Raw genomic sequence first — 72,089 nt, forward strand, 5'->3', positions numbered from 1 at the left:
TCATTTCCGACTCTAGGGGCCGGTGCTCATCTCCATTTCAAAGCCGAAGAGCCAGCGCTTGTCCAAGGACGTCTCCGTGGTCATGTGGCCGGCATGACTAGATGCCAAAGGCGCACGGAACGCTGTTACCTTCCCACCGCAGTGGTCCCTATTTTTCTACTTGCATTTTTACGTGCTTTCGAACTGCTAGGTTGGCAGAAGCTGGGACGAGTAACAGGCGCTCACTCTGTTATGCGGCACTTGGGATTCGACTCGCCAAACTGCCGACCTTCTGATCGACAATGTCAGCGTCCTAACCTACTGAGCCACCTAGAGAAAGACTAGCTTATGGCAAATTATGTCCTCATTTCAAACTGGGCCCAAACTGAAAACAAGATTAGACTGACTCAAAATACAATATTTCATTTGCTGATTCCCTCCCTCACATATTCAAATTTTACTCTGAATGTTATCTCTAAGTATGGTTTCCCTAACTCCAGCCTGCACTTTCGTATTTTATACAACTGTAAATTCTTAAAAGTACAAAGCAAAACAACTAATAATTATTTAGCAGCACGACATGAAAAATGTTTCACATTGCAGTCAGGTACTGTATTTTGTTTTAAATAATTCAGCTAAACACTGTGCACTGTTGGACAGAAATCAGATGCTAAAAAATGAAGCAATGTATAATGGATTATTTCAAGAGTACATTTTAAAATAAACATCAGTCAGCTGCTTGGTTTCAGGCTCCATATGCTATTACTTGTGGGAATACTCTGCTAGTTTTCAGCATCTTACCTCCAGCGCAACATCTTTTAAATAAGAAGTCAAAAGAGGAATAAAATGCTTGCTCAAAGCAAATTGTGATTTCTTTTCTTTTCTTTTTTCTTTAAAATAAAACCTACTTTCCTTTATTTATTTTTTTTAAGGACACACAATTAGATTTGTTCCTATTACTTTTAATGTGGTACATGATGCTGCTCCCAGAAAACCTGTTTCAGTCAAAAGACTAAAACTTAACAAATGAGAGGAACTATTCATTATTTTAGTTGCATCATTTGACTGTCTAACAATTATATGTAAGCAACCTGTAAAGTAGCATTTGTGCTTCTCTGTAAAAATTACATCAGTAACAATAGTAAAAAAAAGTTTCACTGATAGCAACAATAAAAAGCAAGTAAGAAAAAAAAATCAGTCTACTACAGCACTGTTATGAAATAAAACATGTAATACATTTTGCAGCTTGAACATGACTGTGGACTTGCATTTTGTAATACAGAAATACTAGCACTTGTAATTTGTTTGACAGTATCTTCATATGGCTGTTAAGTATTTTCTAAGGTTTCTTGAAGGGACGCGGTGGCTCAGTGGGTTAGGACGCTGAGCTTGTCGATCAGAAGGTCGGCAGTTTGGCGGGTTGAATCCCGAGTGCCGCGTAACAGAGTGAGCGCCTGTTACTCGTCCCAGCTTCTGCCCACCTAGCAGTTCGAAAGCACGTAAAAATGCAAGTAGAAAAATTGGGACCACTATGGTGGGAAGGTAACAGCGTTCCGTGCGCCTTTGGCGTCTAGTCATGCCGGCCACATGACCACGGAGACGTCCTCGGACAAACGCTGGCTCTTCGGCTATGAAACGGAGATGAGCACCGGCCCCTAGAGTCGGAAACGACTAGCACGCATGTGCGGGGGAACCTTTACCTTTTACCTTTAAGGTTTCTTGGGTATGAGGAAGAGCTAAGTGCAATTAACAGTAAAGGAAAATCAACATAATAACAAACTTCAGAGTTTGATGTATCTAGATATTTTAAATAGATAAATGGTTTAGATGTATATATATATATAGAGAGAGATAGAGACAGAGAGAGCAATAGACAGAGAAAGAGACAGCGATAGACAGAGATAGAGATAGAGACAGAGACAGAGACAGTGATAGAGATAGAGATAGAGATAGAGATAGAGATAGAGATAGAGATAGAGATAGAGATAGAGATAGAGATAGAGATAGAGATAGAGATAGAGATAGAGATAGAGATAGATAGAGACAGAGACAGAGACAGAGACAGAGATAGTGATAGAGATAAAGATAGGAGTAGAGATAAAGATAGAGATACAGAGACAGTGATAGACAGAGATAGAGATAGATAGAGATAGAGATAGAGGTAGAGGTAGAGGTAGAGGTAGATACAGAAGTAGAGATAGAGGTAGAGATAGAGACAGAGACAGCGATAGACAGAGGTAGAGGTAGAGGTAGAGGTAGAAGTAGAGATAGAGATAGAGATAGAGATAGAGATAGAGACAGTGATAGACAGAGATAGAGACAGCAATAGACAGAGAGAGATAGAGACAGAGATAGAGGTAGGAGTAGAGATAGAGATAGAGACAGAGACAGCGATAGAGAGTGATCGATATATATACACACAGTCTACCGAAAGAAAACACACACCAACCGTTACCTCAATGCGCAATCACATCATCACCCAGCACAAATAAATTCAGTAGCCAAAACACTAATAACAAGAACCAGACGCCTTGCAGATGAAACACATATACAAACAGAACTACACACCCTGACAGACATATTGACAGCAAACAAGTTCAAAAAAAACAAAATCACCAATATAATTCAGCAGCGGACTCCGAAACAGAAAAACATCCAAGAAGAAGAACAGAACAACGGACGAGCCATCTTGCCCTACATAAAAGGAACAACCGACAAAATCAGTAAAGTACTACGCAAACATAACATCAAAACCGCATTTAACACTGACAGAAAGATATCAACCATCCTGAGAAATCCCAAAGACAAAATAGAACTGGAAAACCAGGGCATATACCAAATCCCATGCGCCTCCTGTCCAGCAACATACATCGGACAGACTAACAGAAGAATAGAGGTACGTGTAGAAGAACATAAGAACTCAGTACAGAAGAAAGATCACACATCTTCACTAGTACAACACATAAACACTACGGGACACAACATCAATTTCGAAGGTACAAAAACAATCGCCAAAATAGAACATCTCAATAGCAGAATAATCAGAGAAGCCATTGAAATAGAAAAACACCCAGACAGTATGAACAAGCGAGACGACACCTCCCGCCTACATGCCATTTGGAAACCAGCATTGATAGACAAACGAATTTCAGCAAACAAGGATTTAAAAAACCAACAAACAACCCCAAATGCCACCAGCCCCAACAAGACTCATCCACACCCAGAACAAAAACTCTCCCACACAGAAGACAGAACAAGTCAAACAAAAGTGCTATCACCCAAGCAGAAGAACGCACACACGAACCTGACTGACCCATACCAGAGATGCATGGCAGGTCCTCGAACTCAGAGCCAAGCCAAAGCTCTGGAGGCCACTACACAGCCCACTCCTCAGGACACCAAATCACAACACTCAGGATATTACGACACAACAAAAAACCCCACCCATTCAGAACACACCCCACCCAATCAGAAGACAGCCACGCCTCCAACCAATCGGAAGACAACCACACATCCACCCAATCAGAAGACAGCCACGCCTCCACTCAATCAGAAGACAACCACGCCTCCACCTAGTCGGAGGACACCCCCACCCAATCAGAAAGCAGCCACGCCTCCACCCAGTCGGAACACAGCCCCACCGGCAGTTGGAAGGAAAGGAACAGACAGACCACGCATTGCTCCTGAAAGCAGCAGGAGGAATACTCCGGCCTGATGATGACGGATGGGATTTCGTCAAAACGTCGCCACAACTTTCTGAAGATGAAAGGAACGCGGGAAGAAACCCGAGACTCTAGACCTACATATATATATATATATATATACACATACATACATACATACATACATACATACATACATACATACATACATACATACATATATATATATATATATATATATATATATATATATATATATATATATATATATATATATATATATATATATATATATATATATCGATAGATCCTGTGGCTCAAGAGGTAAAAACAACTGCCTAATGTGCAATCAGCCCAGGTTCAAATCTCAGAAGGGTTTGGCTGACTGATGAAAACTAATAAGTTTGAAATGCATTTCAGTCTCCCTTAATTCTTTGTTAGTAATTTACATATATATATATATATATATATATATATATATATATATATATATATATATATATATATATATATATATATATATATATATATATATATATATATATATATAGAGAGAGAGAGAGAGAGAGAGAGAGAGAGAGAGAGAGAGAGAGAGGTTATATTCCGCTAGTCGCTGACTTTAGGAGCTGATGCTCATCTTCCTTTCTGTAAGCCATTGAGCCAGCTTTGTCTGAAAACAGATTAGCCATTAATATCTTGTGTCATAAGCTCTACCCGTTCTAAATATATATACAGTGTCACAATGGAGTAACAAAAAGTTGTGTTGCAACCTCAAACATTAATTTCAACTTTTCCTTTCTTTCCTTATGGACACCCATGCTGGGAAATGTGCCTTTTGTGGATTTTATCACTTTAACGTCTAGAGGCTAGGGGAAAACATGCCTAAATGGTTCTTAACCTTTCAAAAGAATGGTTTCTTCTATTAATTCTAAGGAAAAAAGAGAGAGATTTTGCAGGATTCCTTCATCCTTGTATCCACTGAAGTGTGAGAAAGTACTACTAATGATAACTGGACATTTAGGGCATGAGCTTGTAAAGCAAAACCAAATCCTTGGAATGGTACTTAGCATGTCCATTTGGTCATGGTAGGTGGGGATTCTGAGTGCTCCAAGACATCTGTAAAGTGCTAAGTTGAAGAAAATTGTCTTAAATCCAAATCAAAAGCAAGAGAATGTTGGCATGTGTAAGAGAGGACACATATTTCTCCTTTACATTTTTCTATTTCTAAAGAGATTCCTTCATCATTTACATGATGATGATGAAAATAATATAACCAAGGAGCATTCAAAGACTATTTTGCATCTCATGAAAGATAATTGGCTTCATATTATGATGTTTTCAGATATTTTACCCTGCCTCTAAACACTTCTGCTTATGCACTCTCTTTTCTCAATGCATGTATAGTCTTACTTACAAATATTAACAACAAACATATGGAAAGTAGGCAGATGTTTAAAGCAGCTATCCTGGCAAAGCTTTCCCAAGGCTGTTTTTAGTTTAACTATGCTTCAAATTATGGCTTCCCCTCTCTATTTCCACATCCCTCCCATCTTCAACTATTTCTCTAGCAATAGCTAGATAACAGTTTTTCTCTAGCAGCTATAAAGATGTACCTGGAGAGATTTGGGAAGAGAGGAACAAGTAGTCATTGCATTCTACTAACAGGCTTTTAATATAAACTGCTTTGAGCTTTTTTTAGGAAGAGTAATATAGAAATGGAAACAATGACAACAGCTGCCTAGAGTCTTTGAAGTGGATGTTACACAAATTGATGTAAAAACAAACCAGTAATGCAAAATGCTACAAGTAGTATTTTTATTATTATCCTTATATTGATGAAAGTCAATTTGGAACAACAAATTAGGAACATTGAAAAAAACTATTAACTGATGAAAAGTACCTTACTATATAGATATTTCTTTCTTCAGACATTCCCACTTGTTCTAAAAATACATATCATGGAAAATTATTTGTGTATTCCACAAAACACTTGACAACCATTAAACAACCATAAGATTTGTGGGCTCTTTTTGTCTTACACACACACAAACATACATAATGTCAGAATCCATGTGAGGATTGAAATGCTGGAACTGCATATATTGCTCTGAGCTCAATTTAGGGTTAGTGGGATGAAACAATATTATTAATTTGGAACAGTTTTCATCCTTGATGATACCTTTATACCATCAAACATCCACATTTGCATATCCCAGGTCCTTGGGAAGGATTAATGATAATAATAATTGACAAAGTCACCATCAGTCAATTGCAAAAGGCAACTTTCTTGAAATAGTTTACATCTGCAACAACATCTTTAGATCAACTTATCTACTTATCTCAGATCCTTGGGAAGGAAGGACTTGATGGGTGGATGAAAATGTCAAATCTAGTCTAAACATCTGGCTGAATGTGTGACCTCATAGTATAAATTCTAAATAAAATTATATTAGCCTGTGTGCTTTCTTTTGGTGTGCTTTTGGCAAGATTTGCCAAATCTTGCTCTATAAAAATCTAATTAATGTTTTAACAATTTTATTTCAAAGTTAAGCCAGAACTATCATTTAAATCAATTTCAACTCTCCTTGGTTATTTTTAAGAGGGTGAAGTTCTGTTAAGAACTCATGAAAGTGTTTGAAAGTATTTTATTTAGAAGCTTTGGAAGTATGTAATCACTAATTTTTATTGGCCTGGCTAAAAAAAAAGAGTCTTAAAAAGTGATATATTGTGGCAAAAATTCAAATGAAATTAGGAAAGAGAAAGAGAGAGAGAGAGAGAGAGAGAGAGAGAGAGAGAGAGAGAGAGAGAGAGAGAGAGAGAGAGAGAGAGAGAGAGAGAGAAAGAAAGAAAGAAAGAAAGAAAGAAAGAAAGAAAGAAAGAAAGAAAGAAAGAAAGAAAGAAAGAAAGAAAGAAAGAAAGAAAGAAAGAAAGAAAGATGGATGGATGGGTAGGTAGGTACGTAGGTAGGTAGGTAGGTAGGTAGATGATAGATAGATAGATAGATAGATAGATAGATAGATAGATAGATAGATAGATAGATAGATAGATAGATAGATAGATAGATACCGGTAGATAGATAGATAGATAGATAGATAGATAGATAGATAGATAGATAGATAGATAGATAGATAGATAGATAGATAGATAGATAGATAGATAGATAGATAGATAATGGCCACTAATGATAAACAAAGCAAGACATAGGTAATACAAATGCACCCACAGAAGATAAAATTAGAGCATAAAAGAGAGACTTCTGAAATGTCACACTTTTGAAAAGCTGTTTGATCTGCTGTATTTTCATAGACGTGGATCCCATTGTCATCTCTGTAATTAGTATACGCTTGAATTTTAGGTTAAGTCTCACTATTTACACCAGGCTTTCCTTCAAACATAAAAATGCCAAATAAGCCTAATTAATAAATATCTGTGGCACAATCCAATCAAAGTTAAATATTTTGGAACCCATTGTTTTCTGCAGGGAAGAGTTAGACCAAAGTTAAGAAATACATTAAAAACTTTTTTTTTATTCTTCAAAGTAATTATTATTATTTTTCATTCTTCAAAGTAATTAATTAAGAGCATCTAGTTTTGGAGTATTAGTAATAATAGGTACTCTTTATACAACAGTGGAAGATCAGATACAAGATTTCAGTTTTGTATTGATAAAAGATAAAGTATTTTATCAAAAGATAAAAGATACAATAAATTTCAAAAGAACTACACTAGCTGAATATCTCAAACAGGTAGCCAAGGAGCTAAGCTTAGGACTTCCCTCCTTAGGATTTCCCTCCCTTCTCTAAAACCCTGAGCTTATTGTAGCATTGCACAAAAGTCTACTTTTTTCAGACTTCAAAAAGTATTAAACTCCACATGTGAAAAGCCTCTCTACTTGTCAAAGTTTAATACCTTCAACTGCATTAACTCTATTTTGTTTGTCTTACCTTTCTATTAAGCTGCCTAAACAGCTTGCCACCTCTACAAAGCAATAAGTTCTCCAAGGTAATTGTTTCCTGGGTGAAGAAGAAATAAATAATTCCCTGGATTTGATATGACTCTGTGAGTACATTTGAGACTTTTCATTAATAGACTCATCTGATCCCAACATATTAAAAGTTGCACTGAAAGATAACTTTTCTGCATGTTTTTTTTAAAATATATTCTCCTCCGGACTTTTCACTTTTAGGAATCAAATTTTCTCCCCTGGTGATGATTACTCACTGGAACACTTCCATAACAATCTCTCCACATCTTTTATCCTTTTATATACATCAATCCAGCTTTATCTCTTCTTCTCCCACCCATGATGAATATAAACCTAATTTTCTCCAGGTCTCATAGTTCTAGTTTCAGAAGCCCATTATCTATTTATTTTGCCCTATCTTTACCTTTCAACGTTTCTTGTAAAGCAGGATGTGCAGAATTATATATAATTCACCTGTTGAGGCCTTGCAAATCCTTGATATATATCTATGGCAATGTCTCCCAATTTTCATCATTTTTTTTCTACACTGCCCTGTACAACAGCCTATCTGATACCACTGATTAAAGTACACTTCAAATGACAGAGATGTATCTGTGATTCATTTTAATAAGCATTTGCATCACCTGAAGTGTTCCATTCCTGTTCATTGTCAGAGTGTACTAGATGCTCTCCACCTTTAAAGAAACAGCTTTTTTTAAAAAAAAAATCGTGATTATGAAAAGGGTAGTTTTGAAAGAATGTACATGATAGAATAATAGTTAGAATTCCCAAAGAAACCTATGGGGATGTTGAAGTAAATGTCAAATGTGTCAGCATTAAAAGTTTAACAGCACTTATATTTAATTTGTTTTTAATAACTCTTCCCGTCAGATTTTGGGGGGGAAATGTGAAGGGGCATGTTTGAGAAAAGAATCCTTGTCAAACATGTCCTGTCCTCCCACATGCTTAATCATTCTTGCTGAAATGTTTAGAAGCATCTTTATTTGCATTGCAGGCCGTGCTGACCTGAGAAACGAAAGTTCACATAGTGAGTAGGTAGACCAACGTGCCATATCTATGTCTTTCTGTGATATTTGCATGGGGGATAATAAATGAAATGGAATTGAAATATCATAGCTCAGTAAAGAAGCAGAGACTTAACATTTAAAAGTTCCAGTGTTTCTTTTTGCAAAGAATTTTGTGTTCTTTTCTCTATTACATTTGTCTCTTATCTCTGCAGAAAGCAGTTCAGAATAGTTCACACATTTTTCCCCTATATTTGGACTGCCGGCCTGCAGGACAGACACGTCACGTGGAAGCTGTGCCACCCCATTGCCAGCAATGGCAAAAACCGTCCCGATACATTGTGCAACATCACGTGACATCGTGAGTTAGACATGTCTGGACTAACATGCAGATGTAGGTTTAGTGAAAGCCAGTGCTTTTTTTGTAAAAGAAAAAGGTGCTGGAACTCACACATGTCATACAACCCGCCTTGCCCTACCCTACAAGGTTCCATCCAAAAAGGGTGCCGGAACTCCGTTCTGAGCATTCTATGACAAAAAAAGCCCTGGTGAAAGCAAGGTGCATTCTTCAACAACACCTATCCATTCATAAGATGAGATGGATTATATCTCAGAGTTCTAAAGGAACTTGCAGACATGATCTTGGAAACGCTGAACCACATCCTTTGAAGATCCTGGTACACTGGGGAACCAGAGCATTGAAAAAGAGCTGATGTGCTTCTAACCTTCAAAAAAAAGGTGGGGGAAGTGGATCCAGAAATTATGGACATTTAGCCTGAAATTGATACCTGGAAAAAATTCTAGAAAAGATAATCAAGCAACAAATCAGCAAACACTTAGAAAGAAGCAAAGCTGCTGTCCCAAAGTTGCTTTTCCAAAAGGCAACTGGGCTTTGCCTTTTTTGTTTTTTGTTTTCCCTTGAAAACATTTCATTTCTCATCCAAGAAGCTGCTTCAGTTCTGACTGAATGGTGGGGAAGTGAGTGCAAGGTGGGAATCACACAATAAATCACAGCATTCAATAGATGATTTGCTGGTACTGAGATATAAGAATTAACCTTGTGTCGTGGATAAATTGTACTTAGTGAGTGGAAAATTAACCAGCACCAGTTATCTCTACAGACACATAGAAACTACTTAAATGTTCTGACTCAGGTTATTATCTGAATGCTGTTCACCTGGAAGTCTTGTAGAACTCATATACATAGTGGTGATGAGAAGTCTTGACAGATTTTTCTTCCAGCAGTGTCATTCTGATCAATATCAGTGTCAGAATGTAATGAATCTAACTGGATATGAATACATGGCAAAGCTTGGACTTATACGGAAGTAATACATATAGTAAATAAAAACTACTCCCATACCTTTATTTCATCCTTTATTGGCCCAAACCTTCCTAGAGAAGGACGGCTAAGAAGATACGTAGCAAATAAAATTCCTCTGATTCAAGCAAACACCAAGACTTGAGTGGAGTGACATCTTATGATATCATCATTGTGCTGTTCCCAAGAAAGACCCAAATGAGCAAAAGCCAAATGAGATTGTGTTTTGGGATACAAGCAGTCTTTTCTGGGTTTATGGCATGATGTTCATCCCACTGAATCCCAAAGTGCACTGGAGTTATATTAAAGATATTAAATTTGGACTTCCGCTGGCGGCGCGGCGCTGAAGACAGCCTCCCCTGGCTGCCCGCGGCTCAGCTGTTTGTTTTTTTGCCTGAAACAGCGCCGATCAGCTGTTCGGGCGAAATTGAAGCCCCCTCCTCGGGAGAAGAGGAGGGGGTGAGGCCCCAGGTAGGGGTAGAGTTCTCCGAGGCCGCCTGAGCTTTGAGCTTGGGCGGCTGAAGGATCGAACTCCCCCGAAGCCTGGGTTGCTCCCAGCTGGCCGTCGTCTCTGCTCCGAACTTCCTGGAGCAGAGCCAGGCGTCTGCGAACCAGCCCTGCCTGATGAAAGGACTATGATTTAAAGGAGCAGGCAGAGCGGTACAAGAGGAAAAGGTGAAGAGGACTATTTTACTGTACTCTCTAACTTGTTGGACTTTTTAAACTTTAATTGAAAGTGCGTCATAATTGAGGATTAAAAGATGGCGGCTAAACCTCCCTCTAAAACTCTTCGGAGTGGAGGATCCTCGCCGGTGCAACAATCATCACTACAGGCATTGCACCCTCCTGAAGTGCTGACATCGAAGGATTTGCGAGATGCCTTGGATAAACATGCCCAGGTACTTTTGGAATCAATTAATCAATCAATTGCTGATAAATTTGCACAGATGGAGGAGAAATTGGAGAAATTTGAGGAAAGAATGGAAGAGAGGATGGAACAGAAGTACAGCGTGATGAAGGTAGACATTTTGACTTCAGTGCATAAAGTGGCGGAATGTGTGGAAGATTTAGATGAAAAAGTGGATGATTTGGCTCAAAGGAATGCTATACTAGAAGTAAAAGCACGGGAGAATGAAATTGAAAGAGGCAAGTTGGAAAGGGAGTTAAGCCATGCCCAATATTACCAGATGCAGTTTGCTGTCAGAATTAGAGGCTTAAAAGAGAATGTTAAAGAAGATTTAAAGCAGCTGATCTCTGAGGCTCTCGAAGGGGTATTGAACCAGCCAGCATCTGAAATAAGAGCAGCTATGGATAAAGTGTTTCGGGTGAATTCATGGATTGCCAGACAGAGAAAGTTGCCTAGAGATGTGGTGGTTTATTTTGCAAAAAGAGAAATTAGAGATCAAGTTATACAAGCTGCCTATGATGTTAAGGTTGTGATTGCTGAACAAGAAGTCTTGGTTTTAAAAGAAATTCCTCCAAGGATTTTAAGGGGAAGAAAGGACTATACATTTCTTGTGCAAGAGCTCAAGCAAAGAGATATAAGGTTCAGATGGGAGATTCCAGAGGGGCTGATGGTGATGTATGAAGGTAAAAGGTATAGGCTGACTACTGTGAAACAAGCACGTGATTTCTACAATAATGTCTTAAAAGCAACCTCATTAACGCTCTTGGAAGCTGGAAAGGGATCTGGAGAAGAAGAACAACAAGAGGAGGAAACAGAGGAAAATGGTGCTGGAGGAGATCAAGCTACAATCTCTTTGGATGATCCTAGAGAGCAAAGAGTGACGCGTGCTGCTTTAAAACGAGCAAAGAAAATAAAAGAACAAGATCAGCAAAAGTCTTCAGATTCTTCACATCGCATTCATAGCCAAGCTGTGGGAGGAGCACGGCCTAAAGTAACCAGTCCTATCAAAGCTGTGGTCCAAGAGCTTCTCGAGGATATACATGGCAACTAAATTTTTAACCTGGAATGTTAATGGACTAAACTCACCGCAGAAGAGGAAGAAAGTTTTTCAATATTTAAAACAATTTAAGATAGATGTTATATGCCTGCAAGAAACGCATATTAGAGTTTTGGATCAAAAGTATTTATTGAACTCGAGGCTGGGTACGCAATTTGTTGCTTCTGCAGAGAATAAGAAAAATGGAGTGGTTGTTTATGTTAAAAGTGCCTTAACAGCGGACCTAATTGAAGCAGATAAGCATGGAAGATATGTTATGATCGAGCTGTTGTTTGAAGGTAAAAAGACGCTTTTAGTTGGATTATATGCTCCAAATCAACAACAAGCTGACTTTTTTAGTTTACTTCATACAAAGCTTACCCAGTTGGATTATAAATCCTTTATTTTTATGGGGGACTGGAATGGAGTTATGGATGTACAGTTGGATAAGGCTGGAGCCTTTAAACGCATTCCAAGTCACGCTAGACTGCCTAAATCTTTTTTTGAAATGAAGGATGACCTGGAATTGCGAGATATTTGGCGTGAGAGACATTTGCGGGAGAAGGATTATACATTTTATTCTGATAGACACCAATCTTTTTCGAGGATTGATTTTATTTTGTTGACTAATGATCTTCTTTTGAGAACTAAAAAGGTGAAAATCTGCGCAAGAATTATCTCTGATCACAGTCCAGTGTGGTTGGAGATTGATAAGGAAAGAGGAGATAGACGCTCATGGCGCGTAAATGAGAATTTGTTTAGAAATCAGAGAAATGTGGAAGAATGCAAACAGCGGATGAAGGATTTTTTTGAGATGAATATGAATAAGGGTACCTCTATGGATATGGTTTGGGATGCTAGCAAGGCCTATATGAGAGGGGTGTTGATATATATGAATAATAGACATAGACGTGCAGTGGAAACTAGAAGGAAAGAACTGGAGAATGAAATAAAGGAAAAAGAAAAGGCTTTGATTTTGAACCCAGAGGAGGTGAAGATCAAGGAGGCTATTAGACTGTTACGAGGACAATTTGATAAATTAATGGCTGATCAAGTGGCGACCAATCTGCGGTTTGCTAGGCATAATACTTTTTGCAATGCTAATAAGCCAGGCAGATGGTTGGCTTATAGACTGAGGAAAAAACAAAGGGCATCTAATATAGATAAGATTGAGCATAAAGGAAGGGTTGTGTATCAACAGAATCTTATTAAGGATGCCTTTGTGGATTTTTATTCGAAATTATATACTAAAGAGGACATTAATGCAAAAGATATTGATACGTATTTGGAGAAGGCTAGCATCCCGGTTCTTACGCAAGTACAAAAAGAGGGGATTAACCAACTGATTACAGAAGAAGAAATTTTTACAGCTATTAAGGAACTGAAGGTGGATAAAGCACCAGGCACTGATGGCTTGACTGCGGCCTATTATAAAAACTTACAATTAGAGATGATAAAACCGTTAAAGGAACTGTTCCAGACAATCCAGAGGGGGGGAAAGGTGCCCCCGTCTTGGAGAACAGCTTTTATCTCTTTGATTCCGAAGGAAGACCAGGATGCTACTTTAGTTAAAAATTACAGACCGATATCGCTTTTAAATACAGATTATAAGATATTTGCTAAGGTTTTGGCTAATAGACTGATGAGGGTTCTGCAACAGGTGATTCATGGGGACCAAACGGGGTTTATTAGTGGAAGACAAATGAAAACCAATGTGAGACATATAGTTGATGTGTTAGAGTTTTTGGAAAGGCACAACCAGATCTCTGCTGCGCTAATCTTTTTAGATGCTGAAAAGGCTTTTGATCAATTGAACTGGCAATTTTTGTTGAAAGTTTTAGACAAAATGGATTTTGGGGAAAATTTTTTACAACCGATTAGGGCATTATACCAAAAACAAACTGCCCGAATTATAGTTAACAATAGTTTGACAACAGTATGTAATATTGAGAAGGGCACAAGGCAAGGCTGTCCGCTATCGCCCTTGTTATTTATATTAACATTAGAGATACTATTGGTTAAGATTCGGAATTCGGAAAAAATTAAGGGGATACAAGTTGGAGATCAGGATTACAGATTGAGAGCATTTGCAGATGATCTGGTTGTTACAGTGACCCAGCCAGAGAACTCTGTTGTGGACCTGATGGAGATAATAACACAATATGGGAAGGTTTCTGGATTTAAAGTAAATATACAGAAAACTAAAATTTTGGCTAGAAATATGACAGTTTCGCAGAAGGCTCTCTTAGAAGGATTAACTGGATTTGAGATTGTTAAAAGGGTTAAATATTTGGGGGTGATTTTGTCGCCCTCTAATACAAAGCTATATAAAAATAATTATGAAAAGTTATGGGGGAAAATTCAAAAAGAACTGGAGAGTTGGGAAAAATTGCAATTGTCTTTGTTGGGACGGATTGCAGCAGTGAAAATGAATGTCCTGCCCAAATTTTTATTCTTATTTCAAATGATACCGATTCTTAAGAAAGACTCTAACTTGGAGGAATGGCAGCGTGGTATCAATAAATTTGTGTGGGCAGGGAAAAAGCCACGAGTTAAACTTAAGATTATGCAGGATACTCGTGAGAGAGGTGGCCTTAAAATGCCTAATTTTAAATTATATTATGAAGCTGCTGCACTAGTAGGAATAAGTGATTGGATTAATTTGACACAATCGAGGTTATTAAATCTTGAGGGCCATGATCTGTTGTTTGGCTGGCATGCATATTTGCTGTATGATAAGAAGGTAGATACTGTGTTTAGGATGCATATTTTAAGACAGGCATTGCTGAGAGTTTGGAAGAAGTATAGACATAAGTTAAGCAGCAAGATACCATTGTGGGCAATCCCAAAACACGCAATAGAAAATATACATGCTGGTTTCAAACATGATGAGACTACTTACAAGGAAATTCTAAGTTTGGAAAGGAATATTTGGTGCTTGAAATCATATAGTTTCTTGCGAGAAGAGAAGGTTGTTCAGACTTGGTTTCAATATATTCAGTTACAGGCCAGGTGGAAAGAAGATCAAAAAAATGGATTTGCAACGACTGATGAAAATTTGATAAAGCAAATTAGAAATCAAGGACCAGCACATATTAAACGGATATATCTTGCATTGATAGAGATCGATTCAGAAACAGAGCTTGTTAAGGATTGTATGATAAAATGGGCCCAAAACATTCAGGAAGTTATTACAATGGACACGTGGGAAAAGATCTGGGTGAGGAATGTAAAATTCACTCAAGCTCAAAGTTTAAGAGAGAACTTTTACAAAATGTTTTATAGATGGCATCTAGATCCTAAAAAGCTTGCAAGTATGTATCCGAATTATCAGCCTAAATGTTGGAGGTGTGGTGATGAAGAGGCAACATATTTTCACATATGGTGGACATGTAAAAAGGTCAAGGCTTTTTGGATAAAAGTCTGGTGGAATATGCAGAAGATTTTTAAACGGAGGATAAAGTTTTGTCCGCAATTTTTTTTGTTGGGAATAATTGTTGACGCTACAGTTGTGGACTCTAAGTTGATGTTGAATTTAGTTACGGCAGCAAGACTTTTGATAGGTCAATATTGGAAGAAAGAGGAACTGCCGACTATACAAGAGTGGATTTTAAAGGTTTCCGACTTGGCAGAGATGGCGAAGATTTCGGCCTATTTGAAAGATTACTCGCAAGAACATTATATTATGGAATGGAGAAAATGGATTGAGTTTATCCAGAATAAGTATAGGGTCAAGAAGTTTTATCTAGCATTTGAATAAGTCTTCTTTCGTTTTCTTTTTTCTTTTTTTATTTTGTCTTCTATATATATTTAATAATGCTAAGTTTTGTTTGATCCTATATAAGTTAGAGAGTGATGGATTTTAGAATTTATAGTTGTTAGTATATGGTTGTTTATGATTGCCTTTTTATATATATATACCTTGTATTTAGCTCTGGGAAGTCCGGGGGGGGGAGGGGGGTTAGGGGGAGGTGGGGGGGGAGGAGGGAGGGGGGGAGGGGGGGGAAGGGGGGAGGTAGGGAGGGGAGGTAGGGAGGGGGAAGGGGGTTTTTTAAAGGAAAACTGTATTTTTAAAACTTTTCAATAAAAAAAAAAAAAAAAAAAGATATTAAATCAGAAGCAGAACCAAGATGTATCCTCTCGCCTCAGCCTAGGTAAAATGAATTCCAAGCTGCCACATTCTGTCTAAGATTTATATGTTCTAAAGCACATGATAATCCTATAATTTATATACTAATGAAATTGTGAAAAACCAAAAACATAAACCTTTTTTTTTTTAGAAAAAAAAACCCTTAATCAAGATGTAAAATAGGTAATCACTATGTTTGGAAGCATTTAAAGTGAGTGAAAGCCCTGTTTGCAAGATACTGCATTGCATCATCTCAAATTATGTTGTGTAATAAAATGTCAATGTGCCTATCATTTGATACAGAGTTGGTTGTATCAAAATGCTAGCTATCACTGGAATACTCTTGCTATACAGGGGCCCTTCTTACACAGCTACTTCATTTTCCTCAGCAGAAGCATTTTATCAGTTTATGGAGAGATGCAGTAGCATCACCCTTGTAAATAATGTCAGAGTAGTTTTATTATGGAGGACCTACCCAGCAGCATTTTAACACTAAATGTTCTGCCAGGAAATAAAAGTTTCTATTCCCTAGTGTTTTAAACTTTGTTTTCAAATAAATCATCATTTATTATTTCAGCCATGGAGAGAGTTCCTTAGTTGTCACATGCTTCAATTTCCAATTCGCAAAAAAGAAATACTGCAGTGTCATTTCTCAGCATTTTTGAAGAAGAATATAAAGGCTTTTATATGTATAAAATGTGATAAAGCTAAGCTTAGAATAAGTGTTATGAAAAAAAGACAAGAAATTTGTATTTTCATGTTAGTTTTCACTCTTGGTGACTGCTTCAAGAAATCTCTGCAGTTTTCTTGGCAATATTTTCAGAAGTGGCTTGCTTGTTCCTCCTTCCTAGGGCTGAGAAGGACTGTGACTGACCCTAAACCAATCTGACAGGAATAGCCAAGATAGGCACTAGATCCCTACAAGATAGGCACTAGATCCAGATGGATCTAGACAGCAGTCAAAAACCCAATGCATTCCTAGGTTGCATTAACAGAGGTATAGAATCAAGATCATATGAAGTGTTAGTACTGCTTTATAATACCTTGGTAAGACCACTCTTGGAATACTGCATCCAATTTTGGTCATCATGATGTACAAAAGATGTTGAGCCTCTCGAAAGAGTACAGAGAAGAGCAACAAAGATGATTAGTGGACTGGAGACTAAAACATATAAAGAACGGTTTCTGGAATTGGATATGTCTAGTTTAATGAAAAGAAGAACTAGGGGTGACATGATAGCGGTCTTCCAATATCAAAGGGGTTATAAAGAAGAGGGAGTCAATCTATTCTCCAAAGCACTGGAAGGCAGGACAAGAAGCAATGGATAGTAACTAATCAAGAGAAGCAACCTAGAACTAAGGAGAAATTTCTGATAGTAAAAACAATTAACCAGTGGAACAGCTTGCCTTCAGAATTTGTGGTTTCTTCATCACTAGAGGTTTGTAAAAAGAAACAGGATAACCATGTCTGAAATGGTATAGGGTCTCCTACTTGAACAGGGGGTTGGGATAGAAGACTTCCAAGGTCCCTTTCAACTCTGTTATTCTGTTAAATTACCCAGCTGGTTTTGTGTTTAAGGTAGAACTGAATGGTGTTGTTGTGGTTTTTTTTGGTTTCTCAATAAATGCCTTAAAATGGTAAGTAGGTTAGATTAGATTAGATTATTAGATAAGATTAAGAATCACATAAGTGATACTTTGCATTAGTTCACATATAATACAATGATATTTTTTGATCAAAACTCTGTGATCTCATTCACAAACAAAACAAAATGTCATGTGTGAGTTTCCATTTGATGCTAAGACAAATACACATATTACATTATTTGAATTTGAATTATATACTGCCCTTTCCTGTAGGACTCAGGGTGGTTTACAGGGTATATAAAACATCAATACAAAAATTAAGAGCAATTAAAAAAGATTAAACTAAATCCCTGAAAAAAAAATATATAAAACCCCAGTTAAAAACCCAATTAAAACTCAGCCTGGGCTGGAAAGCTCGAAGAGCCAGGTCTTCAGGTCTCGGCGAAATGATCGAAGGTCAGGGGCAGTCCTAAGCTCCATGGGTAGCTGGTTCCAAAGGGCAGGCGCCCCCACAGAGAAGGCCCTCCCCCTGTTATCCGCCGGCATTCTTTTACCGGCGGCACCCTGAGAAGGCCCTCCCTGTGGGAGCGCACAGGACGAAGGGAACTTGATGCCGGCAGCAGGTGTTCCCTCAGATATCCTGGACCCAAGCCATTTAGGGCTTTATAGGTCATCACCAGCACCTTGAATCTCACCCGGAGGGCAACCGGAAGCCAATGCTTTAGCCTTAGTATGAGACAGGACAAGAGGAATCAATTTTTAGAATCTAATGTAACTTAATTCCTATTACCTTAATTACATTAGTTTTATAATATAAGCACACATACACCTATGAACAATCTCATCCCCCATTTAAATAAGGTGACTAGATTAATGTGGAAAGAGAACTATTCAGAATAACAATATTACTGAGTATATTAACTAGATATATTTCAGCATGCCTAAATTGTATGCAGATATACAACCTAACAACCTATAAAATGTTCATGTCAAAGCTGAATATTATCAAATAATATTCCTTGAATGCTCCTGAGATTATATCCTTCTGGGAAATGCTACACAAATCAAACAGAAACTTGAAGGAAGGAAATTATATGATGCTTAACAAAACCTCCTAACGAATCATTTCCCATCCTAAGTAAACTGGATAGAATTAAGTTATCCCTGTAAATTGTTATGAATGTACAAGACTCACTCTCTTTAAGAAATGAAAGAGATTAAATGTATTATATCCATTAAACAGATTATATCTGTTTGGAGTCGCAGTGATGCAGTGGTTAGAATGTAGTATTGCAGGCTAACTCTGCTCACTGCCAGGAGTTTGATCCTGACCGGCTCAAAGTTGACTCAGTTTTACATCCTCCCTAAATCAGTAAAATGAGGACCAGATTGTTGGGAGCCATTGTAAACTGCCTAGATAGTGCTATAAAGCACTGAGGAGCGATATATATGTCTAAGTGCTATTGCTATTATTGTTCTACAGGAAAATAATCCAAATGCATTCCAGGGATAGTGGTGAACTCAAGAAGTTTGGTATCTACAAAAAGCAATAGCTCAGGGGTGCTGGGAAGACTTAGAGGAATGTGAAAGAAATTAGAATGAGGTGAAGTTTCCAAATTAAGCTTTACATATGCACAAACTTCCTATAATAACCATATATTATACACACAGTACGATACCATTATTCTCTTTAGTTCCCTTGAGTAACAGTGATTGCTAAGACCTGTGTCACATCACTTACAGAAAACTTGGTATTCCAGGTAGTGGAAATTTTTAAAATTGGCAAAAAAGATCAAATTTTATTACTTTGAGTGTTATGATGTTAACCAAGGAATTAAAAATCCCTGATTAAAACAAGATTAGAAAAAAAGCTAATTTAAATGGTTAAGCTTCTTGAGCTATGTGATGATGTAGCACCTCCAATGTTAACGAACTACAGTTCTTAACACACTACACAACTTGTTCAATTTCTGTATGACCAATTTGTCTAGACCCAACTTGTGGCTCTACAGATGCTCCTGAATTTCAATAGTCAACAGGTACTCCTGAATGTCAACTTTACATAGTCAATTATTTAAAGTTGAAATTCAAAAGTATCTGTAGAGCCAAAAGGTACCCATTCTGAATTCTCCCAAGTAAGTGGTTTAAAGAAATTCATTTGAAATTGGCCTATAAATACAATGCAACACACAAGGAGTTTTCCAAATCACCCAAAAAGAAGCAGGAAGTGTTTAGCCTACAATTTTCAAATAATCAGACCAAGATTTACTCTTTCTGGTTTAGGAGGATATTCTCAAGAAACTTCCCAGCTAGTATGCTGAAGGCATCTGTGATTTACCACTTTCAATACTGACATCCGCCAAGGCTGGTTACCATCACTGTTTCCCTGTTCACCTCTAGTTCAAAATTACTCATCTCAGCATTTGAAAGCTGGTGAGTGAGAATGAGATTAGAGGAGGCAAATTTGCAAGGGAAACTAACATATCTGTTTTCTATTACTCAGAAGTTACGTAGCAAAATTGAAGCAATAAAAAACTTAGCAAGCCTGTATATCTTTTGAGACTGATGAACTTCATCTTGTCCTTCAGCTGTTTATTGTTGTATGCAGTAAGACAGAATTTTTATTTTACTTAAAAAAAAAGAATTACCACTTTTTCAGGCAAGCCCAAGCAAAGCATATAGGAATGTGAGCTTTTTTGATTTGAGGGTCACACAGGGATTTATGCAGGGGTGGGATTCAAATATCTGAACATCTGGCTCTCTGTGTGGATGTAGGCCTGGGCCTCCGAGGCCTAGAATGGACTCCTGGAAGTGACATCCATGCACTTCCAGCAGGCCATTCTAAGTCTGGGAGGCCTCCTCCAGGCCTCCACGGGCTAGAACAGTCTTCCAGAAGTGACCTCAGCATACTTTCAGTGGGCTGTTCTAGACCTGGGAGACCTCCTTCAAGTCTTTGAGTCCTGGAATGGACTTTTTCAGGCAAGCCCAAGCAAAGCATATAGGAATGTGAGCTTTTTGATTTGAGGGTCACACAGGGATTTATGCAGGGGTGGGATTCAAATATCTGAACATCTGGCTCTCTGTGTGGATATAGGCCTGGGCCTCCGAGGCCTAGAATGGACTCCTGGAAGTGACATCCATGCACTTCCAGCAGGCCATTCTAAGTCTGGGAGGCCTCCTCCAGGCCTCCACGGGCTAGAACAGACTTCCAGAAGTGACCTCAGCATACTTTCAGTGGGCTGTTCTAGACCTGGGAGACCTCCTTCAAGTCTTTGAGTCCTGGAATGGACTTCCAGAAACAGCATGGGTTCAGCCGGTTCTCCAAACTCAACAAAATTTAGCTACCAGTTATACCTAACCAGTGCAAACTGGCTGAATCCCACCATTGGATCTATGTGATAAGTTGTACACCAAAACTGAATATCTCTTTTGATGAGGAATGTATTTTTAAAGGGTGACATATGTATCATAGCCTTGTAGAGTGTCTTTCCCAAGAAGACAGTCTACAAGCTTTAAAAGTCCCCTTCCACCAAAGTTACAATGTTCAGTATTATCCTTTACTCAAGATTCCAGTAGGCTGCATGGAACTTTCCAACTTTATTTTTTGCACCCTGCCATAGTGCCTAATTGCAGTTGTAAAAGAGTCTCCTCAAAGAAATAGGGGCATCTGTAGATTGGGAAAGCATTAAACTAAGATGGTAGGTCCAATCATGCTCTTAAAACTCCATTCCACTGAACACATGGTCACATCTGCCATCTTGGGCTCTTGGTTCCATCATCATGAACAAAGAAGTGAAGGACTGAGGTTTGCATTCATTCTTTTTCATTAATTTGCAAAATAAGAATATTTTAGAGTCCCTATTATTAGTATATTCTTCTCTTCAATTCATCATTACATTAACTCTTTGAGTAAGGGTTAAGGAATTGTGACCGACTCAAAGAAGAACTGGAGAGTTCTAATCCTCATTTACATTTGGCCATTGCTTAGAGACTTGATGAAACTTGATTCCTCATTAATATTAATATTGTGAAATGCAAACAGACACTTATTTTTGTGAGTTGTGGCCATCTCTGAATAGCAAGGTTTCACTTGGTCATGTAAAAGGCTGTGAGAATGACCCTAGGAAGCAAGAAGAATAAGCACAGCCTAGACAACTGTCCTGAAAAAAGATATGTCAGCTCACAGAAGAAAAGCAGGAGTTGGAAGTATCAGTTTTCTGGAAAGTATACTAAGAGAGGGAACAAGTGCTTTTGAACATGCAAGTTTCTGTTTCTGTAATCTTACAATAAAATGATATATGATTTAGCTACTGAGTTGCTTTTTTCCAGCATGCCTTTAATTTCCACGTTGAGTGGACAAGTCCATGAGAGCAAAGTTAAGCAAATTGAGTACAAGGAAATTTTTCAGAAGCTGAAAGCTGTTAAATAGCACATCTCCCAATTTTATAGTTTTGTTATTGCCTTTCTCCCCCTTCTATAGAACTGCTTTATGACAGACCCATAGTTTAAATATCATTGGTATAGGAGGTCAGAACTGAAGAGCATATAAAGAATGGAGCACTTTCACTCCTACTGTAGGAAAAAAGATGCCTTGGTATTTACCTTTCTTATTGCCACATTCATGAACAAAGCAATGTGGAAAAACTCTAAATTAGCTTCTAAAACACTTCACTTTTGAACTTAGGTCTTATGACTTTTTCTTTCTTTTTTCTTTTTTATACATTTTTATTTAAAGTTTTAAAAACAAGAGCAAAGATTAACTCAAACTATAACAGAATAAGAAACAAAAAAAGAATTATGATATAAAAGACAAAGTTAAAGGAAAAAAATAAAGATAGAAGTAAAATGGAAAATAAAAGATATAAAGAAGTGATTTTCTTTATTCCTGTTATAAATACAGTTGTGAAGTTATCTCTTTCTCTAAGTTACAGCATGGCTGTCCTCGTTTTATAATTTGTTCTATCTATCATCATCTAATCTTAAAGAGCAAAAGTTTTTTTCCCCTTTCTGTTTTATGAAAAAAAAATCCAGTCAGCAATAAATCTAGATATTGTCTTTTTTTTCTAATCAAAAAGGTTAATTTGACCATTTCTATCTTCTTCATTAAACACATGCACAATCGCCACATTTCACAACATACATAATCATAAAATTATATATCAATGGAAAGATAATTTAATCAAGAATGTAATGCAACAAAGCTCATTCAATTATCTGTACTATATTCTATGAAAAGTTATAGCCAAATAGTCAGAAAAAGGAAGCAAAACTTGCTTAGGTTGATATCAGGTAGCTTTCCTTCATCTGATTGTAGCCAATGAGCACGAGTGCTTAGAGAGCCAATCAGGTGTCATCTTGTTTTGGTAATAAGCCAGTCAGATCCCAGACAGGAAAATGTGCACAAATGTGGGAAGTCACCCCCCCACACACACACACCAAAGGAAATATTTTTGGGAATATTAAAAGGCAGAATATTATATTTCCCCGAAGGATCTTAAAGGTAGAAACCAACCCACCCCCCAAGTCTCTCTGCCCCAAACAGAAACCAGGTGTACAGAAATGCAGATGTAATAATCTTGTCAGAAAGATTGGAGCCATGAAGCTTGGATTAGAAAGGCAAAGATCTCTAGAATCAACAATCCCTCACACACACAAAAATCCAACAGTCATCAGCCCCAGCCCCAGGGAAGCAAGATATGACCTTTGGGACATAATAGGATTAACCCACCACCATCAGAATACCAGAAAAGCACACTCAGACTCAGGTCAAAGTTCATGCCACAGGAACAACTCCAAACAAAAGCTCAAGGAGGTATAAAAACCCACCACTCCCTACTACATGTGGTCAGTTTTTCCCATAGCCGTCTTTCTGTCTGGCTCTCCTCTTCAATAAACAGCAACCTTCTTTCTGAAGCAGTCTCCATCTTGTTTATTCTCGGCTTGGACTGGACCCTGATGAAGATTTTTCTTTCCACAAGATAAAACTTTCATGGTCTGGGCTGTTGTGCTGATCTCTGTTTCTTGGCCGAGGGAGCCAGCATTGTCCAAATACATTTTTGGGTGGTCATATGGCCAGCATGGCTATATGCCAAAAGCACACAGAATACTGTTACCTTTCCACCAAAGTGGTACCTATTAATTTACTTGCATTTGTATGCTTTTGAACTGCTGAATGGGCAGGATAAAACAGTAGATATGTTTTAATCCTCTAAAGCAGACACGTCAAACTTGCAACATCATGTGACGTCATGCAACGTATCGCCATTGCCCGCAATGGGGTGGGTGTGGTTTCCTGATGACGTGTCTGTCCTGTGGGCCAGCAGTTTGACACCCCTGCTCTAAAAAGTGCTGAGCATACTGAGGGCAACATTCAGGCACTATGTGGGCAGCTATTGCAATAGCACTAAGACTTATATACCATTTCACAGTGCTTTTACAGCCCTTTCTAAGCAGTTTAGAGAGTCAGCCTATTGCCCCCAACAATCTGGGTCCCCATTTTACTGACCTCTGAAGGATGGAAGGCTGAGTCAACCTTGAGCCAGTGACAATCAAGCTGCCAAACTGCTGGCAGTCAGCAGAATTAGCCTGCAGTACTGAATTCTAACCACTGCATCACCACAGCTATAACTGTACAGCTATAGCTATAGTAGTACAAACCAGGAATTTCTTCCCTCCCACAGCCTAATCCAAAATCGGCATGGAAATCACTGGCTAGAAGGAAGAATGCATGTCCTCAGATGACCAATAAGAGCTGGGAGGGCCTTGGTTCCTAACTTTGTCATCAACCACATTATTGAAGAAATGGTGTCCATTGAGTCCAAGTTGTGTTGAGACAAGTGGAGAAATGCTATATTTATTAAACTGGGCAATGAAACATAAAGTTACTTTCATATTGGGGCTGAGATCAAACAAACACAGCATCATGAAAATATACCATTAAAAATTGTCACTGGGGCATCTTTGTGATGTAGTTAGAATGATGCATGGATGAGACATATTACTGACACAAGATGAAAGGAAAAAGCATCTGGTATGGGGTCCATTTGACCCCAATATAATAACAACATTTTTTCCCCAGTCTTATTTATTTATTTTATTTATTTTTATTCCATTTATATCCCGCCCTTCTCCAAAGACTCAGGGCGGCTTACAAGCTTAGCAGTAGCCTTCATTCTATGTATATGCCTGCTTATTAGGGCTTTCACACACACACCCAAGCGGCATTATTACAAAGTCAGCTTATTGCCCCCAACAATCTGGGTCCTCATTTTACCTACCTCGGAAGGATGGAAGGCTGAGTCAACCTTGAGCCTGGTGGGACGCGAACCTGCACTAATTGCAGGCAGCTGGTGTTACTTAAGGAGGCATTAGCCCACTGCTCCACCAAGTCATCCTAAGAATTTGGAAAAGAATTGATGCTTATGAAATATCACATAACAATTCATATATCTGAGAACTAAAGTATGAGTTATAGATCCCTGATATATATTATTTGTAGCAAGGTAGAGTGGAGGTGCCCATTTCATTAACAAATGCACGTAAAACTGAAACTATTCCATTTCAAGGACACAAGATCTATTTACTAAAAATTTACAGAGCTTGGGAGAGAGAGATATACCTGGGATGGTCAGGAGTTTAATATTAAGATCTTAGTATTTTCAGCTGTATGTGAAGGCATCCAGGAAGTGGATCAGGCAATTATTTCTATTGTTTCTTAAAACAATAATGAAACTGGAAATTACACATTTTATGATGTTCTCTTTTTTTTTTTACTTAGGTTTGTATGGATTTGTATGCTTAAGAAAATTATACTCGTCTAAGAAGATGCCCTTTCTAGGACATATTCTGATAGAAAGAGATTGTTTTCATTTTCTTTACCTTATTCATTGCAGGCCAATTATGATGAATCAACAGAAATGATGTTATAATAGCCAGATACAGCTGCTCTTAATGGTAAATTAATAGGTTCGCTTCAGATTACAGGAGTCAGGAAATGCAGTTCAGTATTTCAATTTTTTACACAGATCTCAGAAAATACAGTATACAAAAAATACTCCAGGTGTTTACTTTTTCTTTTTCCCTGAGAAGAAGGGGAAGGGAATAACTTGGTGATTTTAAAACCAAACAATTAAAGTAAAGGATAGACATCCATTTAGAAGTAAATGACAGAAAGAACAAGATAGATGTATTGTAATAATTTTAGGCATGGTTGTTAGACCACTCTGTGGTTTATCTTTTATAGCAAATGAGAAATGTTGAAATATAAAATTCCTGAGATATAGCTTAGGCAAAACTCCAGGAACAGGAGATTTTAATGAGTTGTAAAATAGAACCCCTGCTGTAATTAATTTGTAGTTAAGAGGCCTTTTACACAGCAATCTGTTTTGTCATTTACAAATAATTTTTCAGTAACAGAAAAAGGCAAGAATTAAACTGTATAAAACATTTGGAAAAAAATAATAATCATCATATTATTCCACGGTAGCTACAAAATCTTATATCAAGTTCTAGTTGACTCCTGGTGTCTTTACATTCAAAAACACCTCAAGCCATCCTGTTTCTCACTGTATTACACAATTCTTGAAGGTGTATTCCTGCAGCTTCATATTCCATATATCCATTTCATGCACCGTTAGCTTCTTGTTTATCTTAATTTTTTTTTCTAATTTGCCAGTAGACATCTTTGTTTTCTTGATGTACAAAGAGAGCTCAGTCTTTTCATTGGCCTAATTTACATTTGTAATTAATATTCTTAGCTCTGCTTCTTCTTGAAGTCAAGATAGTGCAGTATTCAGAACAATGACATTCTTTCCACAGATTTTGATACCAGGCTTCAGTTCTTCCATATCCATGGTAGGTATAATGCATTCATAGTGAGATGGGTGGCATATAAAACAAACAAACAAACAAACAAACAAACAAATAAGGATGCATTCCTGTCTAGATTCCTTTTTCTCATATTAAACCATTTGGTATTATGAAATTCTATTCTTACTATAATTGCCTGAGCATTGTAGAGATTTCTTATTAGACAGATGCTTGGATATATTTATAGCAGAGTTCCGCAATGTTTTCGACTTTGCGCACCAGTGTGGTTCTGCATGTGTGGTGGGCAAGATTGTGTACCCACTGCTCGCATGAGTGGGAATGCATGCACTCTCACCCGCCACTTCTGTGGCCTGGTTCCCAAAGGTTCAAGGCCCGGCAATGGGCCATGGCTTGGGGGTTCAGGACCCTTGATCTATAGTGTTCAAAAACTTCCCAAAGTCCAGCTTCAAACATTGGTTTGTCAGTACAGATAAAGGGAAGAAATGCAATCGATTACAGTGTCTGATTTAGGGCACACTTAAATGGAAGGATAAATATTTATTGTAGACTCACTTGTAGTTAAAATATCATAGTTGGTGATCTGTTATAGATTGAAGCTGTGTTCAGGTATGCTAAGTAATATGAATTTTAAACATTGGAAATTTGCAACTCTGCAACACTCTTTGTGTTTTAAATTGGAAGCTGGGATGGCATTTCTTTGAGATACTGAAACATGCTGAGAGTAAAGTTTGAAATGAGATTCCCTACTGGTAAGGAGGATAATTGGGCAGTTTTTCTTTGGATTAACTTGCCTAAATAATGTGGAAGCACAATAAACTCAGTACTATTTGGATTAATTTCTGCAATAAAACTGCACACTTTGCTTAGGCAATCTCTACATAGCCCATCTGTTTCTGATATGAGTAAGATAACTTGCTGAATCTCTTTTGGGGGCATAAATAAATGCTAAGCTTCAGGAGGATTACTTTAAGAGATGCAAAACAACAAACAGCAGTTTTCATGGATGATGACTTGTGAATGCTCTTGAGATGGAAAGAGATGAAGCCAGAGGTGTCTGTAAGATGGTAGACATAGCATTGCAAAGCCTCACCATCATGGATTGCAGACCATCTGGGAGATTTAAAGCACTCTCTGTTCCTCTCACCTCCAAAATACCTTTCACTGCAGAACCTGTGACAACTGTTAGAGATTAAACTTGATTTGGGTGACAATATTATATAATGGAGTAAAAGCACCTTTAAGGAGTTAAACGGCCTAAGGGTGTGGCTGTAATTATTCCACATAAAAGAGAGTTAGATGTTACACATAGTTGTTCTTGTATATGTGTTTGATGTTAGTGTTTGGATACCTCTTGTTCTCTTGTTTGCTAACTTGATATTTATTCTCTCAAGAATCAACTGCTTGCTACAGTGTATATTGTTTTTGATATTGGTAAGCAGTTTTTGTATTTTGATACTATGTTTTTATGGACTGACTTTTGTGTGCATGATACTGGATTGATATTTGGACTATTTCTTACTGTGTTTCTTTTTGTTGTCTGAGTAAAAATAAGTTATAAAACTCGTGTTAGTGCATTACTGTTTGCCTAAAAGTCCCAGTACAACTTCCACTGTGTATTAATAATACTCTGTTAAACAAACCATTTTTTCAACAACATATTCTAACAATGGTTATGGGCCCAGATCCAGTGTGGTGCTGAGGACAGGCACAGTATTGTATTTATATTTCCTAACTGAGTTTTCAAATTCAGACAATGGCACAAGGACTATTCAATCCATTCTGCATTACCCGGCTTAATGGGTCAAACTACGTATCCTGGTCTACACAATGTAGTTTGCTATTACAAAATCAAGGTCTTTGGAAAATAGTCCATAATCCTCCTGATGTAACTGCCTGGGATCCAACTAATGAAGAAGATAACAAGAAGATTGTAGACTTCAATAAAGACAATGATAAGGCTTTATCTATCATTGGGCTAACATTAGGAGACCAACAGCTAGTCCATGTGCGTGGAGAAGAATCTGCTGCTAAATGTTGGGCTAAGTTGAAAAAGATTTTTGTTCGGGACAGTGTTGGTGCTCATATAAATCTTACCAGAAAGCTATTTAGAGCTAGACTGGAAAAGAATGGCGATATGTTAGCTCACCTTAACTTTATAAAAGCAACTTTGTTGGAACTGCAAGAAAAAGAACTTATTTTCTCAGAGCTTCACCAGGTTTACATCATTTTATCATCATTGGATGAGAGCTACGATGCCTTTGTATCGTCCTTGGAGGTTTTGTCCAAAGAAGACCTAACTGTTTCTTCAATAACTGGAAGGTTGTTGGAAGAATCAAGATGTCGTATGGAGAGAAAACAGTTGAGAGAGCCATTGCAACAAGAAATAAAGAAGACTGAATCTGCTTATATTTTAAGGAAATGCTTTAATTGTGGGTTAAAGGGACATATTGCTAAGTTTTGTCAGAATAGTAATTGTCAGAGAAAGGAAAGCCATAGAAAGAATAAAAAGCTGATTAATGTAGCTGTAGCTAATAGAACTACTAATAACCACAATTGGTGGGTGGTAGATAGTGGAGCTACACACTGTATTTCAAAAATAAAAAGGGATTTTGAGAATATAAGGTCTAGTAAAAAATATATTTCTATGGCTAATGGCTGGAGAGTCAAGGTCTCTGGAGAGGGTAAGGTTTACTGTTCATTTTTAAAACAAAATTTGGAAATGCTATATGTTCCCAGATGTGATTATAATCTATTATCAGTTAAGGCATTATTGGAAGCAGGTTTTAAAGTTACTTTCCAAGGGGAGGAATGTCTTATTCAAAAGAATGAAGTGAACTTAATAGCTAATATGAAAGACGGTTTGTTTGTAATTAGCAATGATCCTATAATAATGGCTACTACTTGTACAAATCAAAAACCACATGATGAATGTATTCATTTATTACATAGAAGATTGGGTCATGTGAATTTTAATACACTAAAAAGAACTGTAGCTTTGTCTAATGGGTTTAAGTTAAAGGCTTGTAAGAAATATCTACAGTGTAACGTATGTGGTAGAGAAAAGAGCAGGGCAGCACCAGCTGATAGGTTAGATGGATTTAAAACCACAACTCCATTAGAACTGGTATTTATGGATTTGATAGGTCCTATGAAACCCAGTTTAGGGGGTGCTTGCTACATATTAAATATTCTAGACCATTATAGCAGATATGGGTTCTGTTATCTCCTTACGTCAAAAACTGAAACTATACAAACAATATCTAATTGGCTCAAGTTTGTACAAAGGAAAACTCAGTTAAATGTAAAAACCATAATAACAGACAATGGAACTGAGTTTGTTAATAAACAGTTTAATGAGCTGTTAGTTTCAGAGGGAATAGAGCATAGACGTACAGCTCCTTATAGACCTCAGCATAATGCATTTGTTGAACGGAGGGGCCAAACATTGCAAGCTATGATTAGATCTATGATTGAAGATTCTGGTTTACCTGATAGCTTATGGGGAGAAGCAGCAAAATGTGCTAATCATATTTTAAACAATGTGGTTAGTTCAGCTACAGGTAAAATTCCTTATACCTTATGGTATAAGAGAAAACCAAATCTTAGTTATATTCACACATTTGGGACACCTGCTTGGGTACATATTCCAAGTTCAATAAGAAATAAAGGAGAACATAGAGCTAAACAATTATTTTTTGTTGGCTATGAGTTAAACCATAAGTCTTATCGGTTCTGGGAGAAAGGTACTAAAAACATTTATTGTAGTTCTAGCGCTGTTTTTCAAGAACAGTCAGGCTGGGAAAGGGTAGAAGATATTGTATATATTCCTCAACAAGATTTAACTAACTCCTCAAATGAAAGTGATAAGGAAGAGGAGGAACCTGCTAGAGAGATCAAACAACAACCACTGATAGTGGAGACAGGAGAGGAAGAAGATAATAATGTAAATGTACCTATAAGTCCAATAATTCTCAGAAGGTCTAACAGGGAAAGACGACAGCCTGATCATTTTGAGGCAGGTTTAATTTGTCAAATAGACATTGAACCTTCTAATGTTGAAGAAATAAAAATGTATCCTGAGAATGAAAGAAAGAATTGGAAAGTAGCTATGGATAAAGAAATAAAGTCTTTGCAAGATCTTAATGTTTATCAAGAGGTTAAAATACCTAAAACAGAAAAGTTAATTGGATGTAAATGGGTTTTTAAACTGAAAGAAAGTGTTACAGGAGAGGTAATACATAAAGCAAGATTAGTTGCTCAAGGATTTGCACAGAATAATAGTGATTATGATGTAGTATTTTCCCCAACGTTAAGAGCTTCCACTCTTAGGGCTGCTTTAGTTTGGGCAGCAAATAAGAATTATAGTATAAAACATGTAGATATTGAAACTGCTTATTTGCATGCAACATTAAACCATGATATATATATGAAAGTTCCATCAGGAATAGAAAGTAAGGTAGGGTACTGTTGGAAACTGAATAAGAGTTTGTATGGTTTAAAACAGTCAGGTTATGAGTGGAATAGATGTTTAGTAAAAGAGTTAAATAGTTTGGGATTTAAAGCTAGTATTGCAGATCCTTGTTTATTTATAAAACAGCAAAATAGTGAATTATCATTGTTATTATTATTCACTGATGATATTGCTATTATAGCAAAAGATGAAACAGAAACTGAAAGAATAATTTCAGGGTTAAAAAGAAAATTTAGAGTAAAAGATCTAGGAGCTATTAGTCATTATCTAGGGCTGGATATTGTCTGGACTAGTAAAGGATTTAAACTGTCTCAAGCTAAGAAAATTAATGGTTTGCTGAAACGTTATAATATGGAAAACTGTAAACCAGTAAAAACACCTATGGTTCAAGGTTTTGAGAGTTCAGCAGATAACAGCAATGTCTTTGATAAAAAGATATATCAATCATTAATAGGCAGCTTGATGTATTTATGTAATTGGTCAAGACCTGACATAGCATTTACAGTTAATCATTTAGCTAGATATTGTGAGAATCCTACAACCAGATGTTGGCAAGGTGCGAAAAGAGTTTTAAGATATTTGAAACACACCATACATTATTCTCTATATCTAGAGCCAACAAAGGAATTAGAACTAAAAGCATTTGCAGATGCTAGTTTTGCATCTGATACTGTAACCAGGAAATCCACTTCAGGATTGGTTGTATTATTGGGAAACGCTTTAGTAGGATGGAGGTCTAACAGACAGAAGCATATAAGCTTATCAACAACTGAATCCGAATTTTCTTGTCTATCTTTATTATGTACTGAGCTATTGGTATGGAAACAATTATTGTTTGATATGGGTTTAAATTGTAATGAACCAATAAAAGTGTATGAAGACAATCAAGCAGCTATAAAATTAGCAACTAATGCTGCAGTGAAAACTAGATCAAAACATACGGATCTACGGTATCTAAATGTCAGACAATGTGTTAAAGATAATTTGATTAAACTGGAATATTGTGCAACTGAAGATAATATTGCTGACCAGTTTACTAAAGCTCAGGGTGCTATAAAGCATAAATCTGTTTGTGATATGTGTAATTTGAGATTGTAAAAATATATGTATAATATGCCACCCAAAAGGGGAGATTGTTAGAGATTAAACTTGATTTGGGTGACAATATTATATAATGGAGTAAAAGCACCTTTAAGGAGTTAAACGGCCTAAGGGTGTGGCTGTAATTATTCCACATAAAAGAGAGTTAGATGTTACACATAGTTGTTCTTGTATATGTGTTTGATGTTAGTGTTTGGATACCTCTTGTTCTCTTGTTTGCTAACTTGATATTTATTCTCTCAAGAATCAACTGCTTGCTACAGTGTATATTGTTTTTGATATTGGTAAGCAGTTTTTGTATTTTGATACTATGTTTTTATGGACTGACTTTTGTGTGCATGATACTGGATTGATATTTGGACTATTTCTTACTGTGTTTCTTTTTGTTGTCTGAGTAAAAATAAGTTATAAAACTCGTGTTAGTGCATTACTGTTTGCCTAAAAGTCCCAGTACAACTTCCACTGTGTATTAATAATACTCTGTTAAACAAACCATTTTTTCAACAACATATTCTAACAACAACGATGGCCTTTATATTTAACAAACTTAAAAAAAAAATTAGAAAATGTTACAAAAACTTTAAAAAATGTTTTTGGATCGTCTTCTAGGATGAATCGAATCCTTGCTTGTAGAGTGACCTATTGTCTAGATCAGGGGTGGGGAACCTTGGCTCTTTTATGACTTGTGAACTTCAACTCCTAGAACTCCTGAGCCAGCATTGCTGGCTCAGGAATTCTGGGAGTTGAAGTCCACAAGTCATAAAAGAGCCAAGGTTCCTCACCCCTGATCTAGGTTGCTGTCAATGTATAGCATGCCTAGAAATCTATAGAATGTGTGGATGTCTATGGAGATTCTCAGTCCTCCAGGCATGCTGGCTGAGGAATTCTGGGAGTTGAAGTCCAGAAGTCATAAAAGGGACAAGTTTGAAGACCCCTGTTCCAGGTCATAGTTGTCTGAAAGGGTGCTTTTGCAAAAGGCAACTGGACTTTGTTTCTCCTTGAAGACATTTTGCTTCTCATCCAAGAAGCTTCTTCAGTTCTGACTGAATGGTGGAGGATAAAGACTAGGTATTTAAGATACAGTTTTATTTTCTACATAGCAGTGTATACCAGTAAACCACACTAAAATCAGAATATTTAAAGAGGAAAAGTAGAAAACTGCTCGGTGTCCTCCCTAAAATATCCCTAAAGATGATATTTCTAATTCAGCATCACAAATCATACTAGAAGTTAAATTCAAATTTTGAAAAGCTGATCCTTCCAAAAAACATCTTCTGTCTCTGTAAGGAGGCATATTCTCTCTCTCTCTCTCTCTCTCTCTCTCTCTCTCTCTCTCTCTCTCTCTCTCTCTCTCTCTCTCTCTCTCTCTCTCTCTCTCTCTCTCTCTCTCTCTCTCTCTCTTTCTTTCTCTCTCTCACTGTAAAGCTTTAAAAAGCTGGCTCATTACCAAAAGAACTTGGACTTGTTAAATAAGCTCTTCAGCATTCCTTAAATTTACTGGAAGTCAAGAATAGATTTCTGAATGTAAAAAAATAAAAAAATAAATACTTGGGCTTTAGGCAGATTGCTTCAGCAACATTGCCCGTACTTCATTTCCTCTAGCAAGAATACAAGTTTGGTGACAAACTTGAAAGAAGAAAGAAAACGCATCTAGATACTAAAAAAGAAAAAGAAAAAAAAGTATTTGCTAGGTACAGAACAGTAGTAATCCAGTCATATTTAGCAGGGCAGGATTCCAATTCATCTTAAAAATATAATAAGCCTTTATATTAAAAATGCATGCCTATTTTCATGAGACACTTTCTAACAGATAGAGCAGAGGAAGAAGAAAGTATGGCTGTAGAAAAAGAAAGTGTGCGGAGTTAGTGTGGAAATGACCACAATGCAGTAAATGGTAAGGGATGAATGGGAAGAAGATGTGTATATTACTGTCAATGTGTGGAATCAGGCATTTGATAGAATGCCTAGGAAATTTATAGAAGGCCAAAAATGTCACATCAAAATGTGAAATGCTTCATATCTACGTGTATCATCACAAATACATTATGTTTAACATATCAAGATATTATACTGTATGTGAAGAACTGGGAAATAGAGAATTGCTATTATCAAAAGCAACCCATTCATGTCTGAAATCCAAATTTGCAATTTCCCAGCACAAGTTTCTTATTATTTCACTCAGATAGAAAGAAGGAAGCCTGCCATTTCTAGCAGGAAAAAATGCAACAAGTCCAGAACATCATTTTTAAACAATGGTCTTTGAACCTTAAGTGAAAATGACCAACTTTACACCTCTCATAGTTTCACCACTGGATATTTTAAGCAATTATATTCCACAAAAAGCTATAAAAATATTTGCAGACGATTCAAGTGCAGTGCAACTGAATGGACTCATTTATAATTTAGTTACAAGTATTTTTGATATACATTTTTTATTAAAGTTTTTAAACAAGAAGGCATGAGCTAACATGTATAATAAGGTAGAAAAAAAGAAATCAAAGAAAAAGCAAAAAGTGTGAGAGAATGAAGTTAAAGAAAAGGGAAAGAAAAAAGATATAAAGAAGTAGCTTCCAATTTTACTCACAGCAGACATAGGTAAAATATATATTTAACCCCGGTCTCTAAAGTCACATCATATTACTCTTATTTTTATAATCTCTTCTGTCTAATCATCAAACCATAAATCCCAAGGGTTTTTTTTATTTTCAAATAAAAAGTCAATAAGAAGTTTCCAGTCTCTAATAAAAGTAGATAATGTCTTTTGTTTAATCAAAGAAGTCAATTTATTCATTGACTTGTGGCGATGTGTCTTCTGGTGAAGTAGCAAAATGCCCAATATTCATTAATCTGTAATGCATAATTTAGCAACAATTTCTTTTGCACAGCCTAGCATATGGAGTAATTAATGAGGAAAATGGAAAGCATGTTAGGAGGAAGTTAAAATACACAATGGTAACTCAGGCAAAAACTTATTAAAGACCCTTATTTTTAAGATAAGTTGTTGCTGAATTGCACTTTCTACCTACTTGGTGCCATTTCCCTAACATATTTATTTTTTTAAATGTTTCAGTAGATATTTGATCTTGGAGAGTGATATTTTGACACCAGGACTGTAAGTCAAGTTACAATCAGTTGTAACCTGACTTAAACTACATACATGATCACAAACACATGTATCAGGAAAAAAAAGAATAGTTGACAACATGCAAAGTGTTTCCTAGCTATAATGTCAACACTGTTGGAAGGAGACAGAGATCATCACTGCTAATAAAAAAGCAGAATTTATAGTTTTGTCACCTCCCCTATTCTTAACAGCAGTCAATATTTGGCTAGCGCCTATAAATCTTCCCGTATAAATCTGTTCCAACTGTGTAGATTAGAAGTAAAGTTTCAGCCAAGGATACTTCTTAAACATACATGCTGAATAATAATAATAATAATAATAATAATAATAATAATAATAATAATAATAATAATAATAATAATAATAATAATAATAATGATGGTGATGGTGATGATGATGTCTGAATTTGAACTTATTGAGTTGGCAGGGCTAGCATTAAATTCTAAAATCATTTGTGCACTAGTGTCTTCATGGCATCAGAAATGATATAATTCCTGTCTGCATTATTGCCATTTTGGCGTAATGATGTTGAGTCAAGTCTAGAAAATGCTATAAATAACTAGTGTAGAAATGACCTCACCGTCCATTAGAGAGGCAAAGTAAAAGTCTGTGGTTGTTCACATTAAATAAGTGAAAAGCTTTATATAATCCACTGAACCCAAAGAAATGGTACTTTTCCTCCGTGATATGCAGAAAGTCTTCCAATTCTGATGTGCATATGGGTAATAAAATTAATTAGCTGGCTATTTATGCCAATGTCAATATTGAAACTGCAACATTCTGTAACATTCCATAGCTTAACTATCCCAAGAAGAAGAAAAAAAATATTTGAATTTATGAAGTGATATACAGTATAAAGTTATGACAGTTCTACATTAAACACATCCAATTGAAGCATCTGAGTGGATTGCTTTGATGGGACTTTCAATTGCTTTAATGGAACTGTCACCAATGCTTCAACACAGACACTCAAAATTTCTGAGTAGTTTAGATAAATGATAGGATGAATTTTTTTCTGAGATCAGGTTTCTGAATTATTAGTACTTAATGTGTTCTAGATATTATGGACAATTTCTTTATTCCTTATTATGGACCAGGTTTGTTTAATATAGGAGTTATAATCCATCACATCTGGACATCATCATGTTACTTTTTCTAATGATTAAGCATGCATTTCTTCCAGTAAGATATAATGCAGATCTTTGATTCAGCATGTTATATGAACTCATCATATTTTAATGTGTCATATGAAACAATAATAATCCTCCAGTGAGGCATTGACTTGGTGTGGTTTTAGGGGTTGCGTGCTCTGAGAAGGATAAGAGATATGCCAGATGTTCAACCATACTAGATAGATCTCATCAAAGAAGTCAGATCATAAGCAATATAGTGAGAGTAATTTACAAAAATGCATACCACATTGGTTGTCATTCAGATCAGTAAGGACCATGTGGGGTGTCAGAGTTCCTGGACATCTGGGAGAAAGGGGCTAGAGGACTGTTGGCAGAGCAAACCAAGGCCAGCAACTGCAGAACCACTGGAAAAAATGTTTTAAAATATGCAAAGTCTGAAAACAAAGGAATAATGATTTGTTTTACAAATCCAAAAGGAGAATTTAGAGTTGGTCTTATGAGCAATAAGTCTACAATAAACAATGCTTATTTATGGCTAATAGCAAATTATTATGTAACATTTCACATTCAGTTTTTAAAAAAATGCCCTGCAGATAAGAAATATGAAGACAACACTAGTCAGAATTATTTAAAGCAGCTGCATCTTTTCCTAGGCTCATATAGTAAACCCGCCTGTAAGTTGCCTTGAATTTCTTGAGAAAAGGAGTGAAATAGAAGTTGCAGATAAATGAATAAGCTTTGCATACTGTTATGTACAACATTGTAACTATAATATGCAGTGCAATACCAGTACAATTCAAAATAAAATAAAAATAAAATCAATCTGGAAATATTCTGAAAAATGTTATTTAATTAAGAGTTAAATCGTTTATCTGTTACAATTCTGATCCTGAGGTCACAGTCCTGATCCCCAGGGATGATAGAAACAGCACTGCATAAAAAGGGTAAATGAATGAATGAATGAATGAATGAATAAATAAATAAATAAATAAATAAATAAATAAATAAATAAATAAATAAATAAATAAATAAATAAATAAATAAATAAAATACTGTTAGAGTCTTAAAGTCACAATCTTCAAAGAATATGAGCTGAGGATGCTGTCCAAAGTTTTCGTTTTCAATATATCCTCAGTCAAAGGACAAAAAAAATAAACAATGAGTCTAGATGCTTTCTCTTTTTATTACATACGGGCTTAGGAATTACAGATGATGACCAGCTAGTGAAGCTGCTTAAAACTGGGATGGGGAGAGAGGGTTAAGAGGTTAAGATGCAGTCAGAAATGTTAGCAATTTGCAGTAAGAATTTGAATGCTCACCTGCTGGTCAGGGACTAGTTTAAACAGCTTTAGGCTTGATTTACAGCTTGTACTTCACAATCCCATTTCAATATATTTGAGATTTATTTCAGATTCTTGGCATGCACATCTCATAAAATATAGAAGACTGTGGAGCATACAGCATACAGGCTGTATCCAAAATGAATTAATTAATTAATAGGTGCACTTCAGCAAAGCTATTTTGATTCATACATGCTACAGAAGGCCACCAAGGGTGATCTCAAGCCCACTTCTGAGTTTTACAAAATTCATGTAAACTCAATATGTTAAGACAAAGTACCTTTAAAAATGCCTACTTTGGGAATAGGCACATGAATCCATTCAGCAAATATACAAGTGTGTCATATACATACATTTCTGAAGGTGAAGTTTTTAGCAATACTATATTGATCAAGTGAGACAGCTTATGTTTTATAGGGCAGGGCTTTTCAACCTTTTCACCCACTGTACCACTTTTAGGACATGGCAACATCCGAGTACCACCAGTCGCCTAGCAAGGTGTCAAAAACTTGATGAACAAAAAAAAAAAAAGGAAAAAGCTGATGAAGTACAGGTAGTCCTCAACTTACAACAGTTCACTTAGTGACTGTTCAAAATTACAATGGCACTGAAAAAACTGCCCCCCAAGCCACAGCCGAGCAAGACACTTGCCTGCCTTCCTGTTGGCGCTCTTCCTCCTGTCCGAGGTTTTCATTGTTGTGAGCATTTCTGTTGAGCATTGGCAGTGAGGTGGGGTGGGGGGTGTTTGGTTTTTATTTCCCTCCCCCATCTGCTTGGTGGTTGCAGCAGGTTTTGGTCACTTCACATGACCCTGGGACACTGTGACCATCATAAATATGTTGCCAAGCATCTGAATGTAAATCACAAAACCCTGGAGATGCTGCAACATTCCAGCTGATCGGCACTTCTTCTGGGCTCAGAAGCGCCAAGATCAGCACTCAGCTCCAGCTGGAGCCTGGTGCTGATCCTGGCACTTCCACTGAGCTCTGACAGCCCCGAAGAAGCCCTGATCCTGGTGCTTTCACTGAGTCCTGACAGCCCTGCAGCTCCAGCCATCTCTCGCTCAGGCTTGTGTGGTGCTGCCACCGGTTCAGCTCATTCCCCTCCTCCACTACCACTTTTCTAGGATGGTTGCATACCACCTGCCAGGTGCCAATGTACCACAGGTGATACTCATACCACTGGCTGAAAAGTCCTGCTATAGGGATTCCCCTTCATCCATGTTATCTTCTCTTTTGATCTTCTTCTACACAGCTTCGATATGATTTAATTACTTAAAAAACTTGCAGAAACAGGACTTAACTAATTTACAGATGATCATATACAAATATGATGTGGATTACAGCCTGTCCTAACCAGTCTTTCTCAAATTTCCCATGTCTATATTGCATTTTGTGAGTCTTTTATTTGCATAGTTACAGTTCATGTGCCCAGCTAAAAAAATGCCCTAAACATGTACAGTATATTTACTTTTTTCATACTCATCTTTGTTCCGTGCCTTCCTGCCTGCCCAATTAATTAGTTATAGATTAACTTTATTTCCTTTTCTATTTTTTATCCCTATGATCCTGTGATATTGGATCTGTTCCTTGAAGCAGAAATATGTTTTTCTGGTAGTTTGGAGGAGATGTGGGGGATGGCAAAGACAATTCAATCTATTCTGAAAAACTCTAAGTATACTGTAAGTCTACCTATATACATAATAGGGACATGGTGGCTCAGTGGGTTAGGACGCTGAGGTTGTCGATCAGAAGATTGGCAGTTTGGCGGGTCGAATCCCGAGTGCCGCGTAGCAGAGTGAGCGCCTGTTACTCGTCCCAGCTTCTGCCAACCTAGCAGTTCGAAAGCATGTAAAAATGCAAGTAGAAAAATAGGGACCACTACGGTGGGAAGGTAACAGCGTTCCGTGCGCCTTTGGCGTCTAGTCATGCCAGCCACATGACCACGGAGACGTCCTCGGACAAGCGCTGGCTCTTCGGCTTTGAAACGGAGATGAGCACCGGCCTCTAGAGTTGGAAACGACTAGCATGCATGTGCAGAGGAACCTTTACCTTTACCTTTATATACATAATGAAGACTGTTCAGTAATTTGTACATTAATAGTGCAATCCAGTAAGCTTCATGAAAGACCATGGGGTTTACTATATTCTATAGAACGGGCATAAAACACACACATATATACATATATATATATATAATAAATAATATAATAAACCTTTATTGTCAAAGTACAACATGTGTACATTGAGATTAGCTGAGCCTCCCCCCGTGCTCTCTCCCCCCAACACACAGTGACAACAAACCCTCCATCCCACCACACTATGTTAACCAACTACACCACACACCGGCCTCCCAAGTCAATTCTGCATAGGATTATGTCCCATTTAAAAGCCTAAACATATGCATATACATACATACATACATGTACATATATATAAAATATATATAAGCATTCAGAATACACTTGCTTAGTCCCAGACACGGGACAAATCTTATTTCCTGTTTCAGCCTAGCCCAAGGCCATCTACAGGCAGTAGCCACAGCAGTGGCAGCTCATATTTGTGTAGATTTTTTGGCTTGCTAACAAAGAATAAAGGGAGACCGATATATATACTGAATTTCTAGTTCCAAAGAAATTTAAATTGATCTGAGCAATTAGCAAACTCAATAATTAAAGGTATCTAGAGATTTAACAAAGCAAGGGGAAATAAAAGGTTCTTTTTCTTTTTATGACAATAGTTTTCAGCCCAGCTCTGCAAGTATTTCTCCTCAAAGTTCTCCAATAATGTTTTACTTTCACTCAGGACAATTCCACACTAAAGCCTATGTTGCTTTTTTTTTTTTGCTGCTCCCTTCGTTTCTTGAGCCAACTTCAGAAATTCTATTCTAAACTGCATTGTGTTGCCACCCGAGCTTATTTGATTCCCCAGTTTAGACTATGGTTACTGCAAGATCAATTGTTCTCTGGTTTCTTGTCCTTCCCATCCAAGTCTTCGAATCCATGGCAATTGCATCAAGCACCTTATTCAGAGAAGATATGTACAAGTAGTCCTCAAATTACATTTTTGTTGCTAAGTAAGACACAGGTTAAGTGATTTTTTTTGCTCCATTTTAGGACCTTTCTTTCCACGGTTGTTAAGTGAATCACTGCAATTGTTAAGTTAGTGAATCTGGCTTCCCCATTGAGTTTGCTAGACAGGTTTGATAGTTTGCTAGTTTGCTAGTTTGCTAGACAGGTGACACTGCAACTGTCATAAATATGAGTCAGTTGCTAAGCATCTGAATTTTGATCACCTAACCATGGGGATACTTCAATGTTTGTAAAATGGTCATAAGTAAAATTTTCCAGTGCTGTTGTAAATTTGGATGGTCAGGAAATGAACTGTTGTAAGTTGCAGACTAGCTGTGTATGTGTACACTACAAACAAAGGACATGGCATATATCCTCTTTGACTGCCAACTATATGTTTCAGCCAGATCCTGCATTTAAGCTCATTAATTGATAGGACAGCCTTTCGTTCTGGAAATTGACAATTTTTCTTTTAGAAAATCAATCCTCTCTGACTCTTCTATTTATTATTCCTCAGTTTTCCCCTTTCCTATTCAAAAATATTTAGTTCCTTATCAATAGTGCCTCATTTTTCCTGTCCAGTCTTTCTATATCCAACTTTTACTGCTGCTTAGGTAAGCTCTTGTTCCCTACTTTTGTGAAGATATTTGATATCCAGCTTCACTATTTGAAAAGGAAATTGTATATCAGTATCTTCCATAGGGGTAACTCTATTAGTCTCTTGCAACAACAATGAAAATTTGTTCATCCTCAAATATGAACAGATGCAACATGCATACCCACAATAGCTCATAATTTGTTAGATTTTTAACAGATGTTAATATGCTACATCCAAGATCACTGCAGATGGGGACTGAAGCCAAGAAATTAAAAGACACTTGCTCCTCGGGAGGAAAGCCATGACAAATCTAGACAGCACACTAAAAAGCAGAGACATCACCCTGTCAACAAAAGTGCGTATAGTCAAGGCTATGGTCTTCCCAGTTGCAATGTATGGCAGTGAAAGTTGGACCATAAGAAAGGCTGAGTGCCAAAGAATTGAGGCCTTTGAACTAGACTCCTGCCAGTCCCTTGGACTGCAAGGTGATCAAACCGGTCAGTCCTAGAGGAGATCAACCCTGACTGCTCTTTAGAAGGCCAGATCCTGAAACTAAAACTCAAATATTTTGGCCACCTAATAAGAAGGAAGGACTCACTGGAGAAGAGCCTAATGCTGGGAAAGATGGAGGGCAAGAGAAGAAGGGAACGACAGAGAATGAGGTGGCTGGATGGAGTCACTGAAGCAATAGGTGTGAGCTTAAATGGACTCCAGAAGATGGTAGAGGACAGGAAGGCCTGGAGGAACATTGTCCATAGGGTCGCGATGGGTCGGACACGACTTCACAGCTAACAACAACAAAATATGCTACAAGATTCTGCAACCTGCAATAGCTACAAATGTTCAAGAAAGGATACAATTTGTCTTAACAAAAGAGAGAGAGAGAGAGAGGGAGAGAGAGAGAGAGAGAATAGTATCTTATTGAACAGAAATAAATTCTTCAGAATGATTGCTAAATCAAATTGATTTATGTTCATTTATCTCATAGGCGTAACATATATAATTTGTTTTACCAAAAGCAAACCAAACAAAGAGGCTAGTATATTAATTGTTAACATCTATGAAATATTTTTTTAAAATTTATGTTGATGTGTTTTAGCAATTACCTGCAAATAAGGAAAATCAGTGAATTCTGGAAAAAAATCCTATATGTTTTAATCTATGTTTTATCAGGACAATTTTTAATCATTCTTATTCCTAATGGATGGTATTTGAGGATGTGTGTCAATGCTGCAAACATTGACATGTTTTTGCACTGACAATATAAGAGGCAGCCTTTTGCTTTAACTGTTTGGCTTTGAATCACTAAAGCATGGGAGGAATTCAACCCAGATATTTTGAGAAGATAAGAGCAGCTTCAGAAGGGAAGTGAAACTTTGTGTGTTAAACTAATTGGTGAATGTGATTCATGACATGTAATTAAAGGAGGGAGATTCTGTATGATATGATGGGTTAAGGGGAGGAGAATTCAGATTCTGGCATTCATCTATGAGTGTTTATGCTCCGTTCTCATTATTATAGACTTTTATGGAATAAACAATCATGCAGTATTCTTTGATCTGTCTCATTAATCAGAACCATGACAATGTGTATATATCAGGGGTCTTCAAACCTGGCCCTTTTATGACTTGTGGACTTCAACTCCTGGCTGAGGAATTCTGGGAGTTGAAGTCCACAAGTCATAAAAGGGCCAGGTTTGAAGACCCCTGGTATATTTTGTTGGTAGGGAGGAGGTTTCTTTGATTTTAATGGGTCGGTTCTGTAACACTGGGTAATATTTCTTTTTTTTATTTCTGTCAGTGAAAGGTGATTGAACCCTGTGTTGAGATGTGATATCTTTTCAGGAAGCTTTTGGAGTTTCACTGTAAATCTTGTGAATATCAGTCAGATCAGTCTTCAGAGAAGTAGAACAAATATATTCTGTGGTTTAGGAAAAATAACATCCTGCTCTGCCACAGCAGTGAAAATGATTGATGATTTGGCATGGCAAATTTGACATTGATAGAGCAAGTTTGTCAACAAGAAACATCTTCCATTCTCTGTTTCCTACCATTGTTGTTATGAGGTTTAAGAATAGCATTACATTAGAAGGAAAAAAAAGTGTAGATGCTCTTTTTTCTCTCTCCCTCTCATGCAATATGGTCACATGAATTATTGCACAAGCGATAAAAATAAATAGCAGTGGGTAACCTTGAAAGACATTGCCCACATTCTTTGTTGAAGTTGAATATATCCAGCATTACTGAAATATAATGCAATGGATATTAGCCTGATTATACTGAATTGGTTTTCCTTTGTAGAATATCTATCTGCCTGTCCATCTATACATCCTATGACTCACCAATCTGACAGAGAGAGAGAGAGAGAGAGAGAGAGAGAGAGAGAGAGAGAGAGAGAGAGAGAGAGAGAGAGAGAGAGATACACAATTCCTTGCACCATCATTCAATAATACTGTAGTGTGGGGTCCATTTTGGTAAAGCCATTTTGATTTTGAAAGGTGTGGAGTTGGGGCTAGATAGTATGGTATTCCAGAGGGCAGGCTCCATTATGGAAAATAGGTCCCATTAGAAGACAACCCCTAACATCTGGCACTTGAAACTAGCTCCTCCTGCCCAAGCTAACAGGATGGGAAGACATTATGAGGATAATGCAGTCTCTCAAATGCTCTGGCTTCATGTCGCGTAGCATTATTATTATTATTATTTAAAAAAAACTCCTTTGATTTTTCTTCTTTTTCAACTGCTTCAATTGGTAAGTTCCTTCTTCCTGTTTTCAATATATGAGATTAATTGATCAAGGGCAAACTATATAATAATTAATTACATTTTATATATTTACCTTAACATTCAGTTTTTATATGAAATAGATGTATTATGCCTTGAGTGGGTCCATTGATTAAACATATGAAGGAGGATATTTTATTTTATTTTTATTTTATTTTTCAGGATCCTCATTTTAGGAAAAACACAACTCCCATTAATACATTTGAGAGAAGTAAAGTGAAGTCAATGTTGAATTGACTGAGAGATCGACTTCAGGAATAATGGTTCCTGAATATTTAAGATGGGTGTAGAGATTTGTATTGGTGAGAGTTAAATAAAGAAACAATGCCTCCACTTCCATAATTTAACTAGAGATAATTTGATTAATGAAACAGGATATAACCCTCAAAATGACCTATTCTGCTAGCTGCATTTATAAATTGGCATAATCACTCCAATTTGCCACACATTTCTTTTTACCAATGATAGATAATTTTCTCAAAGCTACAGTGAAAGAATTCTACGCTTTGTCTTTTCAACTAGATCCTGACAGTACTTCTCATTTCTTTATCTGAGTCAAAGAGATGCCCATGAATGTATTCCTTTAATTTTATTTATTATTATTTATTATTTTAATTCCATTTATATCCCACCCTTCTCCGAAGACTCAGGGCGGCTTACAAACTTAGCAGTAGCCTTCATTCTATGTATAAGCCTGCTTATTAGGGCTTTCACACCTCCCCCAAGCGGCATTATTACAAAGTCACCTTAATTGCCCCCAACAATCTGGGTCCTCATTTTACCTACCTCGGAAGGATGGAAGGCTGAGTCAACCTTGAGCCTGGTGGGATGCGAACCTGCACTAATTGCAGGCAGCTGGTGTTACTTAAGGAGGCATTAGCCCACTGCTCCACCAAGGCTCTATAATTTTGGGAAAAGATGGAAATTATAAAGTGCCAAGTGTATGGCATTGGATAAGACAGCAAGACCCAGCACCACAATTGTCCCTTTGATGATTTGTTTGAGTTTTGATGACTATTTTTGTCATGTTGCAGACAAACTTCATTCCAATGCCTTCAAACTCTACTTACCGTAATTGTTGTTTCAAATCTAGTGATCTGAGTTAAGAGTGGTGCCAGGCCTAAGGTAATATCTTCAGATGCAAAGATGTAAATATAATTATACACATTAAAAAGGCAACATATAACCATGTTGGTCTTTTTCAAAAGGCAAGTGGACTTGGTTTTTTCCTTAAAAGGAAAGTCATTTCACTTCTAATCCAAGAGGCTTCTTCAGAACTAAAGAAACTTTTGAACAAAGATGACTGAGCATCTCCATAAACCTGTAACCGTATGTTTTCCTGCTCATATCTTTACAAAAAAATAGATGAAGCTTTGTGATCATATGCCATGGATTTTTACTTCCTTTCTTGGTTATAATCTCCTTGATCACACTAATCAGTTCTTTCCATCTCCTCCTCACCCTCCTCCTTGCCCTCCTCCTCCTCCTCCTCCTCCTCCTCCTCCTCCTCCTTTCCAGCAATGCACAATGTTTATATCATCCCAGTTAGCACTCTAAACAAGCTAGATTTGGTGTGAATTTGAATTTATTTATTTGTTTGTTTGTTTGTTTGTTTGTTTGTTTGTTTGTTTGTTTGTTTTATATACCACCCTTCTCCCGGAGAACTCAGGGCGGTGTACAGAGCAATAAAGTAAGAATACAATAAAGCAATAAAGTGAGAAAATTTTAAAACCCAAATCCATCAGGCCAGGCCGGCTTGTTGGAATAGATAAGTTTTTAGATCACGCCGGAAGGAGCGAAGGTCGGGGGCCATCCGGATTTCAGCTGGTAAGCGGTTCCAAAGGATTGGCGCACCCACCGAGAATGCTCTCCCCCTGGGGGTCACCAGCCGACATTCTCTGACCGGTGGCACCCTGAGGAGGCCCTCTCTGTGGGAGTGCACAGGACGGAGGGAAGTTGACGCCGGCAGCAGGTGCTCCCGTAGGTAATCCGGACCCAAGCCATGTAGGGCTTTGTATGTCATCACTAGCACCTTGAATTTCACCCGGAAGGCAACTGGAAGCCAGTGCAGCTCACAGAGCAGAGGTGTAATATGGGAGTATCGGGAGACCCCCAAAAGCACTCGTGCAGCTGCACTTTGTACTAGTTGAAGCTTCTGAGTGGTTCTCAAGGGCAGCCCCATGTAAAGAGTGTTGCAGTAGTCAAGAGGAGAGGTCACAAGTGCATGGGTGACTGTACGCAAGGCATCCAGGTCCAGATAGGGTCGCAGCTGGCGCACCAGACGAACCTGGGCGAAGGCCCCTCTAGTCACAGCTCCTATATGATCTTCTAAGGAGAGCTGTGAATCTAAGAGGACACCCAGATTGCGAGCCTTATCTACGGGGGGTAATAACTCACCCTCGATATTAAGAGATGGAATAATCTGAATATCCTGACATGCCGGTATGTACAGCCATTCAGTCTTGTCCGGGTTGAGTTGAAGCCTGTTCCTCCCCATCCATTCCCGGACCGCTTCCAGGCAACGGGACATCACGTCGAGGGCATCACTGATGTGGTTTGGGGTCGAGATGAAAAGCTGGGTGTCATCAGCATACTGATGAAAACCCACTCCAAAACCACGGATGATCTCACCTAGCGGCTTCATATAGATGTTAAACAGGAGTGGTGAGAGGACCGACCCCTGAGGAACTCCATAAATGAGAGGCCTCGGGGTCGATCTCTGGCCACCCGCCAACACCCACTGTGAACGTTCCAGAAGGTAGGAGGAGAACCACTGAAGAACAGTGCCTCCCACTCCCAATCTCCTGAGACGCCGCAGTAAGATACCATGGTCGATGGTATCAAAAGCTGCAAAGAGGTCTAATAGGACCAGGACAGAGGAATGACCCTTGTCCCGAGCCCGCCAGAGATCATTCATCAGAGCGACCAATGCTGTCTCCGTGCTGTGTCCGGGCCTGAAACCCGATTGGTACGGGTCTAGATAATCAGTATCTTCAAGGAACAGAGGAAGCTGATGTGCCACTACGCTCTCAACAACCTTCGCAAGAAAGCGAAGGTTGGAGACCGGGCGAAAGTTGTTTAAAACAGCTGGGTCCAGGGAAGGCTTTTTGAGGAGGGGTCTCACCGCCGCTTCTTTCAAGGCTGCGGGGAAACTGCCCTCTTTCAATGAAGCAGTTACCACTGCATGGATCCAGCCTCGTGTCCCATCCCGAGCCGAATAAACCAGCCAGGAGGGGCACGGGTCCAATAAGGATGTAGTGGAGCTTAGCTTCCTCATGATCCTTTCTACCTCGTCCAGTGTCACAGGATCGAACTCTTCCCAGATAACATCAACAAGACTGTCCATGTTCTCATCGTCAGACTCTGCCCAGTTGGAATCCAGACTGGTCCAGATCCGAGCGATTTTGTCCAGCAGATGTTGGCTAAATTCCTCAGCACGACTCTGCAAGGGATCCTCCTTCACCTCTAGATTAAGGAGGGAGCGGGTCACCCTAAACAGGGCGGTCGGGCGATTATCTGCGGACGCGATAAGGGTAGCAAAGTAATTAGACCTTGCCCTCCTTAGCACCGTGAGATAAGACCTCGTAAAGGACCTTAGTCGTGATCGGTCAGATTCGGATCGGCTGGATCTCCAACAGCTCTCTAGGCCCCGTCTCTGCCGTTTCATCTCCCGGAGCTCCGTAGAAAACCATGGAGCCCACTGGGATCTGCAATGGGTCAGGGGCCGCATGGGTACAACTCGGTCGAGTGCTTCTGTGGCTGCCTTTTCCCAGGCTTCCACCATTGCACTGGCTGAGCTATGAGCAAAGGAGGCAGGTGGGGGGCCAAGCGCTGTTTGGCCAAGCCGCCATTTCGTTGGTTCAGTAACCCCACGACGGGGAGTGGCAAAGCGGAAGGTCAGCCGTAGGAGATGATGATCTGTCCATGACAGGGGCGTAACAATTGGAGAGCCCCCACCCATATCATCTAACCACTGTCCAGATAGGAAAATCAAATCGAGCATGTGTCCTCCTACATGAGTTGGGCCCTGGATTATCTGCATCAGGTCCATGGCCGTCATGGAAGCCATGAACTCCCGAGCCAACTCAGAAGATCTGCCCAGGGATGGTAAGTTGAAGTCACCCAAGATCATAATTTTGGGGAACTCAACCACCAGTCCCAAGAGGATGACAAGAAGCTCGGGCAGGGCTGCTGCTATGCGACTAGGTGAAAGGTACACTAGCAGCAAGCCCAACTGAGCCTTAGGGCCACATCTAAGGAGGAGAGACTCACACCCGGCTATTTGGACAACAGTGGCCTCTCGCGGATACAGGTTCTCCCTCACCGCTACCGCCACTCCCCCGCCTCTTCCCTGAGCCCGAGGCCTGTGTAGCACCCAGAAACCTGGTGGGCAAAGATCTACCAAAGGGACACCACCCTCAGGTCCTAACCAGGTTTCCATAATGCAGGCCAGATCCGCATGTTCACTCTCAACCAAATCTCGGATGAGAGGAGCTTTATTGACTATGGATCTGGCATTAAGATATACAAGCCTGAGCTCAGGTGGTTGATTATCTTCGCTCCCGGTACCACGGGCCGAAACCTGAGGGCCGGAGTGCATCACCGCTTGAAGGCCCCACCTTCATCAGTCAGAAATTAAAGCATAGTACTGTACATTGTTTAAAGCACACTTTGGTGTCACAGTCAATAGCAGCAAAAACCTTTCTCAAAGCATTTTCTTGCTAAAGAACTGCAATTCTCCATGACTGAAATGAAAAACAAACAAACCCACAAATGGCAAGAGACACATTAAAAGTTCTATTACTTTGATACTGCCATCTGTTGGCAATTTATAACATTGAAAGTATTATCCTTCATTCAACCTTCAGACCTTTTGTAGACTTACTTTGTTAATGCAGAAAATCCTGACCTTATCATAAATAGTATGCAATTTAGTAAAGAAACTTGCAGTATAATTAAGAATTTTGAATAAATTTTCTACTTATTACAGAAATAAAAGAATTGGCACTTTGCATTTATTTATGTCACAACTTTTTAAGAAAAATCATTTCAAACCCCACGTAAGAGAGATGAAGAAAACTGATTTGCCAAAATAATTTTTGGCAAGGAAAGAAATGGAGAAAAATAGGTCTGGTTTACTAAGATACTGATGTATAATGATGACAGATAAAATAACTGTTTTTATGCTTGTGTAGACAAAAAAGGATCATTGTTTCCTGTAAAAAATGCTTACTAGAATTAGAATAAGCATATCAATAATGTGATATGAGTGTAGAAACTATTGAGGAAATATAAGTTCTATAAATATACTAAGTAGGACAACATTTCTGAAAATGTGTACAATTTGGGTCACTAAATTGACATTCAGAAAATGAAGATCCAGTTAAACAAACAGCCTCCGCCCTTGGTGGAGCAGTGGGCTAATGCCTCCTTAAGTAACACCAGCTGCCTGCAATTAGTGCAGGTTCGCATCCCACCAGGTTCAAGGTTGACTCAGCCTTCCATCCTTCCGAGGTAAGTAAAATGAGGACCCAGATTGTTGGGGGCAATTAAGCTGACTTTGTAATAATGCCGCTTGGGGGTGTGTGTGAAAGCCCTCATAAGCAGGCATATACATAGAATGAAGGCTACTGCTAAGCTTGTAAGCCGCCCTGAGTCTTCGGAGAAGGGCGGGATATAAATGGAATTAAAATAAAAATAAAATAAAATTTTCTTCTTTCAAAGCACGGCAATCTACATTTTTTTTTGGTGAATGAGATAATCATTATGGATACATTAGTTTACATTATATTAACTTTCCCTATCCTCTCTATTTTTAAAGGACTTCTCAAGCTAAATTTGTAACAAAATATTCTGTTCAAAAATTTACCTACTACTTGTATCGTTTTACATGCCCCATGCCATAATGATAATTAATGTAAAATTTTATTCTTTGAAATTAATACTAGAGATAGTGGATATGTAGTCCAGGCAAATCTCACTTTTATCATCCTATTTCTTCTTCATACCTTTATTTTTGAGTTGTTTATACAAGGTCAGCATTCTCCTTAGCATATAGACTTAATATTGATAACTGTACTGGACACCAGGTGACTATTAGGATTCCTATTGCTACTTGTATTTACACATTTCCACGGTCCAGTTTTTTGTTCCTGCTTCATTCTCATTGAAATGTTGACCTGTGAAGACATAGGACTGAGACCCCCCAAGTGAACACTTGCCAGCTGACTGTTGATATGAGGATGGAAGAAGTGTGGTGTCTTTGTGTGTGTGTATATGTGTGTGAGACAGACAGACAGACAGACAAACACACACACACACAAACACACAGAGGGGAGGGTCTGTCCTGTGAATATGAACACCTGTGCTGGAGCTCCTGATGGACATCTCTGTATAACCTGTTTAAAATCACTTCAGTAGAAGATAGTTTGTTTTGACTTCTAGGATAAGAATGTTCTCTGTCTCTTTCTCTCTCTGTCTCTCTCTCTCTCTCTCTGTCTCTCTCTCTCTCTGTGTCTTCTCTCTGTCTCTCTTTCTCTCTCTCTCTCTCTCTCTCTCTCTCTCTCTCTCTCTCTCTCTCTCTCTCTCTCTCTCTCTCTCTCTCTCTCTGTGTGTGTGTGTGTGTGTGTGTGTGTGTGTGTAGGTGTGGGTGTGTTAGCATGCACATGTGTAGACACCATTCTGTGTTCTATTTTTATCCTCAAGAGTTTCAGAAGAAATATCCCAGGTATATGATGGTTGCGATGAATTTGGTTACTCTGAATAATATTTACAGTAAAGAAAAGAATGTTTGCATCCTGTTCATATGTGCTATTTATTCCAATAATGTTTCCAAATGTACAATTTTTATCTATATTGCCCAAGAGTAAATGCCTTTTTTAAACATACATTTATGGCAATCATGACAATGATATGATATCTTATTTTCTGGGATTTGTCTTGCAGTTCATAGATCTTCTTTACATGGGATGCAAAAGATAAAAGAGAACAGGCAACAAGCATGCAGGTTCAGAAGGAAATGTAAAGAGATACAGTTGATAGAAGAGACAAGTCCCACCTCAGGTTCTGAATATAATTTTTTATCATCAGGTGTTTCTCTCTTTTTTTGTTATTTTTCAGATTATGTTGTAGTCAATAGAAATAGTAAGATTTGTATTCAAAGTTCAGACTGACCCATGAGCTGTTGACACACCTCTACAGAGAAAATAATGAGGCTATCATTTGTACTTCTATAACTGTCTGGTTTGGCACCACAACCAAAAAAAGACAGGTACAGACTTCAGCAGATAGTTAGGACTAGAGAAAAAAAACAATTGCAACCAGCCAGCCTTCCATTGAGGATCTGTATACTGCACTGGTCAGAAAGAGAGCTGAAAAAATACCTACAGATTCCTCATATCCTGGACATATTCTGCTTCAGCTCCTTCCCTCAGGATGCCACTATGAGCATATGAGCACTATATGACAAAACAATTAGACAGAGAGACAGGTTTCCCCCCCCATGCCATCACTTTTCTGAACACAGTACTGTCTTATGTCTAAGGATATTTACCCATGTAGTAGGCCTGCATTACAATTAGCCTTCTCATCTTTTCTACTACCCTCTCCTATTGGTATCTTATGATTACATTGCTTTAGCTAAGAAGCAGGCGAGACAGCAAGTTAACAATTTAACTTTTATTCTGAACCAGGCAAAGAACAAGGGAACATGACAACTATTTATACTGACAGCTGCCGGCGGATCGACCAATCCCGGGTGAGTCTTCTCCCGCGCCGTGGTCTCCGCCAATCGGGTTCGTTTGGTTTTGACAGCTCGGAGCTGTCATCTGTAGCGCGTGTTGAGCTGTCACTTTTGGCGCTTGCGCGGTTTCGCCCGGCAGCTTTTGACAGCTGTCAAAAGCTGCCGCGGTTTTACCTCAGTTCTGTAACTTCTGTTTAACTAATGTAAATAACAATTAGTAATACACAACACCCCTTCCCCCTCCCTCTGATTGAGTTGATTTTACCCCAACTGTTTCTTCTTTGGTTTTCCCCATTCATAGTCTTTCAGGTATGTGGGAGGTTTCTTTAATCTCTCGGAGCGCCGGGGGGTAGCCTCGGTAGTATGTTCTGGTTCTCTTGGCGCCTCTTGGGTCGGTTCCGGGGGTGGGGGGTTTGGCTCTGCAGGATCTGCGTAAATTGGAGTGGGGTGTTGAACTGGTATGCTCCGATCAGGGGAGTCCTGTCGTGCCAGTCTTTGCGCCGGTGCTTCTGTCGGTATTTCGTCGTCACCCCTTCCCCCTATAGTTTGAGGACTGCGTTGGCGTAGTTGGTCTATGTGTCTGCGGATGTGTATATTTTGTCCGATGTCAATGATGTAAGACAAAGGGCCTGTTTGTTCGATGACCACCCCTTGTGTCCATTTGTTTCCTCCCCCGTAGTTTCTCGCCCAGACAGCTTGCCCAGTGGTGAGAGTTCTATGATGGAGGGGTAGGTCTGGGTCTGGAGGGGATCTGTCTGGGTGGAGACGGTCCAGTCTGGTGGTCAATCTTTTGCCCCAGCGAAGCTCTGCTGGGGACTTTCCGGTAGTTGTGCAAGGCGTGGTGTGTTGGGAGAGAAGAAATTGTGCCAGTCGTTGGTGCCAGTTGCCGGAGATGATCTTGCGCAGGGCCTCCTTGGTTGATTTTACCATCACCTCTGCCAAGCCGTTCGATGATGGGTGAAAGGGAGCCGAGGTGGTGTGCCTAATAGAGTTCGCCGTTGTGAAACTCTGGAATTCGTAGGAGGTAAATTGGGGCCCGTTATCGGAAACTATAACATCAGGGAGGCCGTGTGTGGTGAATAATCCCCTTAAAACTTGTATAGTGGCCGAGGAGGTTGTATTGGCTACCGGCGCCACTTCAAGCCATTTTGAAAAGCTGTCTACGACAATTAGGAATGATTGTCCCTGGAACGGACCTGCATAATCTATATGAATGCGGGACCAAGGTGACTTTGTCGTTTCCCATCTATGTACGGGCGCCTGTGGCTGAGCTGCTCTAACTAGCTGGCAGGAATAGCAGCCAGCTACGTGTGCCTCAATGTGTTTGTCTATACCCGGCCACCACACATAGCTCCTGGCCAGAGCCTTCATTTTGACGGTGCCCGGGTGCCCTTCGTGGAGGCTATCTAGCACCTTAAGCCTGTGTTTGTCAGGGATGATTACTCTGCAGCCCCATAAGAGACATCCCTGATGGGTGGATAATTCCTTTTGTTTTAAGAAGTAAGGTTGGAATTGTGGTTCCTGGGGTGCATATTGCCAGCCCGTTGTGACATAGCCTAGGACTCTGCCTAGGATTTTGTCTCCCGCGGTAGCTGCGGAGATATCTTTGACAGTTAAGGGGCATTCTGGCAGTTCTGAGATAGCCAGTATCCTTCCAGCTGGTGCTGGGTCTGGGTCAACAATTGGCTGCGGCAGTCTGCTCAGGCCGTCTGCATGGCCCATGGTTTTCCCTGGCCTGTATTCTAGTTTGTATGAATAGGCTGATAGAAATGTAGACCATCTCAGGATGCGGGGAGATAATATTTGTGGTGTTAGCCTGTTTACTGTAAAGAGTCCTAATAGGGGCTTATGGTCAGTATAAATAGTAAATGGTCGACCATACAGGTAATCATGAATTTTTTTTACGCTGGCCACTATAGCTAGAGCCTCTTTATCGATTTGAGCGTAATTCCGCTCAGGTTTTGACAGCGTTCTCGAATAGAACGCTACAGGGGTCTGTATTCCTTCTGTAGTTAAATGGCTTAGGACCGCTCCGATGCCGTACGGGGAGGCATCACAGGCGAGACATAAGGGCAGCTGTTCGTTAAAAAGGGCTACGGTTGTGCTGCTGGAGAGTAAGTTTTTTAGGAAGTTAAAACTTTTATCATGCTCAGGGGTCCACGTCCAGGGTTTGCCCTTGTCTAGTAATCTATGTAAGGGTTCTGCAATGGAGGCTTTATGCGGTAGGAAGGTGTGGTAAAAGTTGACTAACCCTAAGAAAGCCTGAAGTTCTTGTTTGTTTTTGGGGGTCGGTGCTGTTTTGATAGCTTTAATTTGAATTCCCTTAGCGTCTATTTTAAACCCTAAGAACTCTGTTGAGGGCACCCCGATGGAGCATTTGTCTTTTTTTAATTTGAGACCAGCCTTCCTGAACCTTAGGAGTACCTTAGTTAGTTTGTCAGCCAGGTCATTTTCTGATTCCCCTGCAATTAGGACGTCATCAAAATATGGGCAGACCCCGGGGATTCCCTTAAGTGTTTTCTCCATGATTTCCTGGAAGATTCCCGGGGCTGCAGAGATGCCAAATTGAAGGCGGTTAATTTTGAATGCTCCCTTGTGGGTGACTATTGTTTGAGCCAAAGCAGTGTCAGGGGTGACAGGCAACTGTAAATACGCCTGCGCCAAGTCTAATTTGGCAAATATGGCGCCTGACTTAATGGCCGCGAGGATGTCTTTGACAGCCGGGACCGGGTAGGCATGTGCGTTTAAAGCGAGGTTGAGGGTCGCTTTATAATCGGCGCATAATCTTATTTGGCCGTTTGGTTTAACTGGGGTCACTATGGGTGTCTCCCACTCGGCCCCTTCTACCGGTTCGAGGACCCCTAAGTTTGTTAATCTGTCGAGCTCCGCTTCTATTTTTTCCCTCAAAGCGAAGGGAACCCTTCTGGCCTTGATTCTGACAGGCATCACATTTGGGTTCAGTTTAAGTGATACGGGCGGTCCCGTGTATTTCCCTAGTGAGCTGTCAAAAACGTCCGCGAATTGACGGCAGACGGATTCCAATTTTGACAGCTGAATGGCGTTGACACCTGTCAACGCTATTCCTAGTGCCTCAAACCAGTCTAATCCTAGCAGGCTTATTCTGTTTTCTTGGGTCACCAAAATAGGAAGGGATCCTTTAAATTTTTTGAACTCTACGGAGACGGAAGCTTTTCCCCGGAGTTTAATGGGCGTTTTCTGGAAGTCGGCTAGGCGGAGTTTAGTGGGTCTAAGGGCGGGTCCTTCCTTACTACGGTTACAAATGTCCCTGTACGTTTGCCAAGAGATTAGTGAGACGGAGGACCCAGAGTCCACCTCCATCTCACAGGGAATTCCCTGAATCCGGACGTCCACCTTAATTTTGGGCTTAAGGATGTTGTGGACTGTATGTTTCTCTGCCCTTCCCCTTACGTTAGACACTGGGGTTCTGGGGCTGTGCCTAGCTCTTAGTGTATGTGGGGCCATACCTTCGGCTGTCACCTCCAGGTCGTGCAGGTTTTCCCGGCTCCGGCTGCGGCATACGGCTTTGAGGTGACCTGTCTTCCCGCACCCGTGGCACTTGGCGCTGCGGAACCGGCACGTTGCCCTGGGGTGGCTTCCGCCGCAGCTGGCACATTTCACCCTGTTATTCGGAAAATTGGGCCCCCTCTGATTGCTGGCAGGGCCCCCCCTGTAGTTGCGTTGCATCCTCAGTTTCTCGAACCGCCGTTGCACCGCGTCTATATCTGTGGGGCCGTCGTCGTCCTCAGAACCGCTGAACCTGCCGTCTTCCTGGTGCACGGACCCCCGTGGTCCGCTGTCCAGTACCCGTCGGTCGTCTCCGTGGCAGTCTTCGTATGCGATGACTTCTCTAGCCACATCGGTCATTGTCATTTCAGGCTTGGCGATCAGCTTCTTCCTCAGCCGTTCGTCCTTAAGCCCTATGACAATCTGGTCCCGGATTCGGTCTTCCAAATCCGGGAACCGGCACCGACGTGCGGCATGCCTGACCCTGGTTATGAAGTCATTTGCTGACTCGTCAGGAAGCTGGAGTTTCCGAGCGAAGTTCACTCTCCAGTAGAGTTCTGACTTGAGGGGCATGAAGTATTTACTCAGCCCCTCAGTAAGGTCTGCATAAGAGATGGTGGCGACCGGCTCCGGGGTGAAGATCCCCACAGCGGCATCATAAACGGCGGGGCCGCTGAGCCAGAGGAGGGCGGCCGCCTTGGCCCGGTCATCCGTTATCTTCTTGACTACCAGGTACCCTTCTACCTGGCCCAGATGCGATTCCCAGCCTTCTGGGTGGCGGGTATCGAATTCTCGAATGTGGCCGTGGTTCGTCATGCTGTCTGTATTTGAGGTGCCGCTGCTTGCGTTGAATGGAAGTTTGACTTCCAGTGACTTCAGCAAGTGACCAGCTCGGCTAAGGGAAAAAAATCTCTTCTCCCCTTAGGTAGTGACTTCAGCTAAGCAAGCAGCATCCCATCCTCGTCGCCAGTGCTTTAGCTAAGAAGCAGGCGAGACAGCAAGTTAACAATTTAACTTTTATTCTGAACCAGGCAAAGAACAAGGGAACATGACAACTATTTATACTGACAGCTGCCGGCGGATCGACCAATCCCGGGTGAGTCTTCTCCCGCGCCGTGGTCTCCGCCAATCGGGTTCGTTTGGTTTTGACAGCTCGGAGCTGTCATCTGTAGCGCGTGTTGAGCTGTCACTTTTGGCGCTTGCGCGGTTTCGCCCGGCAGCTTTTGACAGCTGTCAAAAGCTGCCGCGGTTTTACCTCAGTTCTGTAACTTCTGTTTAACTAATGTAAATAACAATTAGTAATACACAACATACATTACTTTGTTGTTTCTATGTACACTGAGAGCTTATGGGCCGGAAACAAATTCCTTGTCCGTCCAATCCCACTTGGCCATAAACTATTCAACTCTATTCTATTATTGATCTCCAGACTTCATGTCTGTAGCACGTTTTCTGACAATGTAGCATTCTTTCCTTTTCCCCCTTATAAAATTGCCTTTTCAGTCATGACTGATTAGCAATTACCTTTCTCTCTTATTCACTGTCTCCATCTCTCATAAAAGCTTAGTGATGTTAATTACATAATGGTTCATTACTTTGTTATTCCAGAGTTAACAAAACAAAACAAAACTAGCTTCCTGTCTCTTTCCCATATGGTAACCCAACTGAAAACGAATGAGAAAGTGAGGCTCAGCTGAAATTGCCAACTCCAGTATCTTGCTCTTGCAAGCTGTTCTTGAACAAGCACCTCTTCCAGCTGCCCTCTGGATTACAAACACATTTGAAGGGCATCCTTGCTGCCACAGAATAATAGCCTGCCCACAACTTACAGAGGTGCAGACTAAAACACAGACATTTAAAGTAAAAGGTTCTGCTCAGGTCAAAGTTACTGACGGAGATCTATAAATGACAGAGATGCCTGCTACCTATTTTAGAGAAAGAAGCGAAGGAGGAAAATACGAATTTGCTGGACAAAGAATCTTATAATACATCTGTGTTTGATAACCACTGCTGTCCTGATTAACAGATGAATTATTAAGGGGAGAATATAAGAAATTCTAATAAACTATTAATAAGATCTTTACCCTCATCATCATAGTTGAAGAGATATTAGAGGTCTTTTGTCCAACCCCCTGTAATAGCAAGAGACCTTATACCATTTTAGACAAATGGCTGTCCAGTCTCTTCTTAAAAGCCTCCAGTGATGGAGCACCCACAACTTCTGAAGGCAAGCCATTCCTTTGGTTAATTGTTCACACTGTTAGAAAATTTCTCCTTACTTCTAATTGCTTTTCTACTTGGTTAGTTTCCATCCATTGTTTCTTGTCTTGCCTTCTAGTGCTTTGGAAAATAGGTTGACACCCCTCTTCTTTGTGGCAGCCCCTCAAATATTGTAACACGACTATCATGTCACCCTTAGTCCTAGAAATTACTAATAATAAATTAATAATAATAATAATAATAATAATAATAATAATAATAATAATAATAATAATAATAATAATAATAACAACAACAACAACAACAGCAACAGTAATTATGGGAGAAAATCAAAGAAAGTTCTTCAACATTTATCCCTTCCCATATTTCTATACTTCTTTGTTTTGGGGAAATTGCTGCAAGCTTCTTTTTTCAGATTGACTTTTAACTATATTTGAGAAATGAACAGCTATTTCTTTGCACAGCAGTAGAATTGATAAACAATGCTGGAATGAATGAAGAGTTAAATTTAGTAGGAAAGACCATCTGCCAGCTTGAGCAGCTTTGGAAAAAAAAATTCCCGCTGGTTTACTGCTAAAATTGCTGCTTGTAGACAGAAGCCTCTACCCCGCTTATGTTTCATGCTTAAAATGAACATTCATAATTATTTTCTACATGAGTGAGACCTTACATAGCATAAGCAAAAAACTTAACCCCAGTTAAAATTTAAGATTATGGAGAATATTTTAGGATTCCCTAGTTACACCACACACACACACACACACACACACACACACACACACACACACACACACACACACATTCACAAGTATACAAATTCCATAAGGTAGCTCTGTGCATTCCTCAATCAGCACATTTTATATCTATGCTCTGTGAATTGCACTGGTTGCCAGTTTTGTTACACATTCAATTCAGGCTGATGGTTGCAATCTATAAGACTCTTTAGGGAATAGGTCTGGGTGGATTACTTAAGGTATCACCTCTCCCCAATTTTGTTTATCTCCTGTTTTAGGTCTAATAGAAAAGGATCTAAGTTCTGTTAAGGAATGCTCTTGGGCCCAGTAAGATTTTTTTTCCCCCATCAGGGCACTCACCCTTTGAAATATTATTCCTCCAGAGACCAACCAACCCTGTTTTCCTTTCCTAAAAGCTTAAAGACTTGGGTTTGTCCTGGAGCCTGCAGCTCTGGCCTTGACTGAATCTATAGATTTGGTTATGTTGATATGTGATTGATGAGCCTTTTTAAACCTCAACTGCTGTTTCTGTCTGTTTTGTTTTTCTGTTGTATATACATGCATACACATACATACATACATACATACATACATACATACATACATACATACATATCACATAATTAACTGGACAGAATCATGAATCTGAGATGGGTAGCCACACTGAATGAATGAATGAATGTTTTTTTTCCTCACCAATTTGTTCCCTAGTCCTGTATCTCTAACCAGAAGCAACACATTAGTGCTCCTGTTTCCCACAAGTACAGTTGTATTCTGAATTAACAGGAAAAAAATACCAGTCTTAGCACTACAGTGAGGTTACATCAATCCTGTAATCGTTTTTGATGGTTAGTCTAAATAATTACATAGGGATGAGAAAGGTTTCTTGAACAATTATAAGTTATGAAATGCCAGACATACAGTATATCCCAGTTCACAACACTTTGATATTTTCAGCTTTACAGAAGTTATGTTTATGTACCCCTTCCTTCCCCAATTTCTTATGAAGATTTTATTTTTGTTGACTTTTGTCAAAAGGTAGAAGTAACACTGAAACACTCTTCAAATGAAAGAGAAACTAGCTGACTACTTTTAAGAACCCTTGCTATTACAGGCATTCTTTCACTTCAAGAAATGTATTGGTTAAAAGAAAATAATATAAGAACCTATTATGTAGGGTAGAAATCTCATGATATAGGAGAGGACGGCATGGGGAGGACTATATTTTCATTATTTTCTTCTCCATTTTTTTAAAAAAAGTCTTGAGTATCTGTAAGATGTTCATCTCCACAGTCAACACAGGTGTTGGAGTATTTTGAAAGCAGATAACTTTAAAATTCAAGAGACTATGCTGCTCATCACAAAATCCTGTGGGACATGAACATCATTATGAAGTAAGTTCAATGCAGAGGGAAAAAATCCACCATTAAAATTTTCAGGGCATATAAATCTATCTCTATTCAACTTGTGTGACTGTTTTTTTGTGGTTGGTCACACACTCATCTAGAGTCATCCAGATGTATAGACTAGGTTTGACATTTTTATCCACCAATTGAGTCCTTCCAAGGACCTGAGATAGGCAGATGTTGATATCTGATGGTTTTAACGGTATCATTGCAGGGTGTCAGCGGTTCCAAATAAAGTTGCCTTTGCAAGATCAAATCTGGGTCGGTCACTGGACTAGAGATTTAATCTTCCAAGCATTCACTCATGCTGGAGCCCATCTTCAGGGAATTTCTCTCAACTGGGATAGGTGCTTTGGGTTATTCTGTGAATTGTATTTATGTGGTGCCTTCTTATTGGTTGATCGGAAGTTGCCTTTCACAACTGACAGATGGTGATTTTGTCAATGGCAGTGGTATTCAAGTGATGTTCCAGTTGTTTTGGGACTGCATCAAGGTGCTTATTACTCTTGGTACTATCTTTGCTTTCTTTTGCCATAGTCATTCTACTTCTGCTTGCATGTTTTTGTATGTTGTGATTTTCTCCAGTTCTCTCTGTATTCTGCTGTCTCCAGGAACTGCCATGTCCACTACTGAGACTTTTTTTGTTTTTCTTATTGAAAATGGTTAAACCTGGAATGTTATTTATTTATTTATTTTATTTATTTATTAGTTGAATTTATATACCGCCCTATTCCCGAAGGACTCAGGGCGGTTCACAGGGCAATTAAAACAGTACAAAAAAGAATAAAATGGAATTAAATTAGTACAGCCCCACAATTCCTAATAACAATAAAATTAAAATTTTAAAATTAATTTAATATAATTTAATTAAATACTTTAAAATTTAAAATCCCTCAGTCCAGGCCAGACTGTTATGTGGCAGGTACTTCTCTGTTTGAATTGTAAAGTCCCAGAGCACTTTAGATTCTTCATTTTTCTGTTATTTTCCCCCTTTTTTATGTTCCCATCAGTTCTTACATATACTGCACGCAAATGGTATTTCTTGCAGATATTCCAATGTAGCATTGCTGCTATTTTGTCCTGCCATTATTTGTACTCAGACTGTGCAATCTTCTTGCAGTTGACTAGGTGACCTACTGTTTCCTTAGCTTCTTTGTAAGAATAACAATTGCTATCTTTTGCTGTCTTTATTTACAAGGACATCAATCACTCTGTCCTAATTTGCTTTAATGATGAACTGCTTTTGGTGAACACTTTTTAAGAGGGATATTATTATTTTGGAAAATGTTGATGTGTATGAGATTGAAAGCACCTCCCTATCCACTTAGCAAAGGCATCAATGTCTTCTGCAATGTGGCACTCCATCAATATATTAAGACAACAAGTTCCAAATTACTGGGACATCAGTAGGCATTAATCCTACTTAAAATGTACAGGACCAACAAACATCATTGATGATGATAGAATGGCTGGTCATTTCTTGTCTCTAATAATCGAATGGTTTATCTTATAGGTGTCCAATTTCAATGACATTCTCCTCTTCATTGTACTGCAGGTTATACTACAAAAATCCACATCATATATGAAGTCTCTCAAATGTGCTATGCTAAGATTTATATTGTGCAAAGTATGTGTTTAATGTATATGTATCCTTTACATATATGAAAAGAAAAGCATATTTGAATACATGATTATCATTACCAGTAACATCATCTACCCATGTGTATACCAACTGCAGTATGTGGCTCTGATAGAAGTATAGATCCAAATCAAAACTCCCATCATGTTTAGATAGGATTCAGGGCACATGGTGAGCAACATGTACATTTGACAACCAGCTTTACTAAAAAGGATGGGAATAATGTGACAGTACAAATAAAACTCAACATATAACAGTTTATTTAGTGACCATTCAAAATTACAACAGCACTTACAAACTTTGCAGGATCCCCATGGTCATGTGATCAAACTTCAGATGCTTGGCAATTGGTTCATCTTTATGAGGGTTGCAGTGTCCCAGGGTCACATGATCACCTTTTGCAACTTCCTGACAAGCAAAGTCAATGGGGAAGCCAGATTCATTTAACAACCTTGTTACTAACTTAACAACTGCAGTGATTCACTTAACAACTGTGACTAGAAAGGTTGTAAAATGGGGCAAAACTCACTTAACAAATGTCTCACTTAACAACAGAAATTTTGGGCTCAATTGTGGTTAAGTCAAAGTCAAAGTCTACCTGTATTAAACTTGGCTAATATTGGAAAGTTAATCAGGAATGGGCCTGGCCAAGACTTGTATGCTAATCAGGAAATGTTCTCTCTCTCTCTCTCTCTCTCTCTCTCTCTCTCTCTCTCTCTCTCTCTCTCTCTCTCTCTCTCTCTCTCTCTCTCTCTCTCTCTCTCTCTCTCTCTCTCTCTCTCTCTCTCTCTCTCTCTCTCTCTCTCTCTCTCTCTCTCTCTCTCATACATACAAATGTGCACACACACACACACACACACACCAGTTAGTATTCTGGATTGGAATTTATTTTATTTGTTACATTTTTAAAGCTACCAACTCCTTGGTTGAATTGTTAAGTGTTGCAGTCCTAACTTATATGGAAGCACCAAATTGGGGAAAGCTGGACTCTGAGATCTGTTTCATGGTGCAAAATATACATTTGCTTGCAGATCCCTGGGATTTACATATATCTGACCAAATACATTTTGAACATGGCTGTTAATGTTGTGCTGAAGTCCTTTCCCCTTAATGGAAAAAGTCCCAGTTTATTGATTTTTTTTTCAGCAGCTCTTTCCTAATCTTCATTCAGATATCTCACAATAAAGTCATCTCCCCAGTAAATGTTTAAGAGCTAAATAAACCAGCAGTATATGAATAACATTTCATTTCAGTTAAAATGTCCATTATGTTGTGATTTTACAGTATAATTGGATGGCAAAAATGGTGTTACATATGGAATAGGTGATAATGGGAAGTGTATGAAATCTCACTAAAGACAGGGGAAAAAAATGAGGGTCAGAGTAGAAACAGAGTACTGTTGCCCATGTTTGCAACAGTATAATGTGTAATGTCACAACTTACATTAAAGATGAAAAATGACCAGGATTTTACAAGTTATTTATTTCTCTTTGTTTAAAATGTGCACATTCCTTTCTTCACCTAAATAAAGTTTAAAAGTAAAGATGTTCTCCAACCACTGGTAACATAGTTTTATTTGTCAATATTAAAGGTAAAGGTAACGGTTCCCCCACACATGCGTGTTAGTCGTTTACAACTCTAGGGGCCGGTGCTCATCTCCGTTTCAAAACCGAAGAGCCAGCGCTTGTCCGAGGACATCTCCGTGGTCATGTGGCTGGCATGACTAGATGCCAAAGGCGCACGGAACGCTGTTACCTTCCCACCGTAGTGGTCCCTATTTTTCTACTTGCATTTTTTATGTGCTTTAGAACTGCTAGGTTGGCAGAAGCTGGGATGAGTAACAGGCGCTCACAGTTACGTGGCACTCAGGATTCGACCCGCCAAACTTCCAACCATCTGATCGACAAGCTCAGTGTCCTAACCCACTGAGCCACCATGTCCCTTGTCAATATTACATTGCCTTATTTGAAGGGAGGGAGATAGAGAGAACAAAAAAGACTTACCCATTTCACATTTCACTTGAGTCAAAAATTAATCAAGATTTTATCTGTTTAGCTTCTATGCTCAAGCAAGAACAGCTACCTATTCTACCTACTTCACTTGTAATGGCTTTGCCTACAGTTATTTCTAATGAATTTGAATATTATAAGGATAGTGTGACAAAAACCTCTGTGAAATTGCTGGAATCGGGTATGTCTACTTTAACGACAAGAAGAAATAGGGGTGACATGATAGCAGTGTTCCAGTATCTCAGGGGTTGCCACAGAGAAGAGGGACTTGAGCTGTTCTCCAAGGCACCTGAAGGCAGGACAAGAAGCAACTAATCGAGAGAAGCAACCTAGAACTAAGGAGAAACTTCCTGACAGTTAGAACAATTAATCAACGGAACCACCTGCCTCCAGAAGCTGTGAATGCTCCAACACTGGAAGTTTTTAAGAAGAAATTGGACCTGAAAAACCATTTGTCTGAAATGGTATAGGATTTCCTGCCTAAGAAGTGGGTTGAACTAGAAGACCTCCAAGGTCCCTTCCAACTCTGTTATTCTATTCTATTCTATTCTATTCTATTCTGTTCTGTTCTGTTCTGTTCTGTTCCGTTCCGTTCCGTTCCGTTCCGTTCCATTCCATTCCATTCCATTCCATTCCATTCCATTCCATTCCATTCCATTCTATTCTATTCTATTCTATTCTATTCTATTCTATTCTATTCTATTCTATTCTATTCTATTCTATTCTATTCTATTCTATTCTATTCTATTCTATTCTATTCTATTCACCATGGGAAAAAAGTTTGTAATATCAGATGTAACTTTCTTAATAATTTCATCTCTTACTGATGGAGGTTCCTCTCCCACTTGTCATTATAAGTCAAGGACTCAGTGGGTTAGGACGCTGAGCTTGTTGATCAGAAGGTCGGCAGTTTGGCGGGTCGAATCTCAAGTGCCGCATAGCAGAGTGAGCGCCTGTTACTCGTCCCAGCTTCTGCCAACCTAGCAATTCGAAAGCATGTAAAAATGCAAGTAGAAAAATAGGGACCACTACGGTGGGAAGGTAACAACGTTCCGTGCGCCTTTGGCATCTAGTCATGCCGGCCACATGACCACAGAGACGTCCTCGGACAAGCGCTGGCTCTTCGGCTTTGAAACGGAGATGAGCACCGGCCCCTAGAGTCGGAAACGACTAACACGCATGCGCGGGGGAACCTTTACCTTTTACCTTTATATGTATATACAATATGTATGTATGTATACACACACACAGAGTATATACAATATGTATGTAAGTAAACTTATAGGCAAGGATTGTCTTACTGTCAACATTTTTAAGCTGCTGTGGGAACTGTTCAGGATGCGTATCTATATAAATAAATATATAATAACACTGCTAGTAAAAAACAGGTAAATTGTAAAAGAGATAATACTTAGAATGCCTAGTAAACAAAAAAAGCTAATTATGTAAATACAAACTGTCATGATTCACATTCTACAGTTGGGCCTAGGGCTCTCTTTTAAGTTTTCTCAGATTCATTCATTTTTGTTTCCAAGGAGAGATTTGTTTTGTTTCTAAATTTGCTGTAAAAAAATCCAAGAAAATGTATCTGCATTTAAGAAGGTTTTTTTCCCATCATCCCAAACTATTTTATATGTTTTTAGACCCATTGCATGTGTGCTGTTCTCAATTTTTTTATAATTTCTTATTTTTTAAAAAAAAATCCTACCAAACATATCTATGGCAAAAATGATTAGATTCCTTTTTGTGCATGAGTTCCAAACAAAAAGTCATCTCTGTAGCTGACATCCATCTCATCTTAGACAGAAGAAGGACCAGTTGTGGTATTCAGCCGGTTCGCACCAGTTCGGTAGAACCAGTACCGGTAGTTAAATGTTGCTACATTTGGAGCACTGGCTGGCTTCCAGAAGTCCAGTCTAGGCCTGGGAGGCTTGGGGGAGGCCTCTCAGGCCTAAAACAGCCCACCAGAAGTGCATGGATGCCAGTTCTAGCAATCTGTTCTAGGCCTCAGAGGCTGAGTCCTGCATTTAATAAGAGAACCAGTTGTTCAGGTATTTGAATTCCACCTCTAAGAAGGAGTCTTCTAAGTATTTAGGGAATACTGTAGATGACTGAGAGCAGGGGTAGGCAGCCTCCAGTCCTATTTTTGCAGATGTCAGAGCACCTCCAGATTGTGCCAAAATGACAATTTCATCAGTATCACTCCCCCCACTTCTTTTAAAATAATTTAAGAAGATAGATGTTGGTCTCAAGGCACTTGGGAGTCTGAAAGCAAGCAAAGTCAAGTTGGCCTTGAAAAGGAATGGCTGAAAAGCAACATGCTTTTAAATGGAGAAGACATCATTTGTCTCAATCAAAACTTTAGTACTGGAGTTGAATTCAGAAAAAAAAACCACAAAGATTTTAGTGCGAATCATCTTCAAAATTAGGCTCACACTGCAATAAAACAAATGGTACATCCCTGTTTCTCCTTTCCAAACATATCACCAAGGGCTAGTACAAAACATTATTTGCTATAAAGACTTATTTAGCTTCAAGGCATGATGCTGGATCCAGAAACCTTTTGATGGCAAGCTGTTATTTTGGGTAGGGATAGCAGAACAGATAGATAGCTAGACTTCATTATGGCTGAAAGCCATCAATTAAAATACCTTCAAAAACTAAACATATAGTACATAATAAAAAGAGAGTAACATAAAGACAACAGATGAAGGAACTGGATTACCAGGTTTACTGGTGTCCTCTTGGCACATGTTCTTCCCACTGTAATGCTGGCATCACAGTCAGGATTAGTGTGGAACAAAGACAGAGGGAGGGATTTCACCTGAAAAAGTTATTAAAAAGGATATAATAAGCTTGCTCCATAGATCCTTACAACTTCCCTATAATCACACTTCCCATCTGTTTTGGGAGGAGCAATAATACCTTCTAGAAAAATGACTTGAAAATCTACTTTCCAACAAATGGAAAGACCAAAAAAAAATATATCATCTATTGTGTGTGGTTGGATACTTCCAAGATGGTAGCTAGCTGATTTAGAAAAAAATAGCTAGTTGTGCTTCTGATTCCATCAGGTATTAACGTTAAAGACTTGGTTCATTTTCCTGTTTAAAACTCATGTGACACACATATTCAAAAGACTGTGTTATGTGACACACATATTCAAAAGACTGTGGAGGCTTAAAAAGACTGTTTGATATAGTACAGTAAAAGATGATCATAGGACCTTCCAGATATTGACCAGTACAGCTACTGCAATTCCCTTCCCATTTAATATTCTTGCCATTGGATGGGAATGACAATATTCGGAAGATGCTTGATTACTGACTACCAGATTAAAAAGTTAAAGTACAAATCTCAGTTCAATGCAGTTGAAAATGTAATGGGGAGAGAGTGATGAGGACAATCACACAGAAAGTCAGGAGATCTGAAAGAAATAGAATGGTCGATAGAATGTACAACAACAGCAAATCAAACAAAAGAGCCTCATAATTTAACCAGCGAATGGATGAATGGTGAGAACTAAAATAAATGTAATGGAAAGAATTGGGCATCTACCATTTGAAAAACACTTCAGTAGGGACCTTCAGTAACAGAGAGATCAGGCAATTATCCAGGGTAGAGAGACAGAAATAAATGTGGAGGTGGATTCAAATTTTGATGGATGCTTTGAGCTGCAGAATAGGAAAGCCTTTGTGGATTGAAGGCCATTTTGTTAAATGGTTATGCATTATTTTACTAGTCCTCTAAATGTAACAGCATTATAAGGCAACCCTAAGTCATTCCTTCATACAGGATTTTTACATTTTTCTTTCTTCTTCTGCCGACAGGAAAATCCCACAAACTTTTGAGGTGTGCTTTCAATATATGAAATGGGTTGTAGGAATCTCCTCCTGTGAACTGTGCAGCCCACTTGACAGAACAGAACTTGCTCCCAGCAAGGCATGCCTTCCATGAACTGCTATCTATATGTGTGTGAGCCTTCTTAAATGCTTCATAGACTTCTTAGATGATCTCTGATTCCCTTAAAACATAAGTTGAAAAAGTACCTGAAAAAAAAAAGAACCTAACTGCATAGATGAGAGCTACCGAAGGTTTTGTTGTTATTCTCATTTTGGATTTGAAGCTCGTGTGGAATGCTATTGCACAGGGATAGGGGATTTTACTGATTCACACAGATTGGCTATGACATAACATTTTTAGAAATGCAATGTTAGCAGAAGGCTGTTTGCCATCTCCTCTAGCCCCTTTCCACATGATGTCCCCTACATTCCCTGCTTCTTGTTTACTTTTCTTTGGTAGGTGGAGACCTGTAATATACAAAAAAAAAAAAAACAACAACTGCTGTTTAATCATTTTTTAATGTTTAAGATAATTTGTGGGATTCACTTTGGACCCAGAGATAATGCTGACTGATACATTGATTTGCAGAAAGATTCTTTCTTTCTTTCTTTCTTTCTTTCTTTCTTTCTTTCTTTCTTTCTTTCTTTCTTTCTTTCTTTCTTTCTCTTTCTCTTTCTTTCTTTCTTTCTTTCTTTCTTTCTTTCTTTCTTTCTTTCTTTCTTTCTTTCTTTCTTTCTTTCTTTCTTTCTTTCTTTCTTTCTTTCTTTCTTTCTTTCTTTCTTTCTTTCTTTCTTTCTTTCTTTCTTTCTTTCTTTCTTTCTTTCTTTCTTTCTTTCTGTTCTTCAGCTCCAACAAAGCATAATTTTAGCCTGGAAAGTAGTGTAGACAAGAATCATAACCTAATTCTATTTTTATTGCAAGGTTCATTAACAGAATCTTACAAGACTGAAAGTATTTTTCTTCTTCTTCTTTTTTTACTTTCCAGAAAACTAGGGCTAAGAATTCTTCCCATCCCTCCTAACTATCTGTGGACAAAGATATCTTTTATTCCCAAGATCATTCTCACATACTACTACTGCATATTAGGGTCTTGGGAAACTATGCAGAAGATACAGATAATCAGCAAGAAAGCTAAGGAAGATTCAAAAACAAGAGAATTTTACCCTTTCCAAAGTATTCAGCAAAGAGGGAAGCAGTAGCTTCTTCAGTTATTAAAATTTAATGACATTTCTCAACATAAATTACCATTAATATGTTTTTCAAGGTAATAATGAGGTTCAATAATATTTGCTTACTTCTCTGCTGTTTTGCAGAATGTAGTCATTTTCTAAGTCTTCCCTGCCATTGTTTGCAAATTAGCAAATTTCCACAGTCCAGAACTAGTCTGTTGAGAAAAGAAAACAGCATATTATTGCTTTTTATTAAAGCATGACTCAGAAAGTAATTAGCAAAATCTACTATCACAAATACAGAAATGAAGCAAATCCATCTTTGGAACTATTCCCCACATAGGACTATGTTCTTCTTTTATTGTCACTCTGTTTTACATTTTCTACATTTACATGGATTTATTTTGCACAAACACTAGATGTGGGGATATTCAAGGATTGTGTATAGAACAACATTTAAGATCCTTCTGCACAGCTATTTGGTTCAACACTCAAACCCTCCGAAACATTTTTGTATTGCTGCATTTATCCTCATTGTCACAGTCCTTATCACTTGCATTGTGCCTCATAAGACAAACACATAAGCACTCAGAAAGAAGCAAATGAGCAAAAAACTCAACATAGGCTAGCTCTCTACTTGCAATTCCTCACTAATTTGTTTTCACAGTGGTACTTATTTTAATTTTATTTTCAAATAAAAATATTTGAGGGGCTGCCACAAAGAAGAGGGAGTCAACCTGTTTGTTTTTTTCAAAACACCAGAAGGCAAGACAAGAATGGATGGAAACTAATCAAACTAACTAAGAAGAAATTTCCTAACGGTGAGAATAATCAACCAGTGGAATGGCTTGCCTTCAGAAGTTGTGGGTGCACCATCATAGGAGGCTTTTAAAAAGAGACTGGATAACCATTTGTCTGAAATAGTATCTCCCACTTGAACAGGGGGTTGATAGAAGTCTCTTTCAGCTCTGTTATTCTGTGTTCTATGCTCTAAGTTAGTGAAGTGGTGGTAAGGAACTGCAATTCTTGCACTTCACTAATTGAAATAATACCTTATGAAAAGTGTTGTGTAGTGGGTTTTTTGGCGCAGGAATGAAGATGAGGCAAGTGAGTATAGGAAAACTCATGGTTTATTGCTTGCAAGATCTTAACAGAGAATTGGGCTGTAACCAGCCACAATATATATGGTAGTCTAGCCCCTAGGCGGCAGCCAATAGGTTTGAAGCAACCATTGCTGCCTAGGGACATCCAATAGCAGCACTGGAGACTTGTAGTCTGGGTTGCTGGAGGGCCATTAGCTGCTCCAGCAACCCACGTGGTATTACCATTGAGCCCAATACATAACAAAAAGGTAAGAAGATACTGACATCCATAGGGAGGTGTGATAGCTGGCAACCTTGGAATCAGATGCAAAGGAGCATTTAATATGTTTTCCAACTCACCTTCCATACAGTGTATGGATTCAAATGTTATTCTACTCAATTTGGCTCTCTGGACACTTGCCTTCGATTTATTTATTTTGAGATCCTCCCATGTTGAGTTGATCTGGTCTGCCTTGCTGTTTTTTTGTCGGACTTGTTAAGATCATGCGTCTGACTTATTCGAGCACGACCTTATACGCTCTCAGGGGGCCCCCCCCATCCTGGGAGCGACCCGCCTTACTTTTTACACCTCCTCTTGATGAAGGGCCCGAGTGTTGGGACCCTGAGAGATGGCTGGGCATGGGTAGGGGCCTCCGATATAAGCCAAATAGGAGGCCCCTGGTTAGTTTTTTGGTTAAATTTTTTAGGAGGTTAGGGAGGGGGGTGGGAACTTCTTTTGGTTGTTCGGATATGGGGGGCAGTCCAGCAACCACTGTTCAGGCCAGGGCCGGGATTGATCGCGGAGGGGAGGAGCGGAGGTCGGTCGCCCCCGGGGCTCCAGGGCAAGTCGTGGGAATGCCTATTCCCACGACGTTAGGGAATGGCAGCAGGTGCAGGAACAGAGGGCCGTATCGACTCCAGGGAAGGCCTCTCCGCTACTTGCAAGCGGTGAGACGTTCCGACCCTCTTGTTCTACCCCGAGGTCCCGGGAGTGAGGATGTGCAGCCTCCTGAGCTCCGGCTGGTGTACCTGAATGCCAGGTCTGTCGTTAATAAAGCTCCTCTCGTCCGTGACTTGGTCGAGGGTGAGCAGGCGGACCTGGCTTGCATCACGGAGACTTGGTTGGGCCCAGAGGGCGGTATTCCTCTGGCTGATCTCTGCCCACCAGGTTTCCGGGTGCTAAACCGGCCTCGGGCTCAGGGTAGGGGTGGGGGAGTGGCTGTTGTTATGAGGGAGACCTTAGCTCCGCGGGAGGCCACCGTTCTGCAGATAGTCGGTTGTGAGTCTCTCTTCTTGAGATGCGGCCCTGGTGCGCAGTTGGGCTTGCTGCTGGTGTACCTTTCGCCTAGTCACGCAGCAGCAGCCCTGCCTGAGCTTCTCGTTGTCCTCTCTGGGTTGGTGGTTGAGTTCCCGAAACTTATAGTTTTGGGGGACTTCAATCTACCATCTCTGGGAGGATCATCTGAATTGGCTCGGGAGTTCATGGCTTCCATGACGGCCATGGACCTGACGCAAGTAATTTCAGGACCGACTCATGAGGGAGGCCACACCCTTGACCTAGTTTTCTTATCTGGGCGGTGGTTAGATGATCTTGGTGGGGGCTCCCCAATTATTATGCCCCTGTCATGGACCGATCATCATCTCCTGCGGCTGGTCTTCCGTTTTGCCACCCCCCGCCGTGGGTGTGTGGAACCAGTTAGATGGTACCGCCCCAGACGCTTAATGGATTCCGCGAGATTCCAGGCAGCGCTGGGGTCCCCACCTGCCTCCCCCACTCACAGCTCGGCAGATGCCTTAGTGGAAGCTTGGGAAAGGGCAGCCACTGAGGCTCTTGACCGAGTTGTACCCTTGCGGCCCCTGACCCGATGCAGATCCCGTCGAGCTCCATGGTTCTCCGCGGAGCTCCGGGAGATGAAGCGCCGGAGACGGGGCCTAGAGAGCGGTTGGAGGTCCAGCCGATCCGAATCCGACCGATTGCGACTAAGAACCCATATTAGGTCTTATCTCGCTGCGATAAGGGTGGCGAGGTCTAATCACTTCGCTACCCTTATCGCGTCCGCAGATAATCGCCCGGCCGCTCTGTTTAGGGTGACTCGCTCCCTCCTGAATCAGGAGGTGAGGGAGGAACCCTTGCAGGGTCGTGCCGAGGAGTTTAACAATTATCTGTCGGACAAAATCACTCGGATTCGGACCGGTCTGGACTCCGACTGGGCAGAGTCTGGCGATCAGGACGCGGGTGGTCTTGTTGATATCACTTGGGAGGAGTTTGATTCTGTGACTCCGGAGGAAGTGGACAGGATTATGGGGAGACTGAGCTCCACCACATGTTTATTGGACCCGTGCCCTTCCTGGCTGATTTATGCAGCCCGGGAGAGGACACGCAGCTGGTTCCAGGCAGTTATATCAGCTTCTTTGAGTGAGGGTAGCTTCCCTGCCGTCTTGAAAGAGGCGGTGGTGAGGCCCCTCCTCAAGAAGCCTGCCTTGGACCCAGCTGTATTGAACAACTTTCGTCCGGTCTCCAACCTTCGCTTTCTTGTGAAGGTTGTTGAGAGTGTGGTGGCGCATCAGCTCCCTTTGGTCCTGGATGAAGCGGATTATCTAGACCCGTACCAATCGGGTTTCAGGCCCGGGCACAGCACGGAGACGGCATTGGTCGCGCTGG

The sequence above is a fragment of the Vipera berus genome (genome assembly GCF_964194415.1).
Source record: "Vipera berus genome assembly, chromosome: 4".
Lineage (NCBI taxonomy): Eukaryota > Metazoa > Chordata > Lepidosauria > Squamata > Viperidae > Vipera > Vipera berus.